General features: G+C 36.7%; 3 protein-coding genes across 28 annotated transcripts in view; all 3 read left to right on the plus strand.

Moving 5' to 3' along the window:
• Positions 1-10,991: 10,991 nt before the first annotated feature.
• Positions 10,992-42,583, plus strand: LOC141604834 (putative disease resistance protein RGA3). 16 transcript variants are annotated; one of them, XR_012526231.1, is made up of 7 exons: positions 11,084-11,310; positions 14,163-14,438; positions 17,073-17,802; positions 22,539-25,690; positions 27,543-28,247; positions 32,009-32,065; positions 34,567-34,638. XR_012526231.1 is itself a non-coding variant. In XM_074423352.1 (6 exons), the coding sequence occupies exons 4-5, from the start codon at positions 17,148-17,150 to the stop codon at positions 25,685-25,687; spliced, it is 3,804 nt and encodes a 1,267-aa protein (XP_074279453.1). In that variant the 5' UTR covers positions 11,084-11,310; positions 14,163-14,244; positions 14,322-14,438; positions 17,073-17,147; the 3' UTR covers positions 25,688-25,690; positions 27,543-28,614. The 16 variants fall into 16 exon arrangements, 14 of the variants coding, with proteins under 14 accessions (XP_074279464.1, XP_074279453.1, XP_074279452.1 ...); XR_012526233.1 differs by lacking the exon at positions 27,543-28,247 and having other exon boundaries at positions 11,083-11,310; XM_074423352.1 differs by lacking the exons at positions 32,009-32,065; positions 34,567-34,638 and having other exon boundaries at positions 14,163-14,244; positions 14,322-14,438; positions 27,543-28,614.
• Positions 42,584-54,387: 11,804 nt separating this feature from the next.
• On the plus strand, positions 54,388-63,780 carry LOC141604835 (putative disease resistance protein RGA3). Of its 3 annotated transcripts, none has more exons than XM_074423367.1 (5): positions 54,388-54,651; positions 54,735-54,832; positions 55,818-56,529; positions 59,836-62,873; positions 63,308-63,780. In XM_074423367.1, exons 3-4 carry the CDS (start codon positions 55,875-55,877, stop codon positions 62,814-62,816), a joined length of 3,636 nt encoding a protein of 1,211 aa, XP_074279468.1. In that variant the 5' UTR covers positions 54,388-54,651; positions 54,735-54,832; positions 55,818-55,874; the 3' UTR covers positions 62,817-62,873; positions 63,308-63,780. The 3 variants fall into 3 exon arrangements, with proteins under 3 accessions (XP_074279468.1, XP_074279469.1, XP_074279467.1); XM_074423368.1 differs by having other exon boundaries at positions 55,885-56,529; XM_074423366.1 differs by having other exon boundaries at positions 54,735-56,529.
• Positions 63,781-68,253: 4,473 nt separating this feature from the next.
• Positions 68,254-72,089, plus strand: part of LOC141604837 (putative disease resistance protein RGA3) — a 12,484-nt gene continuing 8,648 nt past the window's right edge. For all 9 annotated transcript variants that reach the window (XR_012526235.1, XR_012526237.1, XR_012526234.1 and 6 more), the window contains exons 1-2: positions 68,254-68,489; positions 69,289-70,403. Coding sequence is in view for 2 of the 9 variants with exons in the window: in XM_074423371.1 (XP_074279472.1) it covers positions 69,749-70,403 (655 nt within the window). In the remaining 7 variants the exon portion in view is untranslated. The remainder of the gene's footprint in view (positions 68,490-69,288; positions 70,404-72,089) is intronic.

A 72,089-nucleotide genomic window follows, 5' to 3' on the forward strand; every position in this document is an offset into this window, starting at 1 on the left:
AAAGCTCTAATCCAAATAAATGTGTCACACATAAGCGTTTCACATAAGTAAAGATAGATGATATATATCCAAATAATTTATAGTTGACCTCTCTTTTGCTTATAGATATTACAGATAACACAATTGCAATTATAAAACTTAACATAGTTTCAAAACCACACAAGTTTCTTTAAAACAAAAGGTGAAAAAAGAAATATTTGATGCTGAATATAAACATGATAAAACCATGATATACGGAAAAAAAAAATCGATCGTCACCAAACAAACTCGATCCTAGATCAAAATGATCGATAATCGATGGATCACCAGATTTGACGCAAAAGAGTAAGATAATAAGATCTATGCCAACACATTTAGTTTGCCACTAAGAAAACCTATGGGACATCGTTTGGTAGCACCATAAATGAACAATATTGAAAAACATGGTGCAACATGATCCATGGGATTTAACTCATAAAAAAGAGTACTAGTACAAATTTGCAGACCATTGCCCAACACTCATGCATTTCCCTCTTGCTTTCGCAAAAGCTACAAACCATTTCCTTCATTTCTAATGGCCTAGTGGAGCTAGCTACTTGATTTTGTTGGAGGGCTACTTCAATCATTCCACTCTAAAAACATTGCACACAAATAGTATTATATAATTGAAAATATAAATACAGCCCTTATTTAAAGTGCCAAAAAAGGAATAAAAACCTTAAATCAAGCATTAATGACATCAATTTAAGCGTAATTGTGTCTTAAATTTCTAATTTAATTTCATTTTGGGAAGTAATTTAGTTCTTAAATATAGCCCTAAGGGCTGTATTTATCATCACCGTTATATAATCCATTGTAAAGTGGTCTCGTTAGTTTGTAAGATGATCTTACGCAGTAATTACATACTGATCTGACTTTAAATTTGGTTTGAACTAGTTCGTCTATAACTCTATTGTTTTTGCCTAGGTTGATTAGTAGAACTCTATTTTTAAATTATACGGGATTACCGAATGAATTATATTAGATGTCATGTTCATTCCATATGTCAAGTAGTTAAAGCTTCGAGTAATTCAAAGTCGAAGTGACCGAGAGTGACTAGTATTCTAGTAAGACTGATTTTAACAGATGACTAATACAAAGAGATCGATACCAGTATATAATAAACTAGCTAGATAGTACAATGTTAGTATTAATTAATCTTCTAAGTAATAGTATGATAATTTCGAAAACCTAATTAATAACCTTATTTCAATTAGACAATCATTATTTTCTCATAAAATACATTAAACTTCTAAATATAAATCCATTAGGTATATATTCCACTAGGTTAGAATTAGTACATGACTAACATGAGTGTACTTTGTTTAATTAGACAAAATGATTGTTGATGTGCTAGTAATAAGGGCAAATGGAGTAAAGATGTATCCCTCTTGTACCCTAGTGGAACTCTAACCTAATCTAGGTGGTTGTTGAGAATCACAAAGAAAACATTATGTGACTTTCTTCACATGAAATTACATCATGAAATGTATTGAAGTGGCCACAATAAATACATACTGTGACCATGGCATGATAAATAGTGATCCCCTAAAAAGGATCATTTTTTATCGAGCTTATAGCGAGTTCATAGTAAATAATTTTTTCGGATTTATAACCTTAGCCAATAAGTACATAAGAATGTTGATAGCAAGACTCGAGATCATTCCATGACATTATATCTTTTACCAAACATCATTTTCCTAATTTGATGCTTCTTAATTCTTATGCTATTTCTGACCCTGTAATCCTGTATACTCTCTCTTTTTCAACGATTTATTTACCTAGATTAAAATACCCACTATATTTGAATATCAAAAATACACTATCCTTAGACGTCTAAACATACACTTTGCTAATTGATTGCTTGATATTATTAATAGCAAAAAGTGTAAATAGAAACCGCCTATTAAATTTGTTAAAGAGAAAAGTGAAGGCAACCATCACAACAAAGGAAAGTAGGCAACAACCATGAATCCATGCATGCTCAATTTCACGAGTTACTCCAAAGAATGCAGTTATCATTTTCGTTTTTGTTACTCTAATTAATCAATTTTTTTAAAGTGTGCTCTAAGAGCACACGATAAGAAGTTAATTAGAGATAGATTTATAAAATATTTGATCAAAAATTGATAAAATCAAATTTACCAGAATTAATGAAATAACTTTGTAAATGATTCTTTATTTAACTTCTAAATGTGTGTCCTAAGAATAAATATGTGTTAGAAAAAACGCTAATAAAATCAAATCAATGAACTTAGATGTATAGTTTCATTTCCTTTCCTAGTACATTAGAGTTTCCACATTTGTATAAATTACTTTTTGATAGTAACGTACGATAATTAGTAAGATACGTATAAGTTATAGCAAAGTTTGATAAATATCCAACCATGCATGACGTTCTACTCCTTGACAATTGCCAAATTGGAATTGGAGTGCATGGAAGTAGGAACCTGCCTTTTTCTTCTAACGATGAGTAATTATAAGCTTTATTAGATGTATGTATGGTGAGCAAAAATATACGATACGGTTTTATAATATGGATATGAAACAGTATATGGTTCGAGTTATATGGATTTCCGTATATACGATACGAAAATCCATATATACGATACGGTTTTATAACAACCGTACTGTATCCGGGTCGGGCAAAAACGAAACCGTATATTCGGTTTCCGACACGGTTTGAAGTTTTTGTATAAAAAAAAGTAAATAATGCAAAGTTCTTCTTTCAACTCCACTCTTTTAATATTTTTTACGACTTTTTTTACTAACTTATATCTCAATAAAAAAAATCAGCCTTTTATAAAAGGTGGTCATCAGGTCATGTTAGAGGTAATTATTAGCTCTTGAATAATTACAATGTTTAATTGGGCATTTGTCACCAAACCGTATCCATATATACGGATTCCGTATACACGGTTTTTCCGGGTACCCAAAACTGTATACACGGTTAAACCGTATCAAATCCGTATAGTGATTTTTGCGATTTTTAAAACCGTATACCCGATACGGTTTTCAAAACCGTATCGTACACGGTTTTGCTCACTCCTACCAGACAACAGAGAGCTCATTATCTTGACCTAGCCCAACCTAGCTCACCCTTCTTCAGTCATTCAGTGCCATGTTGGGGCTACTAACCCGCAGTCGAGTCCGCCTCCTAGTTCAACCCGGCCTTGTGAGTTGTGACCACCTCTATCAACAAGTAATAAAAACTGGTAGCAAGTGATATTTTTCTTCTTTACACCCGATTATATCCATTTAACTTTTGCAAACATCAATTTTAGCTACGAATTATCTATTTCATGCCAACTTTAATTTCCTGTACGTGACCATGAAATATTGAAGTGTCTATATTCTATAGGCAACATTAGTTCATTATATTTCTGGCCTCATCCTCTACTTTCTGGTCAAAAGTAATTAAAAGAAAGTTCAAGGAAAAAAAAAGAAAAAACAGACGTAGCTATTATTAGCATGCATGAATAAGACATAATTGAAGATGATATTAAGGACGTGACCTACCGCCATGCAAAAAAAAAAAAAAAAAAAAAAAAAAAAAAAAAAAAAAAATGGAACCCGAAATTTAATTGTGATTAGTATATTGAACATAGATAAATTAATGTGACTACCGACGACAATTTTTTTTTTAATAAATGTTGTTAATTAACTTGTTATGCTCAACCTGTCAACCATATGAACATTTACTTATGTAAACCTAGATTAATTATTATCTATATAAAATAATAAAACAACAACCATAACATTTTTTTTCCCTCCAAAACTTCACTCCACATTTAACATAGATTTTAGGATTCCTTAAAAATAGGCCCACTAACTAAATAGCCCAATATATAAAATTTATTTTGTGTTGTTAACATAAAATTTATACCACCATATTTTATTGTTGTTTTTACTAACTTCTCTATATTTTAAGGTCTCTATAATATCATAATTAGTTTTAGAATTTTGTGGTTTTTTAAATAATTTTCATATCCTATATAGTATATACAATTGTTTGATGGCACGACTTTAAATTTTTTAAGCATCATGTTTTTACTCTATTAGACAATATTGTTTAATCATGCAATTTAGATAATTGTTAGTCTCAAAATCATTCCTTTTACGTTTTTAAACCGGTGTGAATAGATATTTGTTAAAGTGGCCAGTCATGTTGAAGTGTTCATAACTTTCAATCTAACTATCTATACTAATTAATAAAACGATAACAATTGCCATAGTATCAAGATTATTTTTTTTTAACTATGAACTTAATGTTTTGTTTGACGATCTTCGATTATCATGTTATTATAGCATCTCCCCTTTCCTTGCACGAGTAAATTGAATAATCTAACAACTAACAAATTGAATTTGAGAAGCATTGGGTAAATGTCTTTAGAGAAGGTCTCATAATAAATTTATTATGAGCTTATTTTATAATTATAATACAAAACAATACCATGGGCAATAAAACAGATAAAAACATGGTTAAAAATAAAATGAGTACACTTATTATAAGAATATATACAAAGTTAAAGAGTCGTTTCAAGTCATGATTAACAATATAATTATATAAGGGTCATGAAAACGATAAATGATTACAATGTTATATCAATAACTTCTTTAGAGACACTATCTCCGATTTCCCTCAAAAAAATTTATTAGTTAATGCAATTTATATGAATGAAATTTGATTATGAGTAGGTTGACATTGTTTAAACATTAATAAAGGATTAAAGGGTATGTATTAAAGAGTTTTGATTGGATGTATATTTAACGTTAGCGAACATAAATAAGGGGTTTACACTCTAGAGTTTCAATGGCCTAATCTCGATCAATCACAAATTATACTATGATATGATACCCTAATATGGTGAGACCACATAAAAATGACCATTTTATGGTAAAAAATTAGCTTTTGATATTAAAAGCTACCACTATTTTGTTACTAACAATGACTACTTAAAAAAAAAAACAATCATTTTTATACATAATGTTCACTATTTCTTATAAATTGGCCACTTTTACCAGTCTATATTCTACTTACATTGATAAAAGTGATCAATTTCTTATTTCTTATTGATGGGGCATATTCTGCACCCTCTGACCAAGTCAACATATTGAGCACGGTCAAAGATATCCACAGCAAGTCAACGACTTAGACAGCCTAACCGACACAGCCTGTCGGCCTGTTTCTTGTGCCTCGGCTAGGACACCTTGTCCGCCGGGGCACACATCCGCGAACTCATATCCAAGACCCCTCGGCGGCGAGTCAACAGGGCCCGCCGGCCTGCCATGGGTCCCTCGGCCGAGGGTAGATCAGTCTTTCCACTTGCTAGCCACTTGGCCAGTTGGCCACTACGTGACAAAAGGGGAAAGTCTATAAATACTCCTCAACCCTCATTGAGGAAAGGATCCACAATTTAACCTAGGAACCACTATTCATCTGGTAATATCTTCTTTATCTCTCTACAATACGTACTTCGCCAAGTAACAACAACTTACCTCTCTAAGTTACTGACTTGAGCGTCGGAGTGAGTTCGCTCGGTCCAAAGCCGAGCCCTCAGTTTGTTCACTATTTCAGGAGACCGAAAGGAGAAGCCAACCAAGGACGTCATTCTACAAGCACGGGTGGTAACAAATAACTGCTCTGGAATTACACCCGGAACACTTATAAATAATAAAACACAAACCATAAATATCTTTTTTAATTTCCCGCCTAAATACTCACCTCATACTAAGCACAATTTTACCAAAATTCATTAGCCACTAATCAAATGGCCCACAATGATCATCAAATTTATAACTACTAACTCATACACGACTAATATTAACTATGAAATGAGCCCACCATGTTAACAAAAATGAACCTTAAATTGATTTTTAAATTGATTTTGTACAAATTTCTACCAGTCAAATATTGAATACCTTGAAACTAAAAAATAAATTCAACTTAGTTTATGACTTTTGAATGTGTACATCAAAAGACATGAGACACGAGTAATGTTATGGGACATGGAGACCAAATATGTTTCGCGATTAACGGGTCGTAAAATAATTTCAAAAGCTCGGAGAGGTTTTAGTATGATCATTTACATATACTGATTAGTATATCAAATAGAAAATAATTTATAGAGATATCATAATGTGTAACTCATAAGCGTTTTTTCCTTTTATGCCAAGTTTTCAAGTGTATACGTTAACTGATATTGTTTTGACTTAATTCGTAATTCTACTTTTTATTTTGTCCTTATTTCAATTTTAATTTTTGTGCAAACTTTTCAAAACTTATCCTATATGGTAAAATTTGCCGATATTTGAAATTATTAACATGCTATAACATAGGTGTAAACATGTCGGCATATACATGCTCTAATCAAAGATATGAGATACGACGGGTGTAAGCATAATATACAACAAGAGATAACTATGTTTTTACAATTAATACTCTCTTAATACTAATGTTATTTTGAAAAAAAAATTAATACTATAATTTAAATATGTAGATTATACTGTTATAGAAGTATTGTATTTATAATTGTAATTGTCAAGTATATAATTTCCATGTAACATATGGGAAATCAATTACCTCAAATAAGAAACCAAAACAATGTTGTAAATCTAAGAATTTACGAAAATTTTTAAATATACAATCTATACACGCCCGTGCAACTTTGCACGGGTCCTAAACTAGTTATTAAATAATACTCGGTATAAAGCTTATTGCGTACATTTTATCATTAATTTTTTTTTTTACATAAATGATAAACCACAAACTTTTATTTAAATCAAACAAGTTTTTATAAAAAATTAGTGGGCAACCGAGATACTATCTGGACTCCGTAGTAATTTTCTTAAAAGCATATCCATCTAATTTTCACGAACTTTACAACTTATATATACAATAATGAAGGCAAGATTTACATTTAGGGGGAAGAACGAGTAATGGCATAAGGCAAACTATATAAAATTTAAAATTTTTAATCACGATTTTCACACTTTTCATAGTCGAGTGCCCCTACTAGCTAGCTAGCCCCTCCCTATAAATCCGCCACCGCGTATATATTATTTATGGCTTGAACACATAAATCAAATTACAATAAAAAAATAATAATAATAATTGTGTACGTGCGTGAAAAGATAGTTTTCAAGATTTCAAGTTTGTCATTAAATATGTAATCAACCCCGGGCATAGAATAAAGTTACACTAAATCTGTCTTTATTGCATGAATTATTTGAGAAACAAAGAGGAAAACCATAGGATTATGAAATTAAATTGTTAAATATTATCGTGGATTTTTTTTGGGTAGATAATTGCAATTGGTATAAATAATAAATGATGAAGTGGAAAGATGAAGACATGAACAATTGTCTTGTATTGGTAAAGCATAGATCAAAAGCATGAGATGTTGATTGCATGCAAGATGCAACAATAATTTTACAAAGTTAGAAATAATTGAAGAGTTTTATGTACAAAAAAAGACGTCTTTGCTTTCATTAGGTAGATAGATCGAGCTTACGTTTTATTTTGGTCAAAGTTCTATGGAAAAGTTTTTTGATGTTTAGTGCACTTAGCTTGATTGGACTTCTTAGTGCAATGATTTAGGGGTGCATGAAATGAAATGGAATGAAATGAGAAATCATAGTTATTATATCACAAAATCTCATTGAAGACGGTACGTATCCGTCATTTTGGAGTGACGAATATCATTTTCATTGGACTACTTAGTTCAATGATTTAGAAATCATAGTTACTAGTATTGGTGCCCGGCTTCGCCCGGGCTACCTCTACTTATCATTAATTTTTTTTTTCATTAAATACAATTACTTAAAGTTGCATAGCCCATAAATTTATCATTAATATATTTTTTATAACATATCCTAAAATTACGATGAAATTAATTTTGAGACAAATTCACTACTCCCGCTATTAATATTTTACTTTTATTAATGAAACAATAGTAATAACATTTCACTACTTACCCGTAATCGTTGTTATTTTCACTACTTCCGCCGTAATTATTGTTACTGTCACTACTGCTGCATTAATATTGATAATTTAACTACTCCCGCCGTAATTATTGTTACTTTCACTATTGCCGCATTAATATTGATTATTTTACTACTCCCGTTGTTTCCACCACTCTCACTAATCTCGTTGATAATATTGTTACTTTTACTATTCAAATGAGTGTTTAGTATCATATAACTATATCCAATGTTACTACAATTCTTTTCTTTACTGACGAAATTACTTGTACTACTTAGGCATGCAATTTTAAGAGAATTATATATTTTTATAAATGTATTACATACATGCATTAAATCAAATCGAAAGAATTATGCAATATTATTATATATTATGGAATCTAATTTGAATTATTTATAACCTACTTATTATATTTTTGTATGTTAAATAATTAACATCTCTATACATCTAATAAACTATAAAGTTTAATAAAATTGCATAGATTTTAAATTTAATATATAATTTTATGATGATGATAATTAATACCATAAGTGTGCATGTTTATACTAATTAATTATTTTATTTTAAGGAAATTGACCATCTTATTTAATTATTTTATTTTAAGGAAATTGATCATGTTTAGGAAAATTACCAAGCTTCTATATAATTTAATTTTAATCCAAACTATATAATATTTGCATTGAGATCCCTTAATCGGGTCCATCACACGGTGCTATTGATTTAAAACTATATAGTATAATTAATTTGTATAACTTTCTTTAATTACATTGAAGTCCCTTGGTTTCTGGATTTAATATATAGTATTGATTAGATCGAGCTTACGTTTTATTTTGGTCAAAGTTTTATGGGAAAGTTTTTTTGATGTTTAGTGCACTTAGCTTGATTGGACTACTTGGTTCAATGATTTAGGGGTTAGTGTATAGGAATGAAATGAAATGGAATGAAAAATCATAGTTGTATAGGGTTTTAATCAATGACTCGTAGCTTGGATTGCTTGGTGCAATGATTTAAATTTGTAAATTAATTATAAGTGTTGTGTATATGAGACTAAGTGTCATTGATTGGGTTTTATTTTCACTTTTGAGATTTTAGTCGAAATGATTTTTTTTACATGGCATAAAACTTGATGATTGTGAAATTTAAAGTCAAATCTGTGTAGTCTCCAAACAAGTGCAATTTAATACATGGTATGAAAGACACGTCCATTATCTTGGTGGCGTAGCCAGGATTTAAGTTTAGGAGGCGAAAAATTTTAAGGGAGTGAATCGATAAAGATATAAGGTACACTTGGAAATTTTAACTAAAAATTCAAAAAATTCGATCTGCCGGGAGGCGAACGCCCCTGCTAGCTAGCTCCATCATTGATTATCCACTATATATTCAAGCTCAAACAACGTTCGAGTAAGGGACCGTGTAAGTATAAGAACCGTTTGTTATAACACAAATACGGAGTATAAACTAAGGTTTTAGTTGAGATGATATTTTCACTACAAGGTATGGCTAGTAAACCTCTTGAGAGCAGGGAAAATAGGAAAAGTAACTAATTGGCTTAAAAGGTCAATACATTTTTAAATTGCTTGTCAAGTTGCTTTAAATATTTGAGTAGCCACCAAGTGCACTAAATCTAAATTATAATTTAAAAATGAACAATAATTTATTAAGGGCATATTAATATTCTAAATTTCTAATATGTTTATTTTGTATCCTTTTTAATGGAGATTGACAATGACACGAGTTTGAGCGAAATTGTACACCACATATTTTTATTTATAAAAGTTAAAACCCCAATTTTGGTCGCTGACTTTTAACTTTATACATCTCGCACTTAAATACTTTTACCCCGAGACCTGTTTTTGCATTAATAGATTAGTTTATCTTCTTCAGAGGTTATAAACGTATGACTTAAAAAAAACAATAATGTAAAATCTAGGAAATAAAATGTTGAGAAAATGAGTATATATATTAACTAATTAAGGAATAGAGTATAGTCCTACAGAGTATTAATTAAGTAAATCATCATTTTAAGCAATTTATATTTATACCTCCTATATTTGGCATCCAAGTGGATAAAATCAATATTAATAAGGGGAATCAATCCATAATTTATTACTTTGTAAAGAAAAAAAAGGTTACAAAAAGAAAGAAAATATCATATCGTTAACATTGTTTAAGTATCAAATAGTCGAAGAAATACAGTAAACGTTATGTAGACATAAATATTTTCTTAGTTCCTCAACTATTGAACTCTCCATTCAAACTCCCTATTAGCGCTGGTCATTAGTGCGGGTCGGCCTTGCTAATCCGGACCCGGCCCGCTTGTGACCTTTGGATGAAACCGGCCCGCCTGAACCGGGCCCATACCTGACCCACCCTATATCCGGGCTGATTCTGGGTCCCCAAATGTCAAACTCGGCCCGTCCAAACCCGAACCCGCCCTAGACCTGCGCACAAACCCGTCTCATGGGCCACTTTTGACCTGACCCGCCTCAACCCATCCCGTCCCGCCCCTGACCCAGACCGGTTCCGAGCCTCCAAACCCTGACCCAAGCCGCCCTTGGCCCAGCCCGGACCCGACCGACGTGCACTAATGACCACCCCTACCCCTTACTATTATATAAGACCACTTTATGTGTAAGACAAGTCCAATTACAAAAAGCCCAATAAAATTATTTAATAAATTAGTACAAAAATATTTTATTTTGATAACCTAATATTTTATATTGATAACTTACTTATTTAAATGTTTCAGTATTACTCATAAGATATCGAGTTATTAAAATAAAATTAAAATACAAATATAATCTAATGATAAGTTTGGGTTATTCTACTATTAGGCCAGTCCTATGCTATAGGACGGTCCTATAAGAGAGTTGCTGAAATACGAATATCATCTCTTAAACTTTAAAACGCTAAAAAAAAATCCAATTTGGGCCGAGAAAATACTCTGATTATAAACACACTATACCTTGGGGTTTAACCCCTCTTTTGCACCAAAAAAAAAATAAACACACTATACCTCTACCATCAGCCCACACTGAAGATCCATGGGCCGATTCTTTCCCAAGCAAGGCAAGAAAAAAAGAGGTAGAACCGGAGAAATTTACCCCGTATTATACTCTTTCCGTCTCCCTCATTTATTTATCGTTTATATTCGTTATCGGAAAATTTTACTCCAAAAAGTTAAGAAATAATCGGTACGGAGGGAGATCAATGGCGAACATTTTCATCCCCAAATTAGCTCCGAAATCAAACTCGATTTCTCTCTTCTTCTCGTCGTATAATACTAATTCCACGATGTTGAGCTTCAGGTTCTTCTTTCTATCTTTTTGTTTCGATTTTCGCGCTTTAATTTATTGCAATTTGATTTATTTTTGAAGAATTTTGGTTTGTTTCATGGAATTTAGAATGCATGCAATTATTTCAAGTTTAGTTTGGAGGTGTTAAATTGTTATTCGTGCAGTATATGAATAAATTGATTGAATGAAGCTGTAGAATTGTAGTTCTTTATTGAATCTGGCTTAATCTGGCTTAGTGATGTTAGTGTTGAGCTTAATTTCTGAAGTGAAAATGTTTAGTAAGATTATAGCGTTGTTACGCTGTTTCCGATTTCGCTCTAGAATAGTAGGAATTGCGAATTTGTTCGTGTTTTGTTTGTGTTTCAATTCGTCTGAATTCAAGCTGAATACTGCTAGATTAGCGAATTACTAAGTGGTGAGCACTGAACATATGCGTAAAAGTTCGAGTCGGAGTTTAAAGTGCTACTGTGTGCTTGTGCTTCATTGCTCATTCTGGAAACAATACCTAGATTATCATGTCTTTTTAGAATCAGATATTAGACGCGACACCTTATCTAGGTTTAAAAGGTTAATATGATCGCGTATTCAAAGAGGTATTGTGCTTGTTGATGTCAGCCTCCTATTTGACATGCAAAGTGCTGTACTGCTGTGCCGTGAAGATGTGGAAAGGGTAAAGAAAACTAGAACAAAAAAAATAAAAGTGAAAATTGCATAAATAGCTGCACCTTATCTATCAAGCGCACCTAGGCTAATACCACACTGAACCGTTGGCTTAAGCGCACCCCAAGCAACTAGCAAGCTTTTTTATACTATGATTACAACGTCACCAATAAATAAAAGCACAAACAAATGAAACAGGATAGTGTTCTTTTCAATTCATTCAACAAATATTTTGTATTGTTTTGATACGGATATCAACTCCAATTGCCGGAATCAAAAAACGAGTAGAAACAAAACCTATAATAGCTCACTGATTAAACAGATTAAGAGGGTATATGCTCTGCTCTTTTTCATATGATCATTAGTTTTGCTCTTTAACGTCTCAACTCTCAGCCTTATTTTAAATCCAGAAAAGTGAATTGTTGCACAAAATTCTATATTGAAAAGTACATTTATTTTTACAAAAAACAGTGCTCCTCGTGTCTACGTAGCGCACGCCTTCACATACCACCTTTTCCCTTTTCCCTTGTCACCATAGGCCCTCGGTGCCTAGGTTTGCAACAACAACAACAAAGCCTTAGTCCCAAAGTGATTTGGGGTCGGCTAATGTGAATCATCATTGGAAACCGCTAGGGCACAAGTCCAATAATGCGGGCGCGAGCACACACACACACATAAACCGACTCATAGGTTGGAATTTGGAAAACAAGAGAGCAAGAAAATCTGAAAAAAAAAAAACCAAAAATCAAGAGGTAAAATATTTAAAAAAAAAGTAGGATTTCTTTTTAAATAAAAATAAAAGTAGAGCAGAAATTTAAACTTCAAAGTATCAAACTACATTCACCATGTGGATGCTTTCTCTCTACGATGCCCTCTCCAATGCCTCAGTGTTCATCATGCTTTTAAATCGAAATTGTAAATTTGTGGAATATGCTCATAGTGTCCATATTCTCTCATATGTTGGGCTAAATTTTTTGTCGTCACACCTTTTTCTTAAGTTTCCATATGTGAAGCTGCTTTCTTTTTATTAATATTTCCAAGTGAAATATGTATTTTAATTGTTTGTATAAGACTAGAAGGTGTATTGAGAGACTATTTGGCTACATTATGAAGGTAATATTGTCATTTATAAATACTATAATTTCTTTGGTATTTTTGTAGAAGAAATGCGTGTTTTATTTGGATTGTTTGTGGTGAATGAGCAGATAATTGTAATAGGACAATTATTCGATTTTACTAATAAAGATAAGACTAATCAAATCAACAAGTTAGGAAAATTTACTAGATTTTTAATTGTATAAAATGAAAGAGGTTATGTGCATGCATTGATATTAACTTGTGTAAGTAGACTCATAATACTTCCTTATATTGTCTGCACTTGACTTCGATTGTCAAACCAACTTGTTCTTTACGTCCTCAAACATATGTAGAACTCCGATACAAAATTTGCCATATTTTATTAATCTGAACTTCTATTTTCATAGTATCATTCTTGAGAAGTTGCACCTATTGTAATATCAGTCATGACATCGATATAATAGTCCACCTAGTACCCTATGTCTTTTGGTTTTCTAAGGGGTACCCCTCCTTTTCTTCTAAAAAAACTTTGACCACGTATAATTCATGGTCATGAATTCGGAACGCAACGAATTTTTTATTCAAATTGATCGTCCTTTCGAGATCTTCGATTTAAAAAAAATAATTGTCACTTTCTGAACTTGTTGCAAGAGTTATGGTCGGTCAAACGATTTTAACCAAATAAACTTTAACCTACCATATCTCATGGCTACGAGTTCATAAAGTAACGATTTAATTTTTCAAATTGATCGTCTTTATAAGATGTTTAGTTTGAAAAAAAGATTTTGTCGTTTTTGGAGTTCGTAACCAAGAATTATAGACAATCAAAGTTTTTTAGCTCAAAAAGAGGGGTATCATGTAGAATATGCAAAAACAAGGGGTACCATGTAGAATATCCCTTGATTATTAAAGTTAAATGGGGACAATATATTTGAGATGGGGGAGTAACTTCTATAGAAAAATAAACTCAATTCTCCTGGATAGGCTTCTCATCTTCGGAATGGTTGTTAGGGATGCGGGAAATTAGGGGGTCATATGTAATAGGTCTATTCAAGGACTCAACTCAATTTTAAATCACATTGTAGTGCAGATAAGAATCATGTCTTATTCATGTGCTTTCTTGACAGCGATCGTCCAGCTCAGTTTCTGAACAGGTTTGAGTTGACTTTCTAGGTTCCCACGCCATACTAAACTCTGTTAGACAGCAAAGTGAGAATACTTCAGTGGGGTAAAATGATGCAATGAAAGAGCGAGCAATATTAATAATTCAATCAATTGTTTTCCAGGCTGGATTATCAAATTGGCATAAAAAAACCTCTTGCTGCATTGTGGGACTTGAAAAGAGTTGAAAGTTGGATACGACCTCAATTTTACCGAAGATGTGAAAGTGAAGCATACAAATGGTAATTTCAATGTAAAATCTCCAGTCCTTTGTTCTATGTGCATTTTCCAAATTCCATCCTTGAAAAGTTACAAAAATACATCATTGCCGCAAGCCTATTAGCACACAACAACCAACCCATACCTATCACCCCACCCCACCATCATCACTTATTAGCTTCCTTGATTACCGATTGTGTAGCCGACTAGCCGTACAACCACCATCCGCCGCGACTCGTGGTTCAAAATCCCGGCTTTGTGTAACGTGTCACCTGAGATGTATTGGTATTGGAAGAAGCGGATACGAGATGTTGGGTAGACATAGGGCCAAACTAAGAAAGTCAAAAAATCCGCATAGTCGGCCAAGTTTTAACGCAAAACGGTTAAATTGTTCCTATATGCTTCGCGAAGGACCCGTGATGTTTCTCTGGCAAGTTTTATTTTATAAGAGCTCTGTTTGTGGCATTATCTTGTTTATATTTTTAAAATATTTCTCAAAATAGTTACTGTAGATTCAATTTAGCATTAAATGATACAAAGTCGACAATAAACGGTTTAAATAGCTATAAAAGCTTCTTTTTAGAAAACGCTGTGATAACTCGACTAAGTCCATGATGGCCGCATCAAGTACAATTCTAAGGCATTGTTGCTGCGACCGTGACTGAGAGTATGAGACCATGTTTTAAAACCCTGCCTAGACTGTCTATTGCCCCATCCGGTATCTGGCTGCTAAAGTGTTTTGCGTCTGAGTTTGTTGTCGTTGTCTAGCACTCTGGCCTTTTGGTAAATTAAGACTTGCTTCACTTCTACGTTCTAGTTTATTATCTACCATTCAAATGTTCAATGTATAGTGACTTGGAATCACATCTATGATGTTTTGCATTTGTTTTTCGTCCTTACACTCAACATATATGTTAATAATGACTTGCATTTACTTCTATTATATTGCTGGTCATTGAATATTGTGAGAGTGGGCTGATGAGGTGGTTGATGATACCGCTTAATACATTGGGGATTATGCAGTTAGTTGGTGACTTGGACACTTGGTGGGAGTAAGGTGTGCGTAGACCTGTCAAAACTCGACCTGACCCGGCCCAAAAACCCGGTCCATTTTTTGACCCGCCACCTGTTTAACCCGAACCCGAACCCGAAACGACCCGTTATTTAGGGTCGAGACCCGACCCGAACGGGTCGACCCAACAGGTCAAAGATAAATCATGAATTTTATTAAAATATTAATATTTATGTATTATATTGAAAAAATATTTTTTATTTATTTTAAAATTACAAACACAACTAAAAAGTCAATTTTATATATTATTTATAATATTTAATAATAAAATAATTATTAAAAAACTTTAATAATTATGTCAATATAATTACTCTATGGTTAATGTAAACGTTGAATATGATTAAAATATTAATTTTAAATATGTGTTGCATTTTTAAAAAATATTTTTTTAATTAAAAAAATCGTTATAAATTATTTCTTGACCCGTATTCTGGCCCTAACCCGACCCGTGACCCGTATGACCTGACCCACCCGACCCGTTTGACAGGTCTTATTGGTAGGGCAAGCTGGTTTGGGTGGATTGGTGACTTAGGTTAGGTGGACTGGTATGAAAAAGCATGTGCGTTTCTGGGTCGGTGTGTGGGATTGTGGCGGTGGTGAATGCATGGAGCTCGAAAGTGGAGGTCAGGTTGTACCCAAGTGTCCAAGTAGTTGTGCGTTGAAAGGATTGTGTCGATGTTTGGGAGTTTGGTGAGCTGCAGACCATGCAGTTGGAGGATGGCGTTAAGATAAGCCTAGTGATGATGTGTAAATAGAAACAAAGGTAAAAATTTATTTTATCATTTCCAGATACAAAACTTCCCTTTCTCAATATAAAAGACAGCCTTATATTTATTGCCAGTTGCTTCTTAGTACAGACTAGATAAGGACATTTGGAGTTGCATTATCTGGCTGTTGTAGAATAAAATAAGGATTCCAACATTGAGTCAACTTTAATGAATCTTATTCTGATAAGGAATTGCATTATTTTGGTTTTATAGGATAAAATCACTTTCATTATTTTGCTGTCAGAGAATAAAATAGACTTCCAGCCTTATTATTTTTTTAAATCTTTGATATTTAATCATGAAAGTCAATAGTCATGCTTCTAACATGTTTGTTGTAACCTTGTAAATTTGGACGGCTAACATGCGAGTCAGTATGCAACTTGCTAGATGACGTACAAAAACTATTGCCAATCCTCCATAAGAGTCTTCTATAAATCATGCTAGATATTCATTTCTCAAACCATAGATAACACCTCTCCTTTTTGCTGTCAAAACACATACACTGCCTTCTCTCTTCTGCGTGCAATGTGGAGGTCCTTTGAAACCCTTCCTAGAAGGTGTGCCTTGGACCTCAGCTAAGCATGTCGTTTTCATAGGTATATAACATAAGTTACAAGTACATTCTTGATTGGCATTGATAAAATTTTACTGTCAATATATTACATCTCTCTTTAACTCTTTATTATTTATCCACTCCCGCTATCCCACAAACCATAAAAAAATATATGCAGTTGTGTTTACCAAAGCTTGAGCTCATGACTTGCAGCCAAATCAAGTAATCAACTTAATTTGTATGCATATATATTTTTTTTGACTAGGAAGTTCAGAATATCAAGTGGGGTCAGTTGACCGCATTTTTATCAGCTTGAGTCCGCCACTGCCTATAGAACACTATGGCAGAGGCCATACTACTCGATGTAGCCACCAATTCTGCTAAGGCGGTTGGGCAGCTAATTATGGCCCGGGGTGTAGACGAGATGAAACTCGCGTGGGGTCTAAAGGATGAGCTTAAAAAGCTTAAGACTAAGTTCAAAGATCTCCAGCTTTTTCTGCAGGATGTAGGGAACTCAAAGCATGCAGACAAGAGAAAACTGGTCAACGCTTGGCTTCAGGAAGTCAAGGATGCAGCCTATTTTGCTGATGATATCATGGATGATTATGCCTACGAAATCCTCCGGAGAGAACTTGAGCAAAATAAGAAATTCAAGAAACAGTTCCGGGCCTTCTTCACGCGTCACAACCCTATCATATTCCGCATCAAGATGTCTCACAAGGTCCGTGACGCCATAGCGACGTTTGATGGACTCGACAGTAAGGCCCAGAAAATTGGTCTCACACAAGTGGACATGACAAATGACGGGATGGCAGGGACGTGGGCTGACAATAATGACGGTAGCATCAATTTGAGTCAAGCTCGACAACATGCAGCTGCAGATGCTACTGAATATGTGGGAAGAACGGAAGATGAGGAGAAATTGCTAGAAATGTTGTGCAACCCAAATAACCAGGAGCGTCAGTTATCGGCAATTGCCATTGTCGGACTAGGAGGTAATTTTTCACATTTAAAGTTTAATTTGGTCTGTTACGATTTATTCATCAAATATAGGTAGGTAAAGTTGATGACCATTCAAAACGTCTCGAGCTAAGATTTGTTGGTTAAGCTGTGTCCAATTGGGCATTATAAATTGTTTCCTCTTATGCTTTATTCTAGATTTTTTGAAATTAAAACTCTACCACGATCATTGTAACTATTTCAGGTTTCATTATAGTTAGAAAATACTAACACAAACAAGTTTTTGATCCCCTCTTAATTTTTATTAACCCCTCTTAGCAGGGCCGTCTCCGAGATTTCGGAGGCCCTGTGCGAAATTTGAAAAAGAGGCCCCAATACAGTTATATTTACGTTACTACAAGTATATATTCTAAAACACAAATTCTCATTTAAGACGGGCTATTCGTCCTAAGCTTAATACGGGTTAAATACATACCAAATCACCTCACTTGTTGTCTAAGGAATGCCAATTTTTTTTTTTTTACGATCATGTGGTAATATTTGACGCATCTTAAGTTTAAGACGGACAGTGTCCGTCTTAAGCAAGACTTACTGACTCTAAAATGCTATTTTTATCATAAGAGTTTTTTTTAGAACGAACTATAATGTTAAAAGTCAATTTCTTTTGTTCTCCCTTCGTCCCAATCTTTTTTTTTTTTAATTTTACCTTTGATTACACTATTTCTCCCAAAGTATATGTAAAAGCTAAATGAAAATAATGTGGATATTAAATTTTTATGTATTTTAGACAAACGATAGATAAACTTTGCATATTAAAAAAGAAGAAATTTATAATCAAAAATAAAGGAAACCAACAAAAGCATTTCAAAATTGAAATGCTATGGGGAATTGAACCTCAGTGTATGCGTGCATATTGAAAAACTAATGAACCACTAATTAAACCACTATGCCATTATAAGATTGTTGCATTTCACTTGCATCAAATTCTATCTAAACTTTGTTTAACGCTATTGGGCCCCAAAATTTCGGCGGCCCTGTGCGGCCGTGCGGCCCGCACATGCTAAAAGCCGGTCCTGCCTCTTAGTTATTCGCACTTCGTATGATTGTACGATATTTTATCTACATTTTTGTGATCTTCAAGAGTCAAATTTTCATCATATATTATTACAAGTCTCCACTTTCATAACAAATCCCCTATATACTAAATGAATAGGTGAACTCTAAAATTTTCCCTCCAAAAAGCATATTTTTAAATAAGGAATCTATTGATAATTTAATTGTATTCACTAAATAAGGAAATTAATAATTATAATGTATTTCATTATATAATTCTTTTCATCAAAATAAATCTTTTTATCAAATTATATAATTTTCACTAAACATTAAACTATAATATTTTAGTTAAAGTATAAATAATACTCCGTATAAGACTATAAACTATTAAATCTGTTATTGATATTATTATTTAAGAATGACTTGATTCATACGGAGTACGGAGTACTATTCATACTATGTATAAACAAAACTATAAATGGTTTTGATTACTTTCATAACAAAAAAAAGTTGAGAGAATTTATAAATTGAATCATTAGCGTTGTGGTATAAAAAATACTTTAAAAAAAAAAAACATTTCAGCACATACTCAATTCTCTTAGATTAATTTTCAGTTTTAATTTATTTTTTACTTGAGACAAAATATAATAACGAGAAAAATGAACAATTAATGAGATACTACTATTATTTTACAGTTCAATTTTACTTAGTTTTCTTGAATAATTTTATAGTTCATTTTTTGTTCCTCATTAAAATATAATAACGTAAAATATGAAAAATTAATGAGGTGTTAGTATAGCGTGATTAAGTAATACAAAAATAAAAACTCTATAAATACCGCGCATTTATTGCGCGGGATCTAAACTAGTTCTCTACTAATTAAGTAACCTTATGAACTATTCCAATAGGTTTATTTATACAAATAAAAACAGAAATAGAAAGAAATTCGATACTGTTGTTCGTGGATGATCCACGACTAAGAGAAAAGTTATTATCATATTTTTAGGGTTTTTGGACTCAAAAATTATTTTGTTAATGATATTTGTCGAGTTTGAAAAATGTTCCTTTTTTTGGCATTTAAGATAGGTCTCGATTGTTTGTACTCGTTTTTTAACCATTTTTAATGTATTTTTAATTTCTATTACAAATATAAGTAACCCTAAATTTTGAAGATATTTTTACAAGTAATGAAGTTGGAAAAAAATATATTTTTTTGATGATTGGTGATATTTATGGGATTTGATGTTATTCGAATTTGCTGTCAAAAATGTTGTATGTTGTTATTGTGTCAATTTTGTTAATGTGAAGAGAAAAAATGCGAATATGAGTTAATAAAGGAGAAAGAGAGAAATGTGGGTAAACTTGAAATATTAAGTGAAATGTTCAAGACAGGAAATAATTTTTCAATGACCTATAGCAATTGCCGATGAGGCAAAAAATTCAATCTCTAACTATCAAAATATGCTCTTTATTCTCTTTCATGAGTTCATGAACTAATCACAAATGTATAGGTGCTATTGGACATAGAACAGTAAGAATGTTGGATGTACATCTTATTTGCACGAAAATGGTGGTAACTCTATAAATCCCAAGTAGTTTGGTAATAAATTGTAAAAGTTCCTATAGCTTTTTTTGTTTTTTGGTGACGAGGGAACCCGCAACTGCTACCTTTGGTGCGCATTGGGTAAACCGTCGGGTGTACGTGATAGCATAGCCTCCAAACCACGTATACCAGGTAAGTCACCCGAGGGTAACAGGCTCGAAGTCTATTAGGCATGGACTCAGGCCAAGAATGCTCCACAAGTTTGCTCTTAGGCTTGCTCTTGGGGAGGCTTGAAGCCGAGTCTCTTGGGGATTTCACCCAAGTTTTAACCATTAGACTCTACCCTTGCGGGCAAAGTTCCTAGGTTTAATTAATAATATGTCACATTTTTGGTCAGTACGAGTCAGAATTATCATTTTTTTCTCTCAACCTTTATGTTTAAGTTGTACAAATAATTTTCATAGGTAGTGTAACTTTGATATTATAGGATTATTAATTTTTTTAATTTAAATGGGTGGAGAGACAAGACCTCTTTCCTGTTTCATTTTTGACTCTTTGGTAACCAAAAACCAAAAAAATTAAGATAAGACAATGTTAGTCTTTAGACAAATGCCCACAAGGGTGGAGTCTTGAGTTTAAAATTTGGGCGAAACTCCAAGGGTCTCAGGTTCAAGCCTCACCAAGAGCCAAGAGCAATCTTGTGGGGTTAAAATGATCTGCTGCTATGTCTTCTAGATTTCGAGCCTATCACCATTCACCCCATAAAAAGGGTGGTTGACTTGGTATACGTGGTTTGCAGGCTATCACAGGTCGTATACTCGGGGGTTTAACACTTTAACCTTACTTTGTCGGCGCTTAATCTTATAATAAAAAAAATAAAAGGGAAATTATCACTTGTACCCCTCTGGTATGGGCTAATCCCATAAGGAAAGCCCACTTGTGCCCTTTTAACTCTTTAGTTACTAAATTTTTCTTGGTTAAAAGTAAGAATAGCATCGTTTATTTGATCCGCTCATGTTTATGTTTCCCACTTGTACCCCTGCCTTTCGGATTGTTTCATTACCTTCATTTATGTTTCCGACTTTGGCACTCCCTTGAGTCCCTTCCCACCTTGAATCCACTAACCTACCTAGTGACACCGACATCCATATCCCATCCCATAATGACTTGCCCGGTTTCTTGTTCTTGCAATTCCTCTACCCTCTACCTTCCTAACTCTTGATGTGACCCTCCTCCTTTGCGACATTTATTTCTGACCAATCCCTGCGACTTGCACCCCTGACAATCGAGAGCTCTCTCAACCAATCCCTCGATAACTGTCAACTTCAATTTTGAGTATAAAACAATAGATTGAGAAGGATAAAGTTATAAACAATGCGTAAGAATTGTGAGGGAGATCGATGGAAAGTGGGTTGGTCCACTAACAAATAGGCGAAAGTGATGGGGCGGGGAGGAGAGTGAGAGTAATATTGGTGTGTTGAACTTGTTTGCATATTACTAAATGTTGAATCAACGAGATTGCAATCTAAATCAGATTGAGCCATCAAAAATCGACGGAGGTGATAGGTTAGGAGAGGGTAATACAAGCCAGGGAATGGTGGATTTGTGGGTGAGGAAGAGTGAGAGGTGTTTGCGTATAACTCAATTTGTTTCTTATATCGAAAAAAAATCCACAAAGAAATGCAACCAATAAGTGGATGAGAAGATTATCAGAGTGGCACAATTGCCACGAATTAAGTTTTAAGTTGTTTTGGAAATACATTGACAAATGTGGATTACAGTACTCCCCCTCCCCTATCTCTTAAGCATCTTCCCTGTATTTGGCGTTCTCTCCTATTGTTCCCTAGATATCAACCCTCCTAACCTTGGACTTCCCCTTCCCACGAACCTGATCTCCACCCAGCCTCTCACTATTCCCTTTTTGCGTTAGATCACCGTTTGGGCTTCCCTCGTTCGTGAACTTTCTTTCCCTTCAACCCATGATCACCCCTTTATAGAAAATAAATATATAATAAACAGATGCGGTAGCTTTAATTAAAAAATTGTAAATGACCCACTAAAATTCTTCCTTCTGTTTTTAAAACTTTTGCAATATAATTTTCAGCACAGGCTTGTATATATTTTGATATGTTTGTATTTATGAATAATTTTTCTTTATACTGTACATGCAAATAGGCCTCGGGAAGACAACATTTGCAAGGCGCCTACATGAAAATGAGAAAATTTGCACTTATTTTGAGAAAAGACTTTGGATTTGTGTGACTGAGAATTTCTCTATCCCAAAAATCCTGAATGAGATGCTTGAATATGTTACATCAAAGAAAGGAGACTTGTCCAACGTCGATGCAATCATAAAAAAACTTCAAGAAAAGTTGAAGAAGAAAAAATATTTGCTTGTCCTTGATGATGTATGGTGCACGGATCAGGAGTTGTGGAGTAACCTCAAAAACGCATTGGTAAGGATTGGGGGACTCCAAGGAAGTGTGATTCTAATTACTACTCGTATCAACGATGTTGCAACAAGATCGCGAGCTGTATATAAACACTCGTTGAAAGGTCTATCGGAAGAGGAAAGTTGGGAACTTCTAAAGCAAAAAGCTTTTGTTGATGAGACTTCTCCAAATATTTCGAGCCTAGAGAAAATTGGAAAAAGGATTAATGAGAAGTGTGACGGTGTTCCTTTAGCTATAAAAGCAATTGGAGCTATACTTCAGTCAAAGCAGCATCCACATGAATGGGAAACAATAGAAAACAGTGATGTTTGGCGTTTGCCACAAAATGATCAAAACCAGATCCTCCCATCACTAAGGCTGACATTCAACCATTTACCATCTCCTGCTATGAAGCAATGTTTTGCTTATTGTGCTGTCTTCCTGAAGGATTACAACTTGGAGAAAGATGAGTTGGTAGATATCTGGCTGGCTCAGGGTTTCCTTCACGAGTCTGAAACAAGAAACATGACCAAGGAGGAAATTGGCGAGGAATATTTAATGGTGCTACAAAATTATTCATTGTTACAAGAAGTAGAAGAAGAAGAAGATGACGATGACGACGATGATGACGATGATGATGACAGTAGCGATGATGATGATAGCAGTGGCGATGATGATACTGATGATAACGGTGAAGATAATGACAATGGTGGTGACAAAGACAACGCTGAAGACGACGATGATGAAGACGACGACGATGAAGACGATGATGAAGTAATACCTAGATACAAGATGCACGATCTAGTGCACGATCTTGCCGTAGATGTCTCTGGGAAAGACGTATTGTTCTGGAAACTAAAAGATCATCAGCAGATCGACAATTGTCGCCATTTAGTACTTACTGATACAGATGTTGTTGAAGCACTATCCAAACTTCCTATAACAAACACACTGAGGAAGTTGCGGACAATTTCTGGTGGCCTTCCAGACAATGTGTTGGCCTATGCAAAATACCTGCGCACCCTAACACTCGATGCATGTGATATAGAAGAGGTGCCTACTTCCATCGGCTTGCTCAAGCATCTCAGATTTCTCAGCCTGTCATATAATCCAATCAAAACACTACCAGACTCAATTGGTAAACTCTACCTGCTGCAAACACTCAGACTTCTTGCTTGTGATTCCATGAAGGTCCTGCCAAAGGTATTATATAAGTTGGTTAAGTTAATTCACATTCCGACAACAACCTACATGCACGCATCAAGAGGATTAGGACAATTAACCGACCTGCAAACCTTACCTCATCTTACTTTGGTTGATGATGATGATGATAATGATGATGGATGGTCCATTGATGAGCTTGAAAATCTGCAAAAGCTTAGGGGTGAAATCCATATCTCCGGTCTAGAACATGTAAAAACGAAAGAAAATGCTAAGAAAGCTGACCTTGCTGGCAAAGGTAACGTTTCGAAACTAATCCTTGCTTGGGCTGAGAAAAGGAAAGAAATTAGCACTGGGAGTTATGATGAAGATGTTCTCGATAGCCTTCAACCCCACCCGAACTTAACATCTCTGGAATTAAAAAACTTCCATGGATTAATGTTTCCTTCTTGGATGATGAGTATGACTGTCATAACCAAGGATAGTAGTAGGCCAACACTGCTCGAAAATATCACTTCGCTTAAGCTGCGCAATTGTGGTAGATGCCAAGTGCTCCCTAAACTGGGGCAACTACCTTGTCTGAAATATCTGACATTGAGCGGACTCAACGTTGAATCCATAGGCAATGATTTCTATGGTGTTTCCCACTACCAGAGCAATAGCAACGTCAATCATGTATCATTTCCATCTCTAATAAAGTTTGAGCTTACTAAATGCCGATCACTGAAGACGTGGATCCTGCCACCCTCAGCAGAAGCAACAAATGTTTTTCCTCGTCTTGAAGTTCTTCGAGTTACAAATTGTCCTCAGCTGGAAACATTGCCTGCCCTGAATTTCCAATCCGTCAAGAAACTAAAACTTGAAAATATTGGCATCCGATCCTTTTCAATGGCATCATCGAATGTGAATTTGAAACTTGAGACGTTGGACATAAGTGAATGTGAAAAGCTCGTGTCTTTACCCAGTGAGCTGCAATACATTACATCTCTCAAGACATTGAAAGTGGTTGATTGCGATGCCCTTCATTCTCTTCCAAATGATCTTTTCCACAAACTCACTTCCCTAAGCGAGCTCTGTATTTCTAGATGTGAAGTACTAAATAATATTCCTACCAGCTTGGAAGAATGTGCGTCTTTAGCGACACTCACAATAGAAGACTGTCCATCTATAAAGGGTCGAATGCCAGATTTCAGCAAGTTGAAGGGTCTACAAGAGCTAAACAAAAGTGGAAATCCCTTAAAGTTGATGATTTCCATGTTGAAGGCGGTTGAACATCTTCCTGACCTAACTTCATTAGAAACCGGCGGGTTCAATGACGAGGAGGAACAAGAATTATACTTCTCTGATGTGACTCCTATTCAACAAAATCAATCCCTCAATGACATATATTTGGTTGGAAATCCAAATATCAAGACTCTACCTGAAAACCTACAACTTCTCACTAAGATCAAAAGTTTAAACATACGCTACTTCGATGACTTGGAAGAACTTCCCGAATGGGTGGGTCGTCTTTCATCTCTTGAGAAATTATGGCTGGGAAGATGCAAGAAATTGAAATATCTACCTTCAAGGGAGGTTTTCTTGCAGATGACCCGATTAAGGGAACTGCATATTTGGGAGTGTCCGATTCTTGCTGAAAGTTGTGTCAAGGATGATGGCTCTGATTGGAGCAAGATCTCACATATACCCTTTATTGAGATGGAGGATGACGCTGTTCAAAACCTGTTGTGAATTGTAAGTATATCTTAGAATTTTATTTGAAATGCTTGTTCAGGTACAACCTGTTCCTATTTCTTTCCATGTAGTACTGCATTAATAATAGGAAAACTTAATAGGTATAACCCCAAGTTATTACATTGTCCATTTTTTATCCTAGCGCTGTTCCTGCACAAATCTATCCCTGAATTTTGTTCTTTTATCCTGGTTTTGATCCTTCGCCTTACAGTGTTAGAGTTCTGTTGAAAGCACGGTTAATCTATATCTAGGAATGTAAAACCAGATTATAGGGTTTTTCTATGGGGTACCCCCGAACTATTGGCTATTTGGCTTTTCTAAGTGGTACCCTCGCGTTTTTCAAATTACCAGTTGTACCCTTAAACTCTAGTAGTTACCCCTAAACGTGCCCGTTAATTTCTAAACCGTTAAGTTTAGGCGTTAAGTGCATAGGTGGCATTATGAGTTGGACTACTAATGTTGACTGAACTATGACTGGGCTATGTATGACTTCCTACTGTTAAGTTCCTCGTCATCCATAATACTCATTTGCCAAAGTTTCAATTTAATAATAAAGCTCAATTTAATTCTCTTATTTTGTAGCTCTTTCTATTACCTCTTCCTTTTCTTTTGTAATATACTTTCATTCCTCATAAAAAACTTTTTTTAACCTTTTCTCTTTCTTCTTTTATCACACTCATCTCTTTATGTCTTCTTCATTTCCTTCCATTTGGGCATGGAACATCAAGCTTGTAAGGAAAGAGAGCGGGTGAGGATGTAGATGGTGTTAATATGACATAGGTTTCATTATTGGTAATGGTTGCACATTCATATGATTCCTATGGCATCTATTTATAATACTGCCAATGGTGGTTAAACAATGTTTGGATAAGGGTAGTTACATATGGAAACTGGGAAGGAATGTGATGGAATGATGGATTAAGAATATTTAAGATACTATTATAAGATATTGTATGCTTAACAGATGAACTGGTGGGGTGTGGGTTGGGCTGTGGAAAGAAATTGATGGTTGAGCGTGTGCATTGGTATAGGTGAAGGATTGCTAGAGATTGATGGATGTGGTGTCGGGTTGTGGGGGTGGGTGTCGAAATGGGCGAGGAGTTGTTAAGAGACTAATTGTTTTGGACTTTGGTGATGGGTGTTGGAATGAATGAGGGTTGGTTAGAGATTGATCATTGGGGTGGGTATTTATGGGTTAAGAGTTATTATGGGTTTATAATTGTGGTGATGGTGGGTGTAGGTGTTGGGATAAGTTACTTTATAATTGAGGGTTGTGGTTGTGGTGGTGGAATGGGTAAAGTGTGACCAAGGATCAATAGTTGTTATGGCAGAGATAGGACTGAGGAGGTTTGAAGTAAGAAGCTGGTTAAAGGAAAGAAAAACACAAAATTAATCATAGTAAAGGTTTTAGTAAGAGAGTTATAGCACCACTTATGCGGAGTTCCAACTTCCAATATACATTAAGTGATCAAAACTTGGGATTACTTTGGGCATACAAAAACTTGGGATTATTAAAGGAAAATTCCCCAAGACTTGAGAAAAAGTTTCTCATTAAGTTTCCTGTAGTTATTGTAAAATTGTTGCCATTTAACTTGTAAAATTAACGCCAAGGTTATATTTTAATCACAAGTTTTAATCGGAAAATGCAATGACCAAAACATTTTGCTCGAGTGTTTTTTTTCTCCCAGTTAATCTTGTCATAATAGCTAGGTAGGTAAGTTATAACCCTGTGTTGAAACTGAAGATGCACACATAATGTTATCCGATGACCCAAATGAATTGTCTAGAATTGCATGAGTGAATATGATTTTTTTCCTGTTCTTAATTTGTTTGAATCCTTCACTGAATGCAGACTTATACGTGAACCTTGTTAAAGGTTTTTCTCTTGGTTGGAGCTGCTTTTTTTGGAGTTCATGTGTTTGGTGTGTTTTCTTGCTGGTGCTTATATTGGAGTCTTGTTATAAGTTGGGCATCTTGATGAGGGATTTAAGTAGGAGTGAAGTTTGCTTTTGTGCCGATTGATGTGTGCAGTGTGCTTCCCTTGTGGTTTCTTATATTGGTGTCTTGTTGGTAAGTTGCATGTTGTTGAAGGATAAGTTGGAAAGAAGTTTGCTTTTGTTCGATTGACGCTTTTGGTGTGCTTCCTTTCTGGTCCGTATCATTGGAGTGTTGTTTCTAAGTTGGGCTTGTAGATGAAGAATTTTTAACAAGGAGAGAGTGTGTATTTGGCATCCTTGCAATGCTTCATGCTATCTTACAGCGGCTAAAGTGTCATGAAACTTTGGAAAGATGTGACATTGTTAATTGTGCTTTGGGAGATTTGAAGCATTGTTTACACTCAAAAAAAAATATAGGCAGAAAAAAATGTGTACATAAAAAAAGATGTGTTGGCGTACGTGGTCTATTTGTTTCCGTTTTGAGAGGGGAAAGACTGTTGAAAAGATGAATGGCAATGGCAGAATGAAATTGTTCACGATGTGCTCTTTTGTGTTTGGAATTCCTTTCGTGTGGTTTGCGAGATGATTTTATTGGTGAGACCTTTCCGGTGACGTGAAAGGTATAAAGTGTGATGTTTGGTTATTGAATTATCCCTATTTCAAATACATAAAAAAAAAAAAAAAGAAGGAATATTTAGGATTGGTTTGTATTTCGTGCAAATTTGTGTAAACTTGATAATATGATATGGTGTTTGTTTTGTTTATTTTGATTGATTGAGGAGAGAATTTGGGGAGAAGATATGTTATTTGAAGAAGAGGGACGAGTTACAAAGATGGGAGTGGCGTTGTGAATTGTCATGCAGCTCAGTATGGGTACCCTCATAGTTGGATAGTTCTCCGTAGGATTCGAACTTCAAAGGCTTTGATTATTCTCCATGTAACAAAATTGCTTGTGTGTGTTAATAAATATTGCTCTTGTTTTGTGTATTAATGTGTTAATTGTCCTTCGCATTTCCTCTTATTTGGGATTTGTTCTTTGCTTGCTCTTAAACTCTTGAGTAATACCAAACGATTCGTCTGTCACAAAAAACTAGGTAGGCAAAATATATTTAGAGTACTAATCATTAGTTTGTGCAGAATGAATACTAAGTTCTTAATTTTTTAGAAAATTAATTTAGAAGTTTATCTAAGACGACTAATACTCAGTAATATACTAGCATGTGAGGTAGAAGTTTGGGAAGAGTAGTACTGGAATACGTAAGTTTCTTATAAAATAGTTTTATACTGTAATATATTTCTGTGAGATCGTTGTATAATTTAAGGTAAAAGGATAAAAAGGGTCACAACCAAACTGAAAATTAGAGTACCAAATAAAAAACTATGAGAACATCATAGTAAACATTAAATTAGTTGCTAAAAATAATTAAAAGGCTACAAGTACGTTCTTATAATAGAAAAAAACTTGTCAAGACCTGTTTTAATTGTGAGTATATATGGGTCTTTAAAGTTGATCGAAATGCTACCCAACTAATGTAGATGGGCAAATAGTGGTTTTTTAGGAAAATATTGTTGCATTATTAAACTCACTTAGCTCAACGGTTAATATATTGATAATATGCTAGGCAAAGGAAATAGTTCTACACTAAAGATTAGGAGTAATGATAAATTAAGGGATAAATATCCCGTGCAAGGGATTTATAGTGAATGTTATCGAAAGACCCTTGTTTTTCTTTGCATTTGTTTAAAGTCGGGGATTAAAATCAAGAGTAATTCTGAAATGTGCATAGAAATTCATTGGAGTCTAATTGGCTAAAACTAAGGGCTACGTCGTTCTGTCTCCAGAACACTTCAAAGCCCCTACTCGCGAGGGTGGAGTTTAGTGGCTAAAACTTAGGTGAAACTTCTAGGTGTCTAATGTTCGAGTTCTGGGAATTAATTAGCACATGAGACTATGCCTTCTAGAGTTGGAGATTGTTAGTAAAAGGGATGGTTGACCATGTATGTCTGGTTTGTTGGCTATCATGTATATCCAGGATTTACCCAAGGCACACCTGGTAAAAAAGTAGTGGCTGCACAGGTTCGTCGTCATCCAAAAAAAAAGAAAAAGAGTATGATACTCCCTCTGTAGTTACATGCTATTTCTATTTTATTTAGGTAAACACGAGGAAAAAGTACTAACTGGGCGTGGTGATTGCAATTTGCAAAGACCCTAGTCGTTTTGGTTGTTCATACCATAGTTGTAACAAGTCCGATTCGGATTTGGTTGTTCATATTCTTCATTTCAGTTTTGCAGTATTATTTGAGCTTCTGCTTCCATGCTCTTAAGTAATCAGATGGTTACAATGTCACCATCTGATATACTGGCACAGTCCCACAACTTCATTTTCCGAAGTAGATTTGATGGAGGTTGGATGGGTCAAGAGAGGGATGAATAGGCAAGGAATTTTTATATGAACATTTTAAAATAGTGCCAGAAGTATATAATATTTCTGGGGATAAGGTTTGTGTTGATATTTTAAGTGCATTATTGTAGGTCAACATTTATAGCTGGCCAGATTTAAAAATATTTGTGGTAGCTTTCCTTGTTAATATTGTTTATAGTTTTATACAAACAAATAACAGGCTAATATTCCTATAGAAATCATGCCAGGTGTCACTTATTTGCAAAATGCCCATCTAGGTATCCATATTCTAAGTTTTGTCTACATGGTAACCGAACGTTTTTATCTTTGCACGGGTTTTTAATTTTCTAATGTCTATTAAGTGTTTATGGTGTTAGAATATGAAAGAAGGAGAAAGGGAAGAGGCAGAGAAGATGATTGTAATCCCTTGAATTCCATAAGCTATTACATGAGTACATATATAGTACAAACCTTGTGACACCTTTCCTCTAAACAAGGAGGAAGACAAGGAGGAAAGTAAGGAGCATGTTCCCTAGATTAAGGAGGTAAACATGGAGCAATAATGGGAAGGTGATAAGGTGATAATATATTCTCTAATACACCCCCTCAGTCAAAACGGTAGTTGACGGACGCTTTGACTGGACGAAAAAACAAAATGGTTGGTGATGCCGTGGTAGATGAGCCGAGTGAGTGCAGTCGACGCTTGAACCGGATGGAAGACCTTGCGTGTCGGGATCATGCCAAGAGAGCCACACCGAACAAAACTACTATAACTAATTGTGTACGAGCGTCGAAACAACTCGTAAGACACAAACTAAACGAAAGTCAAGGTGCACGAGGGTCGAAACAGACTCGTGAAACACCGACAACATAAAGGAAAACAAATGGTGCACGAGGGTCGAAACAAACTCGTGAAACACCGGTACGGTGAGGGCCGAAGCAAAGTCAACCGTACAAAATAAAATAAAACATCAAGACTAAACCAAAAACAAGGCACACGTCCAGGGAGGCACTTCGATCCCGGGGCAATCAAGGTTGGCAGTGCGGGTCGAAACCGGCGGAGTCATACCACCCGGCCCATGAGGCGGGGTTGGTTGCTGGGGCGAACCTGAGGCGGATAGGGAGAAGGCAAGGACGGACGTGGCAGAGGTTTAGCGGTGGCGGTTGCCGAAGCAACATGGCAGAGCAAGGTTGCCGTAGCAACAAAGGGACAGCAGCAAAGTTGATGGCGGCATGGCGTGTACACAGCAACTCAGCGGCAGCGGCGGCGGCATAGCAACGTGAAAAACAGAGGAGGGTAGAGATAAGTTTATTCCACGAATTAAAATGCAAACATGATAATAAAATAATACTACTAATATATCGATTTTCTATTGGCCAGCCGGAGATGGGAAGAAGACCGCCATCTCCGGCCGGTAATTATATGGTAAGTTGTGACAGGCGGAAGAGTGTTTAGGGATCGAGATTAAGCTGATACCATGTTAGAATATGAAAGAAGGAGAAAGGGAAGAGGCAGAGAAGATGATTGTAATCCCTTGAATTCCATAAGCTATTACATGAGTACATATATAGTACAAACCTTGTGACACCTTTCCTCTAAACAAGGAGGAAGACAAGGAGGAAAGTAAGGAGCATGTTCCCTAGATTAAGGAGGTAAACATGGAGCAATAATGGGAAGGTGATAAGGTGATAATATATTCTCTAATATATGGTACTGCTTACCACATGTTAGAAAATCCGACATTAAAATTGTGAAATCTGAGGGTGTTTTGTAAACAAACCCGGAAATATGAACACCATGTGATAATGACGAACTATGAGAAATATAATGTGGACTTTTCCAGATTTATGATTTGTTTTTCATATTTACTCTGTTCTGTCCTAAATTTCCCTTATGAGTTACAAAATTTTATCAATCCCACAATATTCTTATTGCAGTGTTCCTACTAATTGATAACGCTCAATTTTGTTTTTTGCAGAATTTGTACTTCAACAATGGTACTATATTGAGAACATTTTTTTGGTACATTATGAAGGTAAGAATTGTAAATGTACTTGCCTTTGCATCATTTCGTACTCTGTAGTAGTTTTGCTTATTTATGTGATTAATAACTGTGACTAAACTCTTATGTAGAGTTAATTAAGCAGGGAAAAACGAGCAAATTACTATAATCGGATAAGTTTTCAATGATAATAGCAAACTATATGGATCAACGAGTTAAGAAAATTACTCTGAGTACTATAAGAGTTACATGTATAGAAATAAAGTCCCACTGTATTGCATACCTTCTTAGACTAGGTTGTTGTGCTAAATAGAGCTAACTTCATACTTCCATTCTTTGGAATTGCTCCATTTGTTCAAAATCCGTCACAAATTCTGAAAAATGAGGGAATTCCAAACAATCGGAGGGAGTAGGAAATAACCCGGATTGTGCTTGATATACCGATTATTTTAAGTATTCAACTCAATTTTTAATTCAAGCTGGAGTGCATATATGGATCACATATTCACATCTTATTTACGTGTTTCACGACAGCAATTCTCCAGCTCACTTTGTTTGTTAAGTTCGAATTTTGACTTTGTTGGTGCCCAGCTGCCCATGTCATCTTCATCTCTCTCAGGCTGCCATGTGTTTGATATACCGATGACGGGCTGTTAAGGGGTGCAGAGAAGTACTGTTTCTATGTAGTAGACTAGTAGGTCTATTATTTTAAGTATTCAACTCAATTTTTAATTCAAGCTGGAGTGCATATATGGATCACATATTCACATCTTATTTACGTGTTTCACGACAGCAATTGTCCAGCTCACTTTGTTTGTTAGGTTAGAATTTTGACTTTGTTGGTGCCCAGCTGCCCATGTCATCCTCATCTCTCTGGGGCTTCCATGTGTGAAGGCATAATGACATAGGAAAGAGGGAGCAATCCTACTATTCGGTCGATAGTATTTTTCTCAATTCAATCATTGCGTATTTTCCACTTTTAAATTCTCTAAAATTAACCAGATAACCCCGGTCCAACCTCTTTTTAACCGTGTTTATCGTGTTTAACTCTGACATTCCAACACGGCACGACCCTTTTGATACTCTCAAATTGTGTTGCGTCTAGCACTTGCAGTCGAGTTGGATTAACGCAAGTCACGACCATCGACCCAGATCCTATGTTACTCCGACTCTTCTAATTTCCTCGCGTACCCGTGTCCGACCCTCGACACTCGGACATGGGTGTGACACTTGGACACCTCATTTTAGACCAAAATATGCATATTTTTCAAAAAAATAGCCGAGTCCGACACTTGGACACGTACCCGTGTCGGATACTTCTAAACGAGTCCGAGTAACATAGCCCAGATCTACAACCACCACACCACCATCACCACCATGTTAATGGCTTTGCGACCATTGGCGTCATAACTCATAGGGGTGGTGCGAGTAATGACGTGTGCCTCGTAGGGTGTATGGTGCCTTGAGGAGTTAGGTTGGTGCTAGAAAGCATGTGCATGACTGCATAGGTGTAGGGTTGTGTGAGATGGGGTAGTGTATGTGAGGGGGCACGAAATTGCATTAGTTTCTGTTCAAAGAATAAGAAAGACTCCAACCTTATGATTTATTACTGCTTGATGTGTAACTCAATAATCAATCTGATCTATGGTTCCTTATACTTTGTTGGGGTTTTTTTATTCTAGATTGTCAATAATCAATCTGATTTATTACTGCTTGGTGTTTTGTTAGTTACTCCCTCGGTCCCGGTCATTTGTTTGCCTATTCCATTTTTTAGCGTCTCATTCAGTTGTTTAACTTTCTATATTAGGGATGCTTCCAATGGATAATTTGATCTACCACGTCCATTATTGTCCACCTGTCATTCAATAACAATCCCCCCCCCCCCCCCTTTCTCTTCTCTTTCCTGGGTCTTTGTGCCAAAAGTACCAGTAAACAAAATGACCGGAACAAAGGGGGTAAAAGGTAAAAAACTGGATGAGACAAAAATGACAAAGCTGAGCGTTGAAAATTGAAAGGGAATAGATAGACAAAATTAATATGTCTAATGTAATCAGTGTGCTACTTTCTAGATGACAACCACATATAATGATAGAATATAGAAACATCAGCATTCCATGGGATTAGATTATTACTGCCGAATATACTAAGGTAGACATCCAATTATTTAGGTTTTATTTCTCTGTCAATACACAGTGAGAGTGTTCTATAAATCATGTTAGATATTCACTTCTCAAACCGCAGACAAGAATCACACAATCCTCTCTTTATCCCACAGAACGCATCTCTGTATGCATTGTCGAGGTCCTTTGAAACCCTTCCTAGAAGGTGAGCCTTGGACCGCGGCCAACCGTCTTCTTAGGGTACAAGTACTTGCTTGATCGGCATTGAGAAAAAATTACTATCAATAATATATTGCACATCTTTTCTTTAACTCTTTACATCTATCCACCCCTTCATCCCGCATTGTCAAAAAAAACATAAAGTTGTGTTTACCAAAGTTTGAAATATATATCTTGTTTGACAACTGTCCACAGATTTTCGAGTGGAATCAATTGATCCCATTTAATTTGCTGAGCTCGAATCTGCCACTGCCTATTGAGTACAATGGCAGAAGCTGCTTTACTGGGCTTAGCCACCAATGCTGCTATGGCAATGGGGCAGTTGATACAGGCCCGAGCCGTAGACGAGATGAAGCTCGCATGGGGTCTCAAGGATGAGCTTGAAAAGCTGAAGACCAAATTCTCGGACCTCCAAGCCTTTCTCAAGGACGTAGGGAGTGCGAAGCATGCAGACAAGAGAAGCCAGGTCAACGAGTGGCTTCAGAAAGTCAAGGATGCAGCCTATTTTGCAGATGATATCATGGATGATTACGACTATGAAATCCTCCGTAGGGAACTCGAGCAGAATAAGCGATTCATGAAACAGTTTGGGGCCTTTTTCACTCGGTACAACCCCATCATATTCCGCATCAGGATGTCTCATAAGGTCGGTGATGCCCTAGCCATGTTTGATGAACTCGATAAGAAGGCCCAGAGCATTGGTCTCAAACAGGTGGACATCACAAGGGATGGGATTGGAGGCACATGGGCAGACGATAATGATAGTAGCCTCAGCTTGAGTCAAGCCAGACAACTTGCAGCTGCTGATGCAACTGAATTTGTTGGAAGAAAGGATGACGAGGAAAAATTGCTGCAAATGTTATGCCATCCAACTAATCAGGAACGTAACATATCTATTGTTGCCATTGTTGGATTAGGAGGTAAACTAATCGTATTTGGACTTTTATTATCTGCATCGTCTTGCATATTCTGTGAAAATAATTAATTCATGAAAAATTAGTCTGTGAAATTGCCAAGTGCACATTCATTTTTTCTAAACCAATACTTACATAACTTACTTTAATTGTAAAAGTTCGATTAAGGTCATTTTTGATAAGCCTTGTTGTTTTTGTTTCTCCTTGGGTATTTTCAATGGCTAGTCGGCTACATCTTTTGGGAGGCTACTTCATGTGTAGTCATATTATAGGCTATAACACCCACCCACACACACACACACACAAAACCTAAATTTACATTTTGTTGATATATGTATTGACCTTTTCTGTTAAAAAAAGTCAATAATTGGGTTTGACTTGACGGAGATCGTGATTTCACTTTATTTACTCTCTTTCCCCTCTCTAATACCTCAGCTAAAACCAACTAATCATTAAACATACTCTTTTTTCCTCCACCCCAACAACTTTATCCTCCCAATCCTACCACCCTTCTCTCTACTCCTTGCTCTCCATCCTCAAGTATGTCATATTTTCACTCTTCTAAGATTTTCTATTTAGACCCTTTTCTCTCCCCTACCTCGATTCACTATATATCCCATTTATGCGCCATATTCAGTTCAATGATAGTAATAGGAGGAGGGCTTGAAGTTGGTTGATGAAAGGAGTAGAAGGTGGTGGCTATGGACAATGGAGAGAAGAGAGGATAAAGGAAGATATTGTCATATGTCCTGGCAAGAGGTACTTGTTAACAAACAATATGTAAATTTAGCTACCTTTGGACAAAAATAATGTTAGATACATGCGTGCAAAATGGCCTAGTGTTAGGTACTTTATGACAAAAAAAAATGAATAAGTTAATAAGAGCTAGAACGATTTTCTGATTTTCTGATATGTCCGTGAGGGAACATGATTTGGTATAGTAGAGGTAAATATGTAATAGTCTTGTCATATTGCTTAGAATTCTCTTAAACTAACATTTTATAGGATAAATAAATAATTATATGCCCCCCTTCTCCGACTGCCCAAGTCCGGCCTCCCCTCTCACACACTCCCCTCCTCCTGCTCCGCCAACCCCAGCACCGCCAGTGTTGGCTGATCAACGACCATAGTTTGGCCTCCCCTCTCACGCCGCTGACCGGCGAGCTTACCAGACCATTCCTAATGGACTTCCCCTGCCAAACATGTTGCCCATCCCTATCGGACTATCTATAACCCCACCCGAACGCCGCCCTCCCCTTCTGGCCGGACCGACCATTCTCCTTTTGCGGCCCCATCCTCCGTTTTCCCTTTCGCCCGATGCAACCTTTCTAACCACCTTACCACACAACTTCTAATTGGAGGAAAACACCAATTAAAAACAAACCCTATTTGGAAAAAAAAAAAATTGATCCAATGAAAAATAAAAGTTTATGTGATCAGATTATTTAAATGGATTAATTACTTGTGAATATGCAATTTATATAATAATTGAAGTATTTGAGATAATTTTGATTGAGTTATGACTTGTGAGAGGAAGAGAAGGAGAGAGCTTTGTGTTGTTTATGGGAGGGGTAATGTGTGGAACATTAATGAAAATTGGGAGTATGTGATTGAGTAAAATCCGTATGTGAAATAGTAATACTGATTTATATTTGATGAATTGAACGCTTGCTATTCTTTGGCTTTGTAATATTATGGGGTAAAGAATTATCAATTACACTCACGCTTAATCCACTTTTTTAAACTAACTCCACGTCAATTTTTTTTTAATAATTTACCCCCAAGTTATTTGTTCGGGTTATATTTTGCACCCAACACCATTTTCAGGCAAAAAAAATAAAGAATTGACGATTTTACCCCCGCATCTTGCTTTCTCTTTTTCTCTATACAACTTTGTATACCAACAATTCATCATTTCCAAAGGACTTCATGCTTCTTGCTTTCTCTTTCTCTATACAACTTTCTCTAATCAAAGTTGATTATACCATAAACCTCATTTTAGCATTATTCTTCTCTTCTTTCCCCCTCATTTTATGGGGTTTTTCACCTATTTCTCCCCCAAAATTCCCTTGTTAAGCCAGTTAAAAACCTTGAATTAGATTAATTTGATTCTAAAAAATGTCAAACTTTATTGATTGTTTCGTGGTATAAGATCCCCAGTCAAATGTATTGTGTTATTGTGAGAAATTGAAGCAGCTTCCAAGTAGTGAGTCTAAAGATCCGGAATTATACGCGTCAATGGAGGCGTCATTGAGCGAGATGGAGATGCACATGCATGGAAATCAACCCTATACCATCTCTGATCTTTCACACTATGATGTCATTCATTTCTCAGGCTGCAACAGAACGGTGTTTGGACCGGAAAATTTGTTATTATCTCAACCTCTATCTCTAATGACAACCAAAGGAACCTCTATACTGCCACTCTCAAATAGAAGACAAGACAGTGAGGTAGCACTAAATTGAACAAATGGGTTTGTTGACGTCGGTTGGGGGATTTCAGACGAGCTATAGAAGAGAATGAAAGAGATGGGAAGGAGGGGAAACAACCTACTTAATAAATGAAAAAGGGCAAAATCGTCATATTTAAACAAAAAATTTGAATTTGACAGAAAATTGGCCTGAAAATGGTATTGGGTGCAAAATGTAACCTGAGCAAATAATTTGGGGGTAAATTATTAAAAAAAATTTGACGTGGGAGTTAGTTTAAAAAAGTGGATTAAGCGTGGGTGTAATTGATAATTTACTCTTTTATGAAATATGTAGTACCCACTCAAGTCATTGTCCGTAATTGCCTTCCACTTCGGTATTTCCCCTCCTCAGCCTGCACTTCTCATTTGCATCACACCACCCGGTTTGGCCACCCCTCTCCCGGAGCCACCAACTTAATCGCACAGACCACCTTCTTGACTTTCCCTTGATTCCTATCTTCCTAGATCTGGGTGATACGGGTTAGGTTACACTGAAATGGTAGGCTTATGAACATGGAAGCAGTGTGGCCAGCGTCCAGGAAAAGATGTCAAATGAGGAGTAAGAAGAGACAGTGCAGGGGTGGGGTGGCACCAGAAAATAGGTGAAGAGGAGGAAGAAAAGAGAAAAGGGGAAATTTTAGATTGCAAAATTTGGTAGGATGTCATTTGCGTCAAAAAGTTGATTCCTGAAATATAAAAGCGAACAAATCAAGTAATTACAGTAGAGAAGACGAATTAGTTTTTCAGAAACGTTTGATCCCACTAAAAGTCTTCGTTTGTTTTATAAAGACAAACTATCATATAAGACTGGTATATCTATACATCAGACACATTTCATGTTAATGATTTAGTTGTTCGCATACAAGTGTCGACTCCAGGTCTGAAGTCTAATTGATTTAAAAACAATTGTTATGTCACATATAACTTTCGAGACTGGCTTTAATACATCTTGATACGTTGCTAGGACTTAGGAATGACTATTCTATCTTTATCCTGTATACAGGTCTCGGCAAGACAACATTTGCGCGCCGTCTATATGAAAATGATCAAGTTCATGCTCATTTTGAGAAAAGGCTTTGGATATGTGTGTCTGAGAATTTTGCCATCCCAAGAATCTTGAATGAGATGGTTGAATTAGTTACATCAAAGAAAGGCGACTTATCCAACATAGATGCAATCATAAAGAAACTTCAAGAGAGCTTGAAGAATAAAAAATATCTGCTTGTCCTTGATGATGTTTGGTGCACGGATCAAGAGCTGTGGAATTCTCTGAAAAACACGTTACAGAGGATCGGAGGACTTTCGGGAAGTGTCATTTTAGTCACCACTCGTATCAATGAAGTTGCAACAAGATCACGAGCTGTGTCTACGCACTTGTTGAAAGGTTTATCGAAACAGGAAAGTTGGGATCTTTTAAAGCAGAAAGCTTTTGCTGGCGCGAGTTCTCTGGACGTATCTAGTCTGGAGGAAGTTGGTAAAAGGATTGTTGCGAAATGTGAAGGCGTTCCTTTAGCCATAAAAGCAATTGGGGGTATACTCCAGTTGAAGCAATATCCACATGAATGGGAAGCAATAGAAAAAAGCGATGTTTGGGATTTGCCTCAAAATGATCAAAATCAGATCCTCCCATCACTAAGGTTGACATTCAACCATTTACCATCTTCAGCTCTGAAGCAATGTTTTGCTTACTGTGCTGTCTTCCTAAAGGATTACTACTTGGAGAAGGATGAGTTGGTGAATATCTGGTTGGCTCAGGGTTTCCTTCATGAGTCTAAAACAAGAAACTTGACCATGGAGGAAACCGGCGAAGAATATCTAAAGGTGTTACAGAATTATTCATTGTTAGAAGTGATGGCAGATGATGATGATGATGACGATGATGACGATGATGATGATGATGATGATGACGATGATGATGATGATGACGACAGTAGTGATGATGATGTTGGTGGTGGTGATGAACTGAGCTATACCATGCACGATTTAGTGCACGATCTTGCTGTGGATGTTTCTGGAGAAGACTTTTTACTCTGGAAACCAAAAGATCATCATAAAATTGACAATTGTCGCCATTTAGTAATTGATCCAGAATCTATTGAAGCTCTATCCCGATTCCCTATAACAAAAACTCTAAGGAAGCTGCGGACAATTACATATGGCTTTCCTCGCAATGTGTTACCCCATGCAAAGTACTTGCGGACACTATTAGTCGATGACCAAGGCATAAAAGAGGTGCCTCCTTCTATTGGATTGCTTAAACATCTCAGATATCTCAGTGTGTCACATAATCCAATCAAAACATTACCTGACTCAATAGGTAAACTTTACCTACTACAAACACTCAGACTTCTTGGTTGTGGCTCTATGGAGGTCCTACCAAAAGTATTGTATAGATTGGTTAAGTTAATTCACATTCCGACAACAACTTCAATGCTCGCATCAAGAGGACTACTACAATTAACAGACCTTCAAACCTTACCTCGTCTGGCTTTGGGTGATGATGATGATGATGGATGGTCTATTGATGAACTGGGGAGTCTCCAGGATCTTACGGGGGAGCTTCATATCTCTGGTCTAGAACGTGTGAAGACTAAAGAGAATGCCAAGGAAGCTGATCTTGCTGGAAAAACTAAGGTTTCAAAAATAACCCTAGCTTGGGCCGAAGATAGAGAAGAAATTAGCAGTGGGATTTGTGATGAAGATGTTTTGGATGGCCTTCAACCTCACCCAAAGATAACATCGCTGGAATTACAAAACTTCTATGGCCAGATGTTTCCGTCTTGGATTATGAAGATGGCCGTTGTGCCTAAGGAGGGGAGTATCCTTGCACCGCTAAAAAATCTCACATCATTCAAGTTGTTGAATTGCAGTAGATGCAAGACGCTCCCTACATTAGGGCAACTACCTTGTCTGAAATATCTGACTTTGAATGGACTTCGTGTGGAATGCATAGGAAACGATTTTTATGTTATTTCCATTTACCAGAGCAATAGCAATGTTAATCAGGTATCATTTCCATCTCTGATAGAACTCGAGATCTCCGAATGTCAGGCGCTGAAGACATGGGTCTTGCCACCTTCAGAAGTAGCACCAATGGTATTACCTCGTCTCGAAGTTCTTCGAGTTACAAATTGTCCTAAGCTGAAAACATTGCCTGCCATTGATTTCCAATCCCTCAGGAAACTAGAGCTTGAAAATCTTGGCATCCAATCCTTAGATATCACCAAACATAGCTCTTTGTTTGCATCACCAAAAGTGAACTTGATGCTTGAGACCTTGAGGATAAGTAAGTGTGAGAAGCTTGTGTCTATACCCAGCGAGCTGCAGTATGTTGCATCTCTCAAGACAATAAGTGTGCTTGATTGCCGCGGACTTGTCTCCCTTCCAAACGATGTTTTCCACGGCTTGTCTTTCCTCAGCAAGCTCTCTATCTGTAGATGTGAAATGCTTTCAAATATCCCTAGCAGCTTGGAAGAATGCCTCTCTTTGAAGAAGCTGAATCTAAACGACTGTCCATCTATTAAGGGTCTGACTCCTGATTTTAGTAAGTTGCAGGGGCTCCGAAAGCTGGCTAAAAGAGGAAATTCTATAAATTTGATGAGTTCCATGCTAGAGGCGATTCGCCATCTTCCTCATCTGTTGACATTGGCGACTGGAAAGTTCAAAGACGAGGAGGAACAAAAAACGTACTTCTCTGATCTCAGCTCCATTCAACAAAGCCAATCTCTGACTGAGCTAAATTTGCACGGGCACCCAAACGTCAAGTCTCTACCCGAACAACTTCAGCTCCTCACCGGGCTCAAAATTTTGGTTATACGCAACTATGATAACTTGGAACAAATTCCCGAATGGGTGGCTCGTCTTTCATCTCTGGAAGAATTATGGTTGGGATGGTGCAAGAATTTGAAATGTCTACCTTCGAAAGAGGTTTTCTCACAGCTGAATCGATTAACGGGACTGCGGATTAGAAAGTGTCCGATCCTTGCTGAAAGGTGTCACAAGGATGATGGCTCTGAGTGGAGCAAGATCTCACATATCCCCAATATTGAGATAGATGACAAGACAGTTCAAAATCTATCGTGAATCATAACCATCTCGTCTTGAATTATTATTTGGATTGCGTTTTCAGGTAAGATTATTTCATTAATTATAATATCGCCCATCTTTTCTCTTTTATACAATTTGCGCCAAGGAAAGTCTTGCTGTTGAGTGGTATAGTTAGATTGCAAAGATTTTTCTTTCCTTGCTTAATAGCATTTTGTCTTCAAGCTAGCTAGTGTCGTAAGTATGTTAAAGGTAGCCTTACCCTCCCTTGAAAATTAACGTACTGAGATATCTGTGACCCAAATTTAAAATTTTTTGTTGATTGCATTGAACGATTTATGTTTCTTTTCTGCTGTATATTTATATGGATCCGTCAATGATTGCAGACTCTTCTGTATGAATGTTGTTGTAGGTTTTTCTCTTGGTTGGACCCTGCTTTATTTGGAGTGGTTTACTGGTTTGCTTTGGTTCGGTTAATGCGTGGATTCATTCACTGGTTTACTTTGGTTCGGTTAATGCGTGGATTCATTCACTGGTTTACTTTGGTTCGGTTAATGCGTTTGGTGTGCTTCCTTGTTGTTACTCTATTACATTGGGGTTGTATTTGTACATTAGGCATTTAATGCAGTCTTTAAGTATGAAGAAATTGTGTTTTGCTGCTTGCATTGCTTCATGAAATCTTGCCGTGGCCAAGGATGCTCGACTTTGGAGATATATGTGAGATTGTTTTATCATCCCTCCATTTCTAGCTTTGAGGCATTGGTACACATCGAAGAAGAAAAATACTTCATATAGATAAAAAAGAAACACCAGGGAATTAAATTTACATTGAGAAAGGGACGTGTTGACGAGCATTGTTTATTTGTTTCCCCCGGAAAGGGGCGTGGTGCAGGAGGAAGATCATGGAGTATGGTTTGCAAGATGATTGTATTTGTGATTTTGTGAGACTTTTACAATATGGACGGAGAAATGTGTGATCATTACCCTTTTTAACACAAGCGTACTGCCGTACTGGTTTTCTTTTCCAAATTAGAATGTTGCAAAAAAATAAAAAAAAAATAAAAAAAAAAAAAAAAAAAAAGATGAAAAATCGCAATTGTAATTGTGTGCTTGGTCTTCTAAATATGTATATAATGTTTGATTTGGTGAATTAACTGTGGATGAAGAACTTGTCTATTTTGATTGAGGATCATGTGGGCAGAATATTAGAAGCGAGAAGAGTTCACGAGCGGAGCCGTTTGGGAGTCCGTTTAGTTGAATGGTTCTCATCAAGAATAACCAAAATACAAGCTTTTGATTATCCTCTTAAGTTAAAAGTTATCTTGTGTATATTATTATTTTGAGAATTGCAATTTGTTTTGTGTATTTGTGGCTTAATTACTCTCTACATTTCTTCTTATTGAGTTGTTTTTTTTTTTTTTTTGAAAGATTCTTATTGAGCTTTGTTTACTTGATTAGAGATTTCGAGTTCTCCTATGTAATTATCATAATTTATTGTTTAAGACGGACAGATCAACAAATTAATTATATTGGTCCAATGAACAAAATCACACACATTCACTTATACTACTCAATACCAAAAATGGTGTAATTTGAAGGTAAAAATTCTATTGTAGAAGGGAATCCTCCCCAAAAATTCTCATTTCAGACATACTATTCCATCTTAAGGTTTCAGACGATCTTATGTGATCATTTTTTTATGGTAAAACGTGACCATTTAAACTGGTGATATTTAACTGTAAATGGGTTACATATGGCTCGTCTAAAGCCTTCCGATGAAAATGATTGAGACCTTTTGAATCCATTAAGGGTGAATTTTGATACACACCCCCATATAAATACTCATGAAGATTACAACACACACAAACATACAGTCACACACACACCAACATTATACTTTGATTCCTCAAAATGCATCTCTCAACCTATTTCATAACATGCCTCTCATTAGCCCTAATAACAATTTCTCTTTCATGCACAAGTGCTACTGGGAATTTACATACCATATCAATTATGAACTCGTAACTCCGCCTGTGAGTGTTTTCGGGCATTCGCTGCCGGTCCCAAGCCCGGATAAAGGAGGAGGGTTGCGGTAGGTCTGTGGCGGCCAGCATAAAAACTTAGTCACATTTTATGGACATGAATCGAAATTTGAACATCGTTGGGGCGTCTCCTCAGAAGCGACGCGCTGCACTTCTTAGACCCGGGTGTAGTGATAAGTATGTGAGGGTTGCTAGGTCGTCGCCCGGAAGCGACGCGCCATCTTTACATCTGGGGGTGGTGTCAAATAGGCAAGGGTGCGCTACATCTTCTAGACCCGGGTGTAGTGAAAAATATGCAAGGGTCGTTAGGTCGTCGCCCAAAAGCGGCGCGCCACCTCGAAGTATGGGTGTGGTGTCAAATAGGTTTGGATCTAGGAAGCATGGTCAAGAGCGGGTAAAGAAATCAGGACATGACTTTAGGAAGGGTAGTAGGTTACGGTTTGGTACTTGGAATGTTGGCTCTTTGACAGGGAGATTAGCTGAGGTAGGGGAGGTTATGAAAAGGAGGAGAGTGCATATAATGTGTCTACAAGAGACAAAGTGGGTCGGAGATAAAGCAAGGGTGATAGCGCCTTGGGGTTATAAGCTTTGGTACACGGGTAAAGACAAAAGTCGTAATGGAGTGGGTATTGTCATTGATAAAGATTACATTGATGATGTGGTAGAAGTATCGAGAAAGAGTGATAGGATTATGAGTATTAAGCTTGTAGTCGGGGATGAGGTGGTGACGGTTATAAGTGCTTACGCACCCCAAGTAGGTTTGGATGCTTCTTTTCGACGAGCCTTCTGGGAAGATTTGGAAGAGGTTGTAGAACGTGTCCCTATTGGAGAGAAATTGATCATTGGTGGTGACCTCAATGGGCATGTGGGTACTAGTCGAGTTGGCTTTGAGAACATTCATGGGGGTTTTGGGTTCGGGGAGAGAAATGAAGCTGGAAGTGACATATTGGATTTTGCTTTGGCATATGACTTGGGTATAATGAACACTTGGTTCGAGAAAAGACATTCTCATTTGGTGACTTATAGAAGTGGAGGTAATGCTAGTCAAATTGACTTCCTTTTGGTAAGGAATGTGTGGAGGAAAGAGTACACCGATTGCAAGGTCATACCCGGGGAAAGTGCCGCAACACAACATAGACTAGTGGTTCTTGCTTTTCGGGGTAAGAGAGACTTGAGGAAGAGAAAGATAATCGGTGAGGCACGGATCAAGTGGTGGAAGCTACAAGGGGGAAACCAACAAGCGTTTTTGGATAAGGTTGGAAGTAGCGATATTTGGTCGGATTGTGAGGAGAAAGATATTGATGCAACGTGGGATAAATTGGAGCATGTTGTAAAGGAGTTGGCGAGGGAGGTATTAGGGGAATCTAAAGGGAATAGACCATCAAGTAAGGACACATCTTGGTGGAACGATGTGGTGAGACAAGCGATAAAGACTAAACGTGAATGCTATAAGGTTTTGGGGAAATGCATGAGTGATGAGAACTTTGAAAAGTACAAGGAGGCTAGACGAGCCGCTAAAAAGGCCGTACGGGATGCGAGGGCAAAAGTTAACCAAGAAGTGTATGCCAGGTTGGACACGAGAGAAGGAGAGAAGGATATCTATAAACTGGCTCGCATAAGAGACCGAAAGACGAGAGATATTGGGAGAGTTAGGTGTGTGAAAGATATGGACGACAAGGTTCTGGTTCAGGATAACGAGATAAAGGCTAGATGGAGTTCTTACTTTGATAATTTATTCAATGGACATCAGGAACAAGGTTTTGGGGATGTAGAGGTAACACCAAGCATGGTTAACCGGGAATTTGTGCGTAGAATACAAAAGAGTGAAGTTAGAAAGGCGTTAAGGAAGATGGGGTCAAAGAAAGCAGAGGGACCGGATGGTATACCCATAGAAGTTTGGAGGTGCTTCGGGGAGAAAGGGATTGAATGGGTAACCATGCTCTTCAACAAGATTTGGAGGAGCAACAAGATGCCATCGGCTTGGAGGAAAAGCACTCTTGTCCCGTTGTACAAGAACAAAGGTGATGTCCAAGAGTGTTCCAATTATCGGGGAATTAAACTTATGAGTCATACAATGAAGTTATGGGAGCGGGTAATCGAGCAAAGGCTTAGGAGATATGTAGACATCTCGGAAAACCAATTTGGATTTATGCCCGGGAGATCGACTATGGATGCGATTTTTATCATGAGACAGTTGATGGAATACCATCGGGACAAGAAGAAGGATTTGCATATGGTTTTTATTGACTTGGAAAAGGCATATGATAGGGTACCAAGAGAAGTACTTTGGTGGGCTTTGGCGAGAAAGGGTGTGTCGCGAAAATATATTGACCTCATAAAGGACATGTATGAGGGGGCTAGTGCAAGTGTTCGCACTAATGTTGGGAGAACGGAAGAATTTCCTATTACCATCGGGGTGCATCAAGGTTCCGCACTTAGTCCTTTTCTCTTTGCTATAGTTATGGATGAGTTGACAAGGGATATTCAGGATGACATCCCTTGGTGTATGATGTTTGCTGATGATATTGTGTTGATTGATGAGACAAAAGAGGGGGTGGAGAGAAAGTTGGAATTGTGGAGGCGGACTTTAGAGACTCGTGGGTTCAGCCGAGCAGAGTAAGACCGAGTATTTGAGGTGTCAATTCACTAAGGTGGCGGGGTTGAGATCGACAGAGGCGGGGAGTATTATTTTCGATGGGAATGTTGTTGAGGGTTCGGATTTCTTCGAGATATCTAGGATCTATTATTCAAAAAGATGGGGAGTTAGACGGAGATGTGGCTCACAGAATTAAAGCGGGATGGTTGAAATGGAAGAGTGCTTCAGGGTTTCTATGCGATAAAGATATGCCCCAAAGATTAAAGGGAAAATTTTATCGCACGGCAATTAGGCCTGCCCTACTTTACGGCTCCGAGTGTTGGGCCGTGAAACATTGTCACATTCAAAAGATGAGTGTGGCGGAGATGCGCATGTTGAGGTGGATGTGCGGACATACAAGGAAAGATCGGTTAAGGAATGAGGTGATTAGGGAAAAGGTTAAAGTGGCGCCAATAGAGGACAAGATGATGGAAAACCGACTAAGATGGTTTGGCCATGTGAGAAGGAGACCTATGGACGCACCAGTTAGGAGGCTGGAGACTTGGAGAACAGAAAAGGTCCCTAGAGGTAGAGGAAGACCGAGACAGACATGGTTGAGAGTGATAGAGCACGATATGAGAGTTCTGGGGCTTGAGGAGAGTATGGTGACGGAGAGGGCACAATGGAGGGAAAGGATACATGTGGATTTTTAGTATTTGATGTTTTTTGACAGATTTAGTGTTTCTATTTATTTATTTAATTTAAAGAAATTAATTTATTTATTTTTCTCTCCTTTATTACACACTTTTTCAACAACCACTTTCTTATAGATTTTACCTGGTTCATTCCGGATCCTTAACTCTATTTCGGTTTTTAAAAAATCGTTTTAATCTTTTCTCTCGATTTAAATTTTAAGTTTTTATAAAAGAAAGACGGAATTCGATTTTAAAACCCCTAAGTTCACCTTGACTTTCCATTACATTCTCGTTCTCCCTTTTGTTTTTTACCTTCCCCTTTTTATTCGCATTTTGAGGCGTGCGTTCACCCATGGACGGTTCGAAAGGATGATTCATGTCAGCCGACCCCAAATTATTTTGGGATTAAGGCTCTGATGTTGTTGTTGTTGTTGTATCAATTATGAACTCGTGTGAGAAAACAGTACAAGTATACTGTTCATCCATAACTCAAAGAGACCATTTTAATGAATCACTTCCACATAATCAAAGAAAGGCATGGAATTTTGAGATAGATGAGAAAGAACCAACAAATTATCTTTGTAAGGTAACAAGATCAGAACCTGCGGAATATATTTTTTTTTTTTTTTTTTTGACAGTAAGAGAGAATAGGATGTCACATAAAAGCCGATTTGGCAATGTTGTGAGCAATCCTATTAAGGGACCTAGGACAATAACTTAAAGAAAAACAATGGAAAGACGAAAGTAAACTAAAAATAGAAGAAATGGCTATCTTGGCTTCAAGATCCGGGTCAAGTAGCCCACAAACTTGAAGAACAAGGCTAAGACAATCAGAGGAGGCATCAACATGCTTGAAACCATGACTAATGGCATCAGAAATTGCATTCCGTAAAGCAACAGCCTCAGCATGTAAAGGTGATTGCGCCCAAAACCTAGCAAGACCATAATGAGTAGCACTACCACATCCATTTTGGAAAAACCATCCCGCAGAGGCCTCCCGATTTGGATGCCAGGATGCATCACATTTCAGACGAAAAGAGTCCCCACAAGTCTTGGAACCAACCAAAAAGAAGGGATAGAAATTCCGAATATGCTGGACATCCGAAAAACCATCCGGATCCAAGAGAGGAAGGGGTGTAGGGATTCTCTGGGAGGTAATAGAAACATTCAAGGTTGCATCGGAAATAATTAAATCCATAGATGAAGAAAGATCCACAAACGCATGGCCAAACCGAATGTTATTTCGCAGACACCAAATTCTCCATAAGGTACTCATAAAAAAGGAAATCAGATGGATGAAGTCAGGCTTTTTACGAAACAGGAGAATCCAGTTGATAACCCATTCTTGAAGGGGAAGATTATCACCGATGTTGCACCGAATGCCCAAAGGAGAGCTAGACCAAATTCTAGCTGATAAAGGACAGTCCCGGAAGAGATGGCATAAAGTTTCAACAGAAGAAGCATTAGGACAAAAAACACACGAAGAGTCCCAATCGAGATTACGCTTGCGTGCCTCAGAACCAACAGGGAGAGAATTAGACAAGATTTTCCAAAGAAACACTCTCCACTTATTATGCACTGGTAGGGACCATAAAGCAGACTTACAAAAGGAGACAATACTACCACTCATTCGACTAAGATCAGTCGTAGAGGCCAAATTATTCCAACGGGATTGAAAGGCAACTGCATAACCACTTTTGATCGTGTACTTACCATTCTTGGTGGATTGCCAATAAACCAAATCCTTGGAATCAACAGACGGGAAGTCAATGGCAAGAATGGACGAAGCCACATGGTCGCCACAAATGGACCGAACTAGATCAGAATTCCATGTACCATTCACATTTTGTAACTGACAGACATAGAGATCAGGTTTCGCTTCCACATCATGTTCCGAAAGATGGAGAAGCTGGACAAGGGATGAGCCAGAAATCCATCTATCTTTCCAAACATTCAAAAGAGATGGGAAGCCGACTTCCCAAGATAAAGAAGATCTTAACAGATCTAGGCCCCACAAAATGCCACGACATCCCCAAGAAAGCGAAGATGTAGGAGGCTTAAAAGAGGACAAAAGATCTTCACCAGAAATATTCAGTTTTCGTCCCAAAGTGCAGCTAATCAAACTCTCAGGGGATTGAAGAATTCGCCATCCAATCTTAGCCAGTAAGCTCTGATTTAGACAACCTGTGGAACGAATTCCCAGGCCACCCCTAGATTTAGGAGCACTGATGAATAACTTACTGCTCCAATGTAGACTACTCCGCTCAGAAGGACCACTCCACCAAAAATGCGAAAGCAAAGAATCAATCTTGTCAATCACACTTACCGGCATTTTAAAGGCCGATAGAGAGAAAACAGATAGTGAAGATAGCACCGAACAGATAAGAGTAAGCTTTCGAGCTGAAGACAAAAAGTTATTCTTCCAACTCAAAATCCTTTTCTTAACCTTTTCAATAATGGAGGCAAAAACCAATTTCTTAGAAGCACCAAAGTCAGTAGGCAACCCGAGATAAGTACCCATATGTCTATTACTACTGGCTCTTAAGAGCTGAAGACATGACCGAGTAGAACGAAGAATGCAATTAGGGCTAAAGGTAACCGCTGATTTGGAGGCATTAAGTCGCTGACCCGACGCAAGGCAAAAATCATCAATGATGGACATAAGTTTCTTACAATACCGAGGTTGAGCTTCAATAAAGAAGATAGAATCATCAGCAAAAAGTAAATGAGATACCGTTCGAGCAGTCCTAGAAACCTTGATGCCTTTCAGGAGGTGACGTTGCTGAGCATGAAGAATCATTTGGGACAAAATCTCAGTACATAAGGCAAATAAGTAAGGGGAAATAGGATCACCTTGTCGAATACCCGCCTGAGGTTTAAAAAAATTCCCACAAACACCATTTAAAAGAACGTTGTACGAAACAGAAGAAATACAATTCATAATAAGAGAAACCGAAGCCATTGGAAAACCCATGCTGATAAGAGTAGCTCTAATAAAGTTCCAATTAAGACGATCATAAGCTTTACTCATATCAATCTTGTAACCAAGTAAACCTTTCTTGCCCCTGGATTTTTTTGAAATTTGATGAAAAAGTTCATGAGAAATAAGAATATTATCACTGATATTTCGACCAGGAACAAATCCATTTTGAAAGTCCCCTACAAGGAAAGGCATCACCCGTCGTAATCTATTAGAGATGCATTTGGTCACAATCTTCATAATGACATTGCACAAACTGATAGGTCTATACTGATCAACTGTTTCGGGATTTGATGTTTTTGGTATTAAGACAATAGAAGTACGATTGAAAGCCCTCAAGATATGACCAGAAGCAAGAATTTTGAGAACTGCTTCCGTAACCTCATTTTTAACATGACACCAATATTTTTGATAAAAGAGTGCAGGAATACCATCCGGCCCTGGGGACTTAAGAGGACCCAACTGAAACACAGCCTTACGAACTTCCTTCCTCGTATAAGGTTTAGAGAAGAAATCCTGCTGATCATTACTTAAAGTAAAGTGAACATTTGAGAAAATTCCCTTGAACTTATTGAAGTAAGCATCAAAATCATCCACCTCATTCGAAGTGCCATATATGCCCATAAAATAATTATCAAAACAGTCCCGAATTTCATTTTCCTTATAATGCCATGTATCCAATTGATCTTTAATACCGGCAATATAGTTGCGACCAAATCTACATTTGACAGAGTTAAAGAAGAATTTGGTACAAGCGTCGCCATCTTTAAGCCAATTGATTTTTGCTCGTTGTTTCCAAAATAAAGAAGCAGCTCGATTAAAATCTAAGTAACGTGAATGACATTCATCATAAGCAGCTTCATCATTTCCACTAAAAATCCCTTCCAATTCATGTTCAAGCTGATTATCAAAGTCAGACCAATTGGCACCCCACTCCTTTCTCTTCAAGAAACTCCAGTTACATATAGCAGCTCGTACGCGATTAAGCTTGGAAAATAATTTAAAAGAAGATGAACCCTTATCACGTCTAGTCCATTCCTTTTGAACAATATGTAAACAGGCAACATGATCAAAGGCCCAAGCTTTCATTTTAAGAGATCGCCCTCGCTTAGGGTGAAAAAATTCCGTGTCAAGTATAATTGGTGCATGATCCGAACCCTGTATCGGTAGGTGTTTAACACCCGTATGAGGAAAGTGAACGAGCCAAGAAGCAGAAGCTAAAGCCTTATCTAATCTTTCATAAATTCTTGCCTTGCCTTTCCTATTATTGCACCATGTAAATTTAGGGCCCTTGTAAGCAATATCCACAAGACTATTTCTGTATTTCCATTCCGAAAAGAAAAGAGCTCCAAAGGGAGTGCCATGTGTACCTCCCAATTTATCATCCATGAATTCAATTTGATTAAAATCTCCAAACATAAGGAAATGAGAATCGAGAGAAGAAAGGTGTTGTTCAAGCTCCAACCAAACTTGCATTCTTTTGGACTTCTTTGGCTCACCATAGACACAACAGAGATACCAGAACTTAGTAGTACATTCAGTGACTTTGAGAATTACAAAATTAGACTTTTTAACAATACAGACCATAGCAAAGGAAGCTTTCCAACCAACCCATAGACCTCCCTTTGTTCCTAGGGCGTCTATTCCTTCAACATTAACATAACCAAAATGCCTAAAAAAAGACGAAACTGACTGAACATTACACTTAGTTTCAGAAAGAAAAACAACATCATACATATTATTAGCATAGATCATCGCTCTAAGTTTGGCAATTGTAGGGGCGAGCGGATCATTAAGACCCCTACAATTCCATGCAATGCACTTCATGGGAGATGAGAGGATTGATGATGTCCAATCCTCGCAAGACTTTCATTAACCTCAGGACCACTGCCATCCAACGAATTTTTTGAATCTGAACTTGAGACTAACATCTCCTCAGAAGCTACAGCAACGCGAAAACCGCCAGTACCCATAAAAGGACAGTCAGCTGTAGAAGAAGAATCCCAAACCCTAAGTCGCTTTGCCAAGCTCGTATGATTTGGATATTCCTTGTCATAATTGTATAACTCATGAGGATGCACAGATTGACATCCAGGATCAGAAAAAGCCCTACGTTTTGGAATATTCATAACCTCCTCAGCAGATTGAGTTTTATGCTTTCAAGGAAAAAATGAGTAGAGGTCACTTACATAAATTTAAGTTATCGGATTCGGGTTTGTACCGGCAAGAAGACCGAGATAATGAGTTTGTTTTAAAGAAAGAATGGAAACCGATAACCAATTTCTTAAATTAAACGCGTGGAATATTTATAATAAAAATAATATAAAATAAATAAATAAATAAATGACAAAGTATAGTGTCTTTTTATATGTAACTCGAGCTATGATGAATGAAAACTTATTTAGTTGATTTATTTATGATCCCTTTTTTATTTTTCCTGGTCACTTGTTCCAAAATTTTAATAGCTAAAACAATAAAGGGTAATAAGGATCATTCACATGAAAGTCGAAACTAGTATAGAGTAAAACAAACAAAACAGAAATGGGTTTTGTGATTGATTGTAACCAATGATTAATAAACTAGTACTCCCTCTGCATATAAGTGTTTGCCTCATTTCTCTGATATATTTGAGGAATATTTTATTTAAATGGGCAAACATAGGTGCTGGGAGGGAGTGGTAAAGATGACGAACCAAGATGATTAAATAAAGGTCTCAAATCAAGTACTTTTTACTTCTAATTAGCAATTGATTATCGACGTACAATTTCCCTTTTATTCCTTCAATATTCTATCGTGAAACTAAGTCTCAAATCCTCTTAATTATACTACTTAACTTGAAACACAAGATTAGATAACCTAATTATTGAACAATCTAATCCATGTGCCTGGATTTAATTCAACATCAACATAAACGTACCAAGGAATTAGTAGAAACAACGATAGTCAATAATCCATCAAATACGCAGTTAATTATTTAAATTATATGATTATTATCCCTTCAAGTCCAATCACATTGCATACAAATAATCGGATTAAAAGTTGCAATTTCATCTAGTGATGACTTGAACAATTACTGATTCAAACACAAAGAATTACAAGAGATTGAATTATTCAATAATCAATTGGCCAAATCAGTTAAACCGTAATCAATCTTAGAAATAAACGTAGATAATAAACAATATTCAAGGGTCGATAAAAGAAAGATGAAATAGTCTCTCAAGTCTTTTTTTTTTGTATGCATAGTCTTGCAAGTTTGTAAAGAGAATCTTCAAGTTACTTGACTCGAGATAGAAGGGCTAGTTCCTCATTTTTTGCAACGATAATAAAGGGGTTTTTGGAGTTTTCCCAACTTACAATTAGTGGGAGTTGGAATGAATAATGGATAGATGGTAGCTAAGTAGTAGTAATAACTACGGCCTCCGTCTCGATCATTTGTTTGCTTATTTTATTTTGGGTGTCTCAGCCAATTTTTTGCCTTTCTATTTTATGAATGGCTTTGTTGGCAATTGGATCTTCCACATTCAATTTAGTTGACCTGTCATCTAATAATTGACTCCCTCATTTTTCCTTGATCTTTATGCAAAAATCAAAGGCGAATAAATGGACAAATGGAGTAATAACCTAATAATACTAAGTAAAATACATATGAAAAACATCAAGGAAAGTATTACATAAAACAAAGACCAACAACGACTCAATATGGTTGTTTCACGCGATTTAGGTGGCTCTCTTTGGGGTCGGTGGTCCGCCCGACTACCTTATTCTGCTCTTCCTAGGCGGCTTGCTTAGGTCATCTGACTCGTCTATGGTCCTCTCGCCTTCATTGTTGCTCCTCTTCACTTCGAAGCTTTGACTCGGTTTCCGCCTCTCTTATGTACTCGGTACCCGCCTTAACTCCCTTGGTCGGGAATCCGGATACCCGACACAAACCAAGTAAAATCACACAAGTAGTCCCTTGACAAACCAATTGGAAAACATGGAAAATAACTTGCAAAAGGAACTTTCACTACTTTTTCAACCCTTAAAACACATATAAATACAATGAGTCTCTCTTGTAAGGGGTCAAATATCACCTATATGATTAAATAAGACAAAAATTAAAGTGCCTAAAAAATCACAAATAATTTATCTTATTTATCTATGTGGGTTTTACTTCATCCGTTGTAACTGTTGGAGTATAAATCCACTTGTGAGTCCCACATCGGTGAAAAAGAGAGAGATTGCCTATCTTAGAGCTTGTGAGTTAGACTTCTCTCCTCTACCGCGGGTAAGGCCAGACCCATCTCGTGTTTATTAGTAACAAATGAGAATTTGTGATACAAACACCATCTCCTCAAAATGATATTGAAAACTAAACGGAGAAGTGAGTGACAGAGTGATACGAACGCAAGAAAGAAATTGGAAATAGAAATTTGTTAACAATGGCGGAAAATTTCACCCCCAATTTCACTGTTCATCGTCAACTGAAAACCCCTAATTATCGAAATTATGCTCATTTTTCAATAACCTCTTTCTATTTATGCGACGATCTCTTCAATAATCGCGATGTTACACTTCAGGTTTTTTTAATTTGTCTTTTTATTTTGATTCTCTCGCTCTAATTGTTGCAATTTGATAACCTTATTTGAATTTCGATTGCCAGATGACGGAGATGCGTTACGATAATTCATGAGCAGCAGAACGATTAGCCGTGTGCGATTGATTCCTGTTCTTGCTGCATTGCCCGTTGATTGACTGATTGTAAGTTAAAACGATAAATTTTGATTCATGTCGATTAATTTTAATTTTAATTTTTTTTTTTTTTCGCTGGCTGTTACAAACCTACCGCAATTTTCCGCCTTTATCCGGACATGAGACCGATACTGAATGTTAGTATAATGATACTCACAGGCGGAGTTGATTGTTACTTATTGAAAATGTAGGTGATCTATGCATAGATTTGGTTGTTGTTAGGCTGGTATGGATAACGTGGGAGTCATTATGTGAATTGTTTGACAGCGAAAGCGTATAGTGACATCTTCAATTTAATTTGTATCCATTGAAATTTTCTTTGAACTAAGCTGGTATTGATCCGATAACGTGGGAGTCATTCTGTAACTTTTTTTAAGGCGAGCACGTATAGTCTATACTCCGTAGTGCGATTCCAAAAATGTCGTCTTCATCAAATTCTACTCATTGAAATTTTCTTTGAGCTAAGCTGGTATATATAACGTGGGAGTCATTATGCAGTTTGACTTAAATAAAAAAATTGCCAATTTTAGGAGTCTTAGTTTATTGCTGCCGGCGGAAAAAATAGGTGACATCAACATGTTGAGGTGAGCATGTTATGAGGGTTCTATAAATCTCTTGTCTGATACTCACTTATCGAAACACAGACAATATCCCTTCCTTTTGCCCACTAAACACATACACAACTCTCACCCCTTTGAAATCCTTTCGAGAGGACGAGCCTTTGGCTTGTCCAATTGTGTTGATTTCGTTGGTGAGAAGTTGAAATTTCTGCCCGTATTAGTACTACAATTGATTTCTTGATTAACTTTTCTGTCCATATAACCATCTCTTTTCTTTTACTCTTTTTGTGTTCTATTCCCGACCCATTCTACAAACCATCAAAATCAAAAAACTTGTGTTCACCAAAGCTTTAATATTAACTCATGTTTTGCTTTTAAATTAGCTGAATTAATAAGCTTATTTTTTGTTTGTTAAATACGAGTATAATTAAAAGCTGGGTGCATAAATACTATATTGCTCAACTTGAGTGTACCTTTGCCTTAACATTGCGATGGCCGAAGCTGCGGTCCTTGGCTTGGCCAGTGATGCCGCTATGGCAATGGGACAGCTGTTAAAGGCTCGAGCCATAGACGAGATGAAGCTGGTGTGGGGTCTCAATGATGAGCTTGAAAAGCTTAGGGACAAATTCTCAGAACTCCAACCCTTTCTCAAGGACGTAGGGAATGCAAAGCATCCAGACCAGAGAAATCAGGTCAACACTTGGCTTCAGAAAGTCAAGGATGCGGCCTATTTTGCAGATGATATCATGGATGATTACGACTATGAGATGCTCCGGAGGAAACTCGAGCAGAATAAGCGATTCATGAAACAGTTCCGATCTTTCTTCACTCGTCACAACCCCGTCATATTTCGTGTCAGGATGTCTCACAAGGTCAGTGATGCCATAGCCAGGTTTGATGATTTGGAAAGGAAGGCCCAGAGCATTGGTCTGAAACAGGTGGACATCACAAAAGATGGAATTGCAGGGGCTTGGGCAAACGATAATGGAAAAAGCCTCAACTTAAGTCAAGCTCGACAACTTGCAGCTGCTGATGCTACTGAATTTGTGGGGAGAGAGGATGAGATGGCAAAGTTGCTAGAAATTATGTGCCACCCAAGTAGTCAGGAAGTTAACTTATCCGCCATTGCCATTGTCGGACAAGGAGGTAAACTGACTATTTGATTTTGTACTGTTATTTACATTGTTTATATGAAATTATGTGCACCTACACCCCTACATTTTAACCTCTTAGGTCGGTCGGGTTACGTGTTACATAATTTTGGGTACATTAGAACACCCATTCCAACCTGCAACTATGCAAGTACATTTCTCATACACCTTAGTTATATTCATAATCTGACTGAAAAAATTAAAGTACAAACCTTCCTATATATAAGCTAGTTTTCTTAACCAACAAGACTTCTCTATCAACTAAAAGATAACTAATGATAACTAAAAGATAACTAAATTCTAAACTTAATCAATAAGATATAACAACTAATAAAATCTAATCTTATTTCTAGTTTTATTTCGTATCAATTAGACTTGGCAAAACTGACCCGACACCCGCACTTAAGAGTTAAGACTAAAGGTTGTTCCGAAATCGAATTGACCCGACCCAATATAACCCGACCCGAAAGTTTATTGTTGGACACTGATTCTTATCCATAAGTAACTTAATAACAGTTGACCCAAACCCAAATGACCCGGCAAATCTTGATCTGAACTCGAATGAACCCGACCCAATATAACCCGATACGAATGATTACTATCTATAAATAACTTAATAATAATAGTTGACCCAAACCCAAAATTGCTCGAGCCAAACTGACCTGACCCGAATCTCTGACCCGACTCAAACCTCCTGCATTACTCTTACTAGATTAGGAATTTCTTACCAACAAATGCATAACGTGGTTGTAGACTTGCAAATATTATACGAGTAGTAACTTTAATCTTAAAACCTTGAAATATCTTTATGCTCGATTTAGTGGTTTTAAGTATGTATTAAAATTTATTTTCTACATCACAAGTTTAGATCACTAATTTAGAACATGTTGTCTTCTCTATGATAGTACTCAATTGAATATTGAATTTTCTAATTTTTGCCAAGTTTTATATTTTGTTATTCGCAATAATTAAATGGCCTTTTTTAAGTTTCATTTTTCAATATTCGCGATAGTTTCATATAGAGTACATTTATAGGATGTCTTATACTTATCCTTTTTTGGCGTTGTTTGAATCTTAATTTCTAAATTTGTAAAGGAAATAGTTAAGTAATCTCTAAAATTTGGTCATTTATTTACCTTCCCTCTCTAACATAGACCAATGTATTTATTACTTATCCAAATTGTAATTGCTCTTTCATGTACATGTTTACTCAATTATGTACTTTTTTTCTAACTTTTCACCATCATACCCTTCTTCTGTGAAACAAAAAATAATTCTCTCTTTTTCTAATCCTCTCGAAAGCTAATCAAATCAAACTCTTACTAAATCAGTCAATTCTGCATTGTAATTGTTATATTGAACAAGTAATAATTTTGTTCATTGATTTACATCTTAATCATATACATTTTGGATAAATTAGTTAGAATTTATGCAATTATAAGTAAACCGGTCAAGATTTATTATCTTTTGAAGGTGTTTTCTCTATTAAAATCTGCTACCATGGTGAAATTTTTTAGGTAGTTATTCTTCTGTAAAAATGTGTTATTAAACTTAGAGATTTTCTAAATTGTACACCCGTGAACTAGTTGCTCCTTATTCTCTGCAAAAAAACGTAACCGGCCATAACTTTGGGCTAAAAATTCATAAAGCAGTAATTTTTAAAAATTCACCTTCTTTATCATGTCTTTGGTTTGAAAAAAAAAAACCATCCGCTTTCAACTTTCACTTAATAAACTTTTGTTTGATCATATAACTTTTGGCTACGGGTTTAGGATGCGGTTATTTTTTTTTTTTTAATTATTATTTTTAATTTAACAGTTGCAAGATTTTAATCATCTCACTTTTCAAAGTTTAGTTAAGGGTACGACTAATCCCATAAACCTATATATAAGATAATAAGTTTAGAATGGGGGGAAAATCTAGGATGTTGATTTACGTAGTACGCATTTTACTCACTCACTCACGGTAGTACGCTTTTTTCCCATATTGCCCTTCTCATTTCTCCACCCTCATTTCTTCTCCTCCCAACTCCTCATCTCCTCGACTCCCCATCTCCACTCTCATCTCCTCCCCATACCATACTATTATCCACCACCGCATGCCACCAACTACCACCGACCACACTCATACTGCCTATGTTTTTTTACGAAAAAATATATCGAGTTACTATACTAAATAATACAAAACATTAAATAAACTATGTACTACTTTAAAACATAAAATCAAATAAAAATTTAATCAATGTACTACGATTTAATGTACTCCATAGAAAGAAAAAAGAGAAAAAAAAAGGGGAGCCTTGGCGCACCGGTTAAGGTTAAGGTGTTCAAGTCCTTTGAGCGGCCTCTTGCCAAAATGGCAAGGGAAGGCTTGCCCCTATTACACTCTTGTAATGGACCCTTCCCCGGACCCTCGCCTTGCGGGGACGCCATCGTGTATCGGGCTGCCCTTTTTTCCGCTCTGCAACTCTCAAACCACCTCACCACCAATAACTTCCCCACACCCTTAACTTCCCCTACCACCACCCCCTTCCCCAGCCCACCATCATGATTGCCGACGACGGCTACCTGAGGCCACTCTTGTGAATGACCTCCGTCCCAACCCCCATTAGCGACCAAGCCCATTGAAAGCCAATCGTGATCCTAATCCTAACCCCCAATAGCTTCGGCCACCTAACAGGGACCCCACCCACCACCAGAAACCAACCGGCGACCCGCTTCCGACCCCAATAGCGACCAAATCCATCCAAACCCGCAAACAAAACACCCCTCACAGTTCACACCTTCCCAGTAAACCCAACGATACTCCTCATGCCGATCACCATCCACTCTTGCATCTCCTAGCGCGCCCCTGCTGCCGCCTCCACCCATGCTACCGCCACCTGACAACCACCCAACAATCCTTAACTCTGAAGAGACCAAAACCCCAATGACAAATGAAGTTGCAAAAACCATTAAAAAATGAAAATAAAAAACTAATCTGATTAATACATTGCAATTAACAAATTAATTACATATTAAACATTCATATTATTATTCACAATTGAAATTTGATTAACTTTATAAATTGTGTTGTTAGAATTGAGAGAACTGTGTTTAGAGATTCTTTAAGTTAAGGGCATGTAAATGGAAAACACTGCATAAAAAGTACTCCAATGATTAAAAGGCGTACCGCGACAATAAACTCTTGAAAATCTATTAGATAATAAGTTCTTGCATTTGTTCTCAAGAGTCGGTTGTATGACCTAACATTAGGTACATTGTTTGAAATGACTAAACTTTTTCCTTATAAATGCAAACAGGCCTCGGCAAGACAACATTTGCTAGACAACTATTTGAAAGTGAGAAGGTTCATGCTCATTTTCAACAAAGGCTTTGGGTTAGCGTGCCTGAGAATTTTGCTATTCTAAAAATTCTGAATGACATGGTTGAATGTGTTACATCAGCAAAATCAAACTCTCCCAACATAGAAGCAAGCGTAAAAACACTTCAAGAGAAGTTAAAGAAGAAAAAATATTTGCTTGTCCTTGATGATGTATGGTGCACGAATCAGGAGTTGTGGAGTAGCCTCAAAAACGAGTTGAAGCGGATCAAAGGCCTTCCAGGAAGTTTGATTTTAATCACCACACGTAACTTTGATGTTGCAAGGAGATCGCAAGCTTCATATACACACCCGTTGGATGGTTTATCAGATGCGAAAGGTTGGAGCCTTCTTAAGCAGAAAGTTTTTATGGGACAGACTTCTCCAAATATTTCTATTCTAGAGGAAATTGGGAGAAGGATTGTCGAGAAGTGTAAAGGTGTCCCTTTAGCCATAAAAGCAATTGGAGGTATCCTTCAGTTGAAGCAGCATCCACATGAGTGGGAATCTGTAGAACAAAGTGATATTTGGGATTTGCCACAAAATGATGAAAACCAAATCCTCCCATCACTAAGGGTGACCTTCGACCATTTGCCTTCCCCCTCCCTCAAGCAGTGTTTCGCCTACTGTGCTATCTTCCCAAAGGATTGTTACATTGAAAAAGATGAGTTGGTGGATATTTGGTTGGCTCAGGGATTCCTTCACGAGGGTGAATCAAGGAGTATGACCATGGAGGAAACTGGCGAGTATTATCTAACAGTTTTACAGAATTATTCATTGTTACAAGAAGCAGTATTGGATGAAATACCGAGATTTAGGATGCACGATTTGGTTCATGATCTTGCCAAGGATGTTTCAGGGGAAGATGTGCTCTTATGGAAACCAAAAGATAATCCGAAGATCGACAACTGTCGTCACTTAGTAATTGACTCAGAAGTTTTCAAAGCATTATCCGAAATTCCTATAACAATGACTCTAAGGAAGCTGCGGACTGTATGTGGTAACTTGCCACCTAATGTGTTGGCCCATGCAAAATACCTGCGGACACTAATACTTGATGCCCAGGATTTAGAAGAGGTGCCTCCTTCCATTGGCTCGCTCAAACATCTTAGATATCTCAGCCTGTCGTACAATCTATTCAGCACATTGCCAGATTCAATCGGTAAACTCTACCTACTACAAACACTCAGACTTCTTGGTTGTTATTATCTGGATGCCCTACCACCAGTATTGTATAGGTTGGTAAACTTAGTTCACATCCCAACAACTGATGCCATGAATGCATCAAAAGGATTAGTACAGCTAACCAATCTGCAAACTTTACCTCATCTTGCTTTGAGTGGTGGTGATGATGATGGAGGATGGTCTATTGATGAGCTTGGAAGTCTACATAAGCTTAGAGGTGAGATCCATATCTCTGGCCTTGAACTTGTGGAATCCAAGGAAAAAGCTAGGCAAGCTAAATTTTCTGAAAAAGCCAAGATTTCAAAAATTACCCTGGCCTGGGCTTACGAACGAGAAGAAAGCAGTGGGAGCTATGATGTAGATGTTCTGGATGCTCTTCAACCTCACCCAAACATAATATGTTTGGAATTACAAAACTTCTTTGGTCTGATGCTTCCCTCTTGGATGGTGAGGATGTCTGTAGTACCTGTGGGTGGAAGTTCCCCATCACTTCTTAGAAATCTCACATCCTTTAAGCTACTGAATTGCAGTAGATGCCAGATGCTCCCTACACTTGGATATCTACCTTGTCTGAAATATCTGGTTTTGAGCGGACTCAAAGTGGAAAGCATAGGAGACGATTTCTATGGTGTGCCCCTGAACCAGAGCAATAGCAATGTTAATCCTGTGTCATTTCAGTCTCTGTTAGAGCTTGAGATATCCGATTTCAGCTCATTAAAGACATGGGCGTTGCCATCCTCAGAAGTAGCAACAACTGTATTTCCCCTTCTTGAAATAATTACACTTGAAGATTGTCCTGAGCTGGAAACAATTCCTGCCCTTGATTTCCCATCCCTCAAAACACTAAAACTTAATAATCTTGGCATCCAGTCATTCGACATTACAAAACACAAGTCCTCTTTTATGTCGTCACCTACATCTAACTTGAAGCTGGAGATATTGGAAATATCTTACTGCGAGAAGCTTGTGTCTTTACCTAGTGAGCTGCAATATGTTGTATCTCTCAAGACAATAGAAGTGACTGATTGCCCTGCTCTTGCTTCTCTTCCAAACGATATTTTCCACGGACTCACTTCCCTAAGAGAGCTCTCCATTTGTAGTTGTGAAGCACTAAATAATATCCCTACCAGCTTGGAAAAATGCACGTCTTTGGAGACCCTCACGATACTGGACTGCCCTTCTATAGAGAATCATGCACCAAATTTTAGCAAGTTGAAGGGACTCCAAGAGCTATGTAAACATGGAAATTCTACAACTTTGATGATTTCTATGTTGAAGGCGGTTCAACATCTTCCTCGCCTGGCAAAATTGGTAACTGGCAGGTTCAAAGATGAGGTGGAACAGGAAATGTACTTCTCTCATCTGTCACCCAATCAACATAACCAATCGATCATGTCCCTTACTCTGCAAGGGCACCCTAATGTAAAGTCTCTACCTGAACAACTTAAACTCCTTAATGGGCTTAAAGTCTTGGTTTTACTCCAATTTGAGGACTTAGAACAACTCCCCGAATGGATGGGTTATCTTTCATCTCTAGAGGAATTATATTTTCGAGAATGTGACAAGTTGCAATCTCTGCCTTCAAAAGAGGCGTTATCACAATTGACCCAATTAAGGAAACTGGAAATTGAGGATTGCCCCATCCTTGCTGAAAGATGTAACAAGGATAATGGTCCGGAGTGGAGCAAGATTGCACGTATTCCACATATTGAGATTGATTATGAGGAAATTAATTAAATCTTTTCTTAAATTTTAAGCACCTCATCTTGGAGTTTTGTGTTGAAAGTCTTTCAGGTACGACATACACTTAAATCTTTCTACTTATTAGTATTGCATTAATAATTTTGCTTGCCTTTTTCTATTTAAAAATTTCACAGATGAAAGTATTGCAGAAAATAAGTTGCACTTAAATCACTGAGTTAGAATTGAGGGTATGATCATCAGATGCATGGTAATTGTAACGATTCATGAATCATCTTGTTTTTCCAATAGCTATTGTTCGATCTTTTAACAGAAAGATATCTTTTCAAATTGTTTGATACTTCTTTCCTACCTAGAACGACATCACCCCATCCCTTGAAGGTCCCTGTCTGGGGTAGGTAAGTAGGTTTGATAAGGCGGTCGGATGTACCTAGATGACCTTTCTGGTTATAATAGAAATTGTTTCCTATGATCCCAGTCATCTTCATATAATACAATAATTTATTATGATCCTTCCTTAATTGCAGACTCCTAGACGTCATGTTGTTGAGGCCCGTCTCTTGGTTGAAGCTGCTTTAATTGGAGTTGTTTGCTTTGGTTTGGTTGGTGCGTTTAGTGTGGTTCCTTGCTAATACTAACACTGGAGCTGCTTTATTTGGATTTGTAAGCAGGCGTGTGTATAAAATGAATAAGTGGGAAAGAAGTTTGTGTTTGGTGTGTTTGCTTTGGTTCATGCGATTTTGTCTAGGCTGAGTGTGCTGAGGCTCTGGAAGAATGTGTGCCATTGTTTATAAGCATTTCGGGATTTGTGGGGTTGTTTTATTTTCAAAAAAAAAAGTAAAAAGAAAAGGTAAGGGAGTCTGGGAAAGATGAGGAAAGTGCGGCTGTTGCAAGAGAGAGAATTTGAACTTGGTGTTCTCGAATTTGATTTTATTTGTGAGACCTATGATGTGAAGGAATGTGTGGCGCCTAGTTATTAATCTTGTGTGTTGTTTCAAAGAAGAAAAAGAAAAAAAAAAAAAAAAAAAAAAAGGAAAAAAACCAAAAAAAATGTGTGTGTGTTGGGGAGGGGGGGAGGGGTGGTGGGGTTGGATGGCGCCCTTGTTATCACTTGTGGATGTGTGTGAAATTTTTATTTGGCATGGAGTTTTTTATTCGAGTGGAAAGGTGGAATAATGTTTATGGACTTTGTGTATGTGGAAGCTCAAGGTCATCTACTGAATTGGGGAGACCGATGTGGAAAGTAGGTACTTCTTTGCAAAGCTTTTTTTTTATTCGAGGGATACGTTGTTTATTTGTTTCTTGGAAGAAAAACAAGAGAAAAAATGGTAATGATGTTCTGGTTTATCACTTGTGAGTTGTGAGAGTATATACATTTTCAATTTGGTACTAAGTTGGTCTATTCACATGGCGGCGATCATGTATATGGACTGTGTGTATTTGGAAGCTCAAGGCCATCTTTTGAGTTGGGAAGAACCATGTGGGAAGTAGGTATGTCTTTGCAAAGCGTGTTTGTCTGAGGGACTTCTTTATTTTGTTGCTTCAAAGAAAGGAAAAAAAATGGTGTGCTTGTTTATCGCTTGTGAGTGTGTATAAATGTTCAGTTTGGTAATGGGGGTTACTACTCAGATGGATGTGGGTAATGTATACGGACTTTGTGTAATGGAAGCTCAAGGCCATCTTTCATGTTGAGGAGGAGAATGTGGAAAGTCGGTGCTGCGTCTTTTCAAAGCTTGTTTGTGTGAGTGAAAAGTCATTTATTTTCGGATTGCTGAGAAATACTAAGTGAGATTGAGATATCTCTTTTTCACCTTTATTATTTGTCTTCATGTTGATGATTGAAGAGTTCAAATGCACACGTGGCATTGTTATGTAACCAAATGTGGCTGCTCGCTACTTTGCCTTGTTATCTTGTAAAATGTTCTCGAGATACAAGCCTTTGGTGATTCTTCATGTAAAAATTTCGTGTTTATGTTTATATGAATTGTGTCGTGCTGTGTGAAATTGTGTGCAAACTGCTCTTTGTTTTATTTTTACTCTGTAGTTTTATCCATTGCGGGCTCTTAAACAAGCGTACTAGTAAATGCATATTGGCCTATTGTGTTGGGACTTTCATTCCTTGAAAACTTATCAAACCCATTTGTTAAAATTGTTATTAATGTTTGGAATTTGTGATTTTGACTTTGCAAATCTGCAGTTCGATAATGAAAATTATGTAGTTTTAAAGTTGAAAAGCTAGGTAATTAAGTTGGCTTTATGAATTTGATTTTTGATTCTTGACTTTTGCGAATGAGCGAAATTAAAGTTGGGAGTGATTTTTCTGTTAAGTTGCTTTCAACTTGTCTAAGAAACTTTTAATTGGAATAACCTTGATCAATGTGAAAAAATAAAAAATAATTGAAAAAAGCATTCAGCGTGAAGGTACACTGATCTTAAAATGAAATGCCCAAATCTTCTTACTTTTCAAAATATGGAGTATGTAGGAGGGTGACTTCTATCAATGAAACAGACCCTCTGTTATAAAAAAAATCTTTTTTTACAAAATTATATCTATAATTTTGGTTAAATTATATTTATAATTTTGGTTATATTATATATGAATGTCATCATCATAAATTTTGTTATCAAACAAATCTGCATGTTTTATAGTCAAAAGAATTTTTCATTTCACAAATACTTGTGTAAAACGGACTTACAACATTAGTATAGACTGGTTTCGACAAGCAGTAGTACTTGGAAGTACTCTTGTCTTTGAGTCCGAACAATTAGATGCAAAGTCCATGTTTTGGTATCTTAGCGGCATGTCTGTGAGTAGAATTAGGTGTTTTGACTTTTGATCTCTATTTGTTGTTTCCTTTTATGTTGATGCATAGTCCACGCATAGTGTTTTTTTTTTAACCAAGAATCTGAGATTGTCATAATGTTGTGCTTGCATTTTAATTTAACCCACGATATCTAAAGTTCTAAACCAACTTCATAGATAACATTTCTGTCAAGCCAGTAACACTGTGAAGTGTCAACTGTAGGTCTCTAGCATTATTGGCAGTGCTAGATAACTGTCTATATAACTAGAACTCATGCGACTATCTATGAAATACAGTTCTGCTTTCGTTCATCTGCATTGTTTCTCCTATGTTCCCTTGTTTCTCGGCTGATTTTGGATATTCAGACAGCATGTCCCTGGAATGGTTGCATCTCTGAGATTTTTTGTGTGTGTTTTTCCTAATAGTTGTACGGAATATTTCCTTCAAATAGTAATATGAAGATTGTGAACTATGTTACTTTGAGATTATTATATCTGATAAGTGGTTGCACTAAGATATGTCTGACTTTAATAGTCTGATGCTCACTATATCAGCTGTATATTGTGTTGTTGGGTTTATAAATCTGCTACTCGCAACATTCAGGTCTTGCTGTCTTCTTGACCTGGCTGTTTTTGAGCCTTGTTAGTTTTGACCAATCAGATAGAGTAAAATACCAAGGTTGACTCGACTGAATTAGCCCTAGAGTAGAATTATTTAAGTCGAATGGAGGAAAAAAGATTAACAAGTGATTCAGTTAAACCGTGCCTTAATCAGTGAGCATTAGAAGTAGAGGGTGGTTGATTGGTTTATGTTTCGTGTTTGAATGGTAGATTATAGTAGTGAACTTGTTATGATTTTAATTAATGTCGCTGGCTTCTGGATTATGCTAATATTACAGTTGGTAAATTGCATTATGCTCAGTAATTGGTTTGAGTAGTAAAAATGACTCGCGGAGCTTGGAAGAGACATTGGCTACATGAAAACCGGAATATGACCCCAGATTGGTGAACGGAGTCTGATATCGGTTCTTCCAGGAAAGAAGCTTTTTGGTGACAATGTTGTACATCTGTCCTTGGAGATTCTTCTCATTAATATACTGTCGCCCACAGCCATTGAGTACTAGAAGCAAAATGCAAGTGAACAATCCATGGTAAGCATTGGTTCTGCTGTTCGCTTTTTGTTTCAGCAACGGACTTGAGTATTTGACTCATTCCTTGTATTACTTCGAATCTTCCCGTGTGGTGGCATGCCTGTGTTGGATGCAACACCCAGTATATGATGAGTATGGATGCCTGGATGGTTGTGTACCTGTACCTGTATCTTCTTATTTTACGACAGTCCGTGTTTCTTAGAATACGTCATATACGACACCTCTACCAAAGCTTTTTACCTAAGCCCGAGTAACTCTTGCTGGGATGCCTGGATGGTTGTCTTTTTCATTGAGATCATGTGGGTAGAACATTAGAAGAGGGAAGAGTCGAAAAGCGGAGTGGCGTTGTCATGTAGGTTGTTCCTGTAATTGAATACGGAGTAGTTCTCAACTTCTCATCAAGATACAAACTTTTAATTATCCTACTTGTAAAATGGTATCCTGTTATATTCTTATGTATATAATCCTATTGTTTATGAAAATTGCCTCTTGTTTTGTGTATTTGTGTTTTAATTTCCCTTTACATTTATCTTATTCGAGATTGATTGTTCATTTGCTTTAAGAGTTTTTAGTACGCATTTTATTCACTTCATCAACGCCATTTGCGCATCCAAGGCGGTTCAGAGGATACATCTGAACCCCGGTTTTTTTCAGAAATAGATGCATATTTGTGCAATAAAAATTAAGTTGATTTAGGGATTGAGGGCCTTGGGGCCATGTGAATCTTCTTTTTTTTCGTTGACTTTTGTTCAATGTTATTTTTGTATATCTGGCTTAGACTCGATTTTTCATAGTAAGAAAATTTACGCACCACTGTCAATCAAATCCTAGATTTGCTATTGCTTCAAGCATTATGGTTAGATATTTGATTTACCTTATCTAGAGGTTTCGAGTTTAACTTTGTAGAACCAAGCATTGTTCCAACTCAAGAAGAGAGGTCTGTCGCGCACACGAAAATCATAATCTCTGTGCGTTGTTCCATAATTTTTTTTTTGTTTGTGTGGGAGTGTAACAATATTGGGGGATGGGGATTCGAACCTTGGACCTATTGTCAACTATACCTCATCTTAATCATCATATGTGTGCTTATCCGTATCTTAACAACACAACACAAAAAGACTATTTTCGAAATTACTCAAGATGAAAATTGCGTCGAGAACTTCATCAAAAAACTGCTACCTCATAAGATGAAAATTACGACCACTTTAATATGTCATTTTAGTTTATATTCATCGTACGTAAGTAAAAATATGAAAATAATCATTTTAATACCAATACGCCCACGGTACTTTAGCACATTTCCACATCATGTCTTTAGTCGTCGAGCGGATTCTCTATCCAATTTTGTTGGGTATTGGTTTGGGCCCAAAAAATCAAATATCCACATTTTGGTTTGGGCCCAATACTTCACAGTAAAACATAAAGCAGCCCACCGTACTTTAGCCCATATCCACGCACCTCGGGTCTAAAGCCGGATATAATATGAGACACGAAAATGAAACCGAGGATAAAGAATTGTAAAGACTTCCAAAACAGACCTTCAGACTTCAGAGTGAGTTAGCGTCTTAGCGAGTTGCAGAAGACGATAAAGCAAAAGAGAGTAATAAGTTGCTAACAATGGTGGAAAATTTCGCCCCCAAATTTACTGTTCGCCGTCAATTGGAAATCTCTACCAGACGAATTTATGCTCAATTCTTAACTCCTGCTTTCAATTTATGCGACGGTCTCTTCAATATCCGCGATGTTGACCTTCAGGTTGTTACATTTGTGTTTTTTTTTTGCTTCAATTTTCGCGACCTAATTTATCGTAATTTGATTGTTTTAATTGAATTTTGGTTAATTAATGGAGATTCGTTACAATAAATTCATGGCGGGAGAAGGATTAGTAGTGTGAGTGAAGTATTGTTCTTTCGCATTGCCTGTAGATTGTAAGTAAAAGCGATAAATTTTGATTCATATCGATATAGTGTTACTATTTTTTACGCAATTATCCGGATTTGAGACCGACAATGAATGTCATAAGGCGGAGTTGATTGTATTGGTATTTGGAAATTTAGGTGATTATTGCGTTGATCAGTTCTTGTAGCCTAAGCTGGCATTGATAACGTGGGAGCCATTATTCGTTATGGAAATTGTTTGACTGCGAACATGTATGACGACATTCTGAAAATGTCGTCTTATCAATGTAATTTTTACCAATTGAAATTTTCTTTGAGCTTATTCGCATTTTGAGGCGTGCGTTCACCCATGGACGGTTCGAAAGGATGATTCATGTCAGCCGACCCCAAATCATTTTGGGATTAAGGCTCTGATGTTGTTGTTGTTGTTGTTGAAATTTTCTTTGAGCTAAGCTGGTATGGTATAGATAGGGTGGGGGTCATTATGCCGTTTGACATACTATAAAAATTGCCATTTTAGTAGTCTTCTTTGTTTATGTTATATCTACCATTGAAATTTTCTTTGTGCTAAGCTGGTGTAGATAACGTGAGTGTCATTATGCCGTTTGACATACTAAAAAAATTACAAAATTTAGAAGTCTTGTTTATTGCTGCAGGCCAAAAAACTTAGTGACATCCAGATGCTGAGGTCAGCGTGCTACGAGGATTCTATAAATCTGTCTGATATTCACTTGTCAAAACACAGACAATATCCCTTCTTTTGGCCCAGAAAACACATAAACCACTTTCATATTTGTATGTATTGTGGAACCCCTTTGAAATGAGTCCGAGCAGTTGAGCCTGTGGCTTGACTAATCGTGTCGATTTCATAGGCGAGAGGTTCAATTTTGTACCTTTCTTGGTACTACCAATTAGTTCTTGAGTGGCATTTTTAAAACATTTCTGTTCATATAACAATCTCTTTTCTTTTACTCTTTTTTGTGTTCTATTTTCGACCGATCCCACAAACCATTCAAATTGAAAAACTTGTGTCTACCAAAACTTTATTATCCACAATTTCAAATTTGCTAAATCCCACCGTGCTCAACGTGAGCGTCCCCTTGCTTATACATTGTGATGGCTGAAGCGGCGGCCCTCAGCTTGGCCACTGATGCCGCTATGGCCATGGGGCAGCTGTTAATGGGTCGAACCATTGACGAGGTGAAACTGGTGTGGGGTCTCAAGGATGAGCTGGAGAAGCTTCAGAAAAAATTCTCGAAACTCCAGCTCTTTCTCAAGGACATAGGGAGTGCAAAGCATGCTGACAAGAGACGCCAGGTCAATGATTGGCTTCTGGAAGTCAAGGATGCAGCTTATTTTGCAGATGATATCATGGATAATTACGACTATGAAATCATTCGGAGGGAACGCGAGAAGAAAACGGAATTTGTGAAACAGTTCCAAGCCTTTTTCACTCGTAACAACCCCATTGTATTTCGCATTAGGATGTCTCACAGGGTTAGTGATGCCCTAGCCATGTTTGATGAACTCGACAAGAACGCCCAAAACATGGGTCTCAAACAGGTGGAAATCACAAAAGATGGGATTGCAGGGCCATCTGCAAACAATGATGAAGGTAGCGCCAGATTGAGTCAAGCTCGACAAAATGCAGCTGCTGATGCTACTGAATTTGTGGGGAGAGAGGATGAGATGGAGAAATTGCTACAATTATTGTGCCGACCAAGTAATCAGGAAGGTCACATTTCTACGGTTGCCATCCTTGGATTAGGAGGTAAACTTACTATCTGACTTCAGACTTCAATTATTTGCACTGTCTTCCATTTTTGTATGCCAAATCATATCGTATTAACTATCTGTCATTACATGACAACATGGTCAAGTTATCAAAAGCTGCCATGACTGCATTTTGAGGTAATATTGACTATTGAGTGCGATATGGCGTAACGGTTGACATAATGCTGAGATATCTTAAGCCAAGATTTAATACCATGTGTCAATCTATGTACACCTAGACTCTCACAGGGTCTATATCCTTGAACAATATAATTCATTCTGATGAATCTGATAATAATAAATGCATTGTAAAACAGGTCGAATAGGGCCTACTTTTCATGTATAATCAATCAATACTATATATATAATTCGGAAACCAAGGGACTTCAATGTAATTAAATAAATCTATACAAATTAATTATACTATATAGTTTTTAATCGATAGCGCAATGTGATAGACCTGTTCAAATGACTTCAATGTAAATATTATAGTATAGTTTTGGTTGAAGTATAAATTTAGAGAACACCAGAATGAATATGGTGATTTTCCTTAAAATAACATGCCCCACTTATCGTATTAATTAGTATAACGATATTAATTATTTATAACATACACAAATTATAATATAAGTATGTTATATTTTGGAAACTATTAAAAAGTAAATAAATCAAGCTAGATTTCCAAAAAATATAATATTCCACATTTATTTTGATTTGATTTTATGCATATATGTAATATATTTATATAAATATATAAGCCTCTTTAAATTGCATGCTTAAATAATAAAAGTAATTTTGTTAGTAGTGGAAATAATTGTACCTAACATCGGATATAATAATATGATACTAGGAGTATAGGATAGTAATCAGTCATTTGAATAGTCATAGTAATAGAAGTAGCAACGGGAGTAGTAAAATTATCAATTTTAATGCAGCACTAGTGAAAGTAACAATAATTACGTAACCATAATTACGGCGAGAGTAGTAATAAAAGTAACAATAATAACAAAAGAAAGTATATATGAACAATTAGCAAACCAATCGATTTAAGTAAAATATTAATAGCGGGAGTAGTGAATTTGTCTCATAATTTATTTCATCGTAATTTTAAGATATGTCATAGAAAAATTTATCAATGATAAATTTATGAGTTATGCAACTTTAAAGTAGTTTTTTTACTTGAACATAAATTTTAATGCTAAATAAAGGTATACCGGGCAGGACCGGGCAGCAATACTACTAATATTAATTAAGGTATTACTGTGTGTCGTCCATCCTAGGTTAATTTGGTTTAATTTTGCCCATACACAAATTCTGTAATTAATGCAGTGATAAGGGTGTGTTTGGATTAAAGGATTTAGAGGGAAAAGGTGGGGAGGGGTGAGAAGTCCTTTGTTTGATTAGCGGAATGGAGGTGAAGGGATTTTGGAGGGTGTGTTTAATTAGGTTTTAATCTATCTTGTACAAGGAGTTAATTAAAAGCTGGTTTTGAAAATAAATTAGACATATCTCCCTCATTTTCTTTGATTTCTTGCACTTTTTCGATCTTTTCCTTTCATTTCTTTAATTTCTTACTCTTTCTCTGTTTTTTTACTTCTCTCTCATGCAAGTGGCCCATCTTGTTTTTTTTTTTTTTTTTTTTTTTTTTTTTTTTTTTTTTTTGCCTCTAATTTTGCATTGTTCA

Source organism: Silene latifolia, chromosome 10, assembly GCF_048544455.1.
Source record: "Silene latifolia isolate original U9 population chromosome 10, ASM4854445v1, whole genome shotgun sequence".
NCBI lineage: Eukaryota > Viridiplantae > Streptophyta > Magnoliopsida > Caryophyllales > Caryophyllaceae > Silene > Silene latifolia.

Excerpts from the sequence above, each read along its gene's own strand:
- LOC141604834 (XM_074423351.1), top strand. The coding sequence starts at position 17,148 with ATGGCAGAGGCCATACTACTCGATGTAGCCACCAATTCTGCTAAGGCG. Across the intron at positions 17,803-22,538 it reads TGCCATTGTCGGACTAGGAG|GCCTCGGGAAGACAACATTT; the intron begins GTAATTTTTCAC and ends ACATGCAAATAG.
- LOC141604835 (XM_074423366.1), top strand. The coding sequence starts at position 55,875 with ATGGCCGAAGCTGCGGTCCTTGGCTTGGCCAGTGATGCCGCTATGGCA. Across the intron at positions 56,530-59,835 it reads TGCCATTGTCGGACAAGGAG|GCCTCGGCAAGACAACATTT; the intron begins GTAAACTGACTA and ends AAATGCAAACAG.